Below are 72,089 nucleotides of genomic sequence, written 5' to 3'. Positions count from 1 at the left end.
AGAAAAAAAATGCAAAAGTGTAGTCAATCACACTGTACTCCAGTCTGTCTTTTTTTTTCGCCATCCTTTTCTCCAACACACATGAACTGCCACACACTCCTTTCAAGTCAAATTACGCTCTAATTACTCACGTTCCAATTAAGACTTAATTAACAGTAACCATCTGTAAATGTGTGCATGTATGAGGAGCCGGCTTCCTACTGGAGTGTGGTTTGATCCATCCTGCTGCATACTAAGAAGCTCTCGCTGAGAGACAGTTTCTGTATCTCTGCGGAGAGTGAATTCGTATGGGAGGCGACGAATGTGTGTGGGGGGGGGGAGAGATATGTGATATATGATTGTGTGCGAGCTTGGATGAGTACTCATACTCAGTGGAGGCACGTCCGCTCATACATGCATGATCAAACTCTGCATGCAAACACAGCTCCATTTGCATGCCGTGGTGACAACACAAACACACACAAACACACACACGCGCGCACCGGCACACACAGTGCACACAACAGTTTTTCACCCTTCCAATGCGTCCGCCCTTCTGTGCACACAGAAACAAACACATACTACACACATACAGTTAATCTTGCTCCCTGCAGTAATGCAGAGAGGATTGTGTCAGGATTAAGGGATATTAAATCCTTGGATTATCCAATCAAATCGTATTCGAACCCCCTCCCCCACCTATGCAAAATCAGTGGAATAAACCATTGCGCCATGTTTGGAGGGAAGGGGTTGTGTCCCTATGTAAATGTGTGTGTGTACGTGCACGCATTGGAACACGGATTAAAAATAGTGTCGATTTTGTTATTTCTTTCCGTCAAAACGCTGCACGGCAATCCTCCAGAAAATGGAGAGAATTCTTGGAAACTGATTACAAGGCACAGAAGGACAATATAGTGTGTGTGTGTGTGGGTGTGTGTGCGTGTGTGAGTGTGTGCACGTGTACTAGTGGTTGTAAGACTGATGTGAAGAAAGAGTTCAAGTGTTTATGTGTCTGTTAACACACACACACACACACACACACACACACACACACACACACACACACACACACACACACACACACACACACACACACACACACACACACACACACACACACACCCTTCCCCCTTCAATCTTCCTCTGGAGCACTCCATCCATGCAATTTCACATGTCCATTTTCCAGCGTGCACAAGAAAAGAAAACTATTTTTATCCCTTCTCCACGATCTAGCATTATTTCTGCCTCTTCCTCTCGCATATCCTCGATTCCCCTCCTTCCTCTCTCAGCTCCATAATCCCTCCATACCCAGCCTGATGACATGGCCATCACAGCTTTTTTCTCTCTTCTTTTTCTCTCTTTTCTTTTATCTTTTCTATCCCTTCCCTCTCTCCTTTACTGCCCAGAGCTCATTCCCTTCTCTCTCTCACATCGCTTGTCATTTTCTCGCCAGTACTACTGTAACATGCCTCGCATGATTATGAACTTCTCATTTCCGTTGTCACTCGACCAAAACATTATGCATTTTTAACAATAATAAAAAAAAAAAAAATTCTCGAGAAAAAAAAAAAGTCTCCTGCCATTACAGTTTGACATAGCTCTCACAACGGTAATATATCAGCTTAACTTTGTTATTAATTTCACTGAATAACACAACATACTCAATATGGGCCTCAAATGATATATATATATATATTTTATTTTTTTTATTTTTATTGTATTGTTGTTATTCAAATCCAAACTGGATATTGCGTCTGTGCCATCAGGAAACAAAGACAAAAGCGAAACACTTCTGCCTGAGCTGATCCAGTTGTTCAGACATTTTAGCAAAACATCAACCATTTCAGTATTCCTTAGAAGCACATCTCTGGAGGGAAGAAAGAAATCCTTTGTTTTAGTGGCTTTCTGATACTAGTGAAAGATCAAAGCACAAAGCAAATAACTGGACGATCTGAAGGTTTTACATCAGCGCCAGTCATCAGCGCTACCATCAGGCAAAATGCACATTTGGGGCTAAAATACGCTACGCAAGGAATTCTAGTCAATCCACATGTCGTGAAAAACACCCAAGAATACTAAGCCATAAATCATATCAACATTTATTATATCACGTATCTGTTTTATGTGTCATTTGTGTAAGAAAGCCTGTACAAAGTGTGCTTGCGTGCACAAGTGAGAATGTTAATATTTCAGTGAAAGTGGATGTACTGTAGTAGCGACGCCCCGATCCCCCGCTGAAGCCGGGCTTACGCCTCTCGCTTGCAGCGGGATGAAAACACTGAAATGTGAGAAATGGAGGGAGCGAGAGAGGAGGTGGAGCCGTCCTGCCGCCCGGCTCCACCCCGCCTCTCCATCGCACCACGTTAAAGCTTTTGCATCCTCCGGGTTACCTAGCAACCTGGCATCTTGCTCGGCGCCGTTGCCTGGCAACGGGGTGGGTCGACAACCACAATACAAGCTCGCGAAGCGGCCCATCCCCCTTGCGCTCGACCCTCCCTCTGCCGCGCTCGTCCCATTCTTCACACCTGAGAAGTCGGCCCTCAACTCAATACGTTATCACGCGCTTAACCCTTCGTCTGCCTCTTCGCCGAAGCACAGACGAGCCCCCGTCTCTTTTTTTCCATCCTTCACCGTCCACAGTCATGGATCCAAGCATGCATAACGCATAACTGACTGCCACGGTGATCCCGATCATATTTAGATGTTTTAGTCGAACCCCAATGAGAACGCTCTGCATGCAGCATTGAAGCACTCACTGAAATTTGATCCTTTGGATTTAGTCCAACATAATCCGGCAGCACTATAGCGGATAACTGTTAGACCTATGCACTTGGACCTTCTTTCTATTTTAGGGAGTGTAAGTCCTTTGGGAAACGAGCTGGTGAATTAAAAAAAAAAAAAAAAAGGCCGTTCAAAGCCAAACAAATTCATGACTGCAAAAAAAAAAAAAAAAATCTCATATTCACTGAGATTGCATTGAACACGGCGCCAGCGACACGTTTGTGAATGCTCAGATAGTTCCAGCGTTCTGCAGGCCCCGGAAAATGAAAGCGACACAAACATGGAAATAACTTGTTTTCTCTCATAAATGAAGAGCATTGTGTACATTTCATAATGTACACTGAGGCTATACTCACATTAACTCTTCATCTCACTAATGCCTTAACCTCACTGGTTAATGTGAATTTCTATTTCTTTTGCTAAACCCTTTAGCGGTTGTCAATTTCAAATTCTTTCAGATTATTGCATCTTAAGCATCTCCTTGTTTTTAAAATAAAGACATCTGTTTTTTTTGTGCTTTTTTTACATTAAAGCTGAAGCACGTTAATGACAGAATTACATACACTCATAACTAAGTGGGTACGTAAGCCTATGAGCTTATAAGCCCAAAGACTGCATTTCAAGCTTATCAGTTAGTATTTTTATCCCACGCTTAAATCTTCTGTTGAACGTGATAAACCTCACATATGTATACATCCTGAAGGCGAGGCATGGGGGGGATGAAGAGCGCTGACAATCTTACATCCAGCACCTCAATAGTTTCTCAAAAGAAAATGCAAGTTTCACGTCGAGAACAATGCTTTCTTCTCCTGCCACACGGAGACAACCCGACGGTGTTGTGCTCTCATGGTCCTCTGTTGTTGAAGGGAACAATGCGAGCTGTCCTCGTCTACACCAGTATCATTCGGCCAGTAGAAAGCTGCAGCTTTGCTCTGTGATCACAGAGAAAAGGCCATTATTGAGACAGCAGGTTGAAGTGCGGTTAGAGAGGGGACCTCGGAGCAGAGGTCACACCCCAGGTGCAACTAAAGTCCTGTCATCTACTTGCCCGCCTAATCACACACACACACAAATGCACACACACACACACAAATGCACACACACACACACACACACACACACACACACACACACACACACACACACACACACACACACACACACACACACACACACACACACACACACACACACACAGGCCCCCTCTGACAGATGTCTCTGTTTAAATTGACAGAAGTGCGCCCCATTTCCCCTCCCACTCCTCCACCACCCAGAAAAAGCCCTTTCTTCCACACACCACCCGCCTGCCCCTTCCTCCACGCTCATTATGGAAAACTTTTGTCTTGTTTCCTCCTTCTCTTTAACCCGACCTCCTCTACTCCTCCCATGTCTCACCCTGCCCCCTCCCTGTCTATGCACCCCTATTCATGCCAAAGCTCTCCGTGGCCCTCCTCCACTTCTCCTTGCCCCCCCCCCCCCCCTTTCATTCACATAAATTCACACATTCATTTTGCCCCACTCACACCGGCCTGGTCTATACGTCTGTTTCAGTGCAGACACATAAATATTACATGCTGAGACAAGGTGTCTGGATTGTGAGCTGTAGGTTCTAGAGCCTGGTGGGCTTTATGACATACGACGACATTTATTCTCCGTCGTAATACTTTAAACACTAATGAGGTGAACAACAGCCACTGTGGGGGGGGGGGGGGGGGGGGGGGGGGGTAAACACCAATGTTTAAAAGAAAAATGACTTTCAATTAAAGTATGTTGGATACAAAGTGCTATACTGAGAACTGTGCTTAACTATGGAAATGAGATAGTCAAGGTTACAGTAATTGATGTAAAAGGGGAATGAAGTTTGCTACATGGTTTGGCACTGGACGTCGGTGCCACTGCTTAAATGCTCAAAGTGCAAATACACTTGGATCTGGCATCTGTTAAGGTCACTGCATTTAAGTGATTTTTTGGCACTAAGCTTTCTGGCACTTGTTTTCTTGAAGAAGAAGAAAAAAAAAAAAAATTAACAACCAAATACAAAAGTGTAACCTATTGTTCTTGTCGGTCAAAGGTAATATACACTGCAAATCTCATATCTGACACATCGACCGTACTTTCTATGTGTTTTATTATATGAAGTCTTCAGTGGACATGACTTCATGTCAACATCCATCAAGCGTGCAGCTTGCAGATCCACTGTTTGGATCTGGAAGTTACTAATGCCGATTGTGCTGCTTGTGCAACTAAAGGTCTGAAAGAAACTCCACGAATCAACAACAAAGCGTCCAGCATCCGATGCATTAATGACGACTGATAATTGCAGCTAAACAGCTCTTTTCATTTGGTGAATGTGGAGAACCAGACCTCGCAGAAGCTGGCTGGATTTACAAAACAGATGGTGTGTGATATGGACTCAACTCAACTTTGGGCTACTTTAGAGCTTAGCATCTGAGAGACACTGATTTGGCAGTGAACAATCACACAACCTGGTAATCATGTGTCCACAGTCACAAACGTAATTTCCAAACTGGCCAAGAGATGAATGTTCCTCTGTGTGTGTGTGTGTGTGTGTGTGTGTGTGTGTGTGTGTGTGTGTGTGTGTGTGTGTGTGTTAGGCCTTAAAGAGGCAGGCTCTCTCTAGGGTCAGGCTTTTATGAGGCTATGATTAGATTTTACCTCAATTTTGTGGTGAAATATGAGGCAGGGACTCCTTCGCTCTACGTTACACACACACATGAACCCATATGGCTACGCACATGAACATAAGCATATGCTTATATGGCCGACATATAGTAAAAAAAAAACACAAACAAACAAACAAAAAAAACACACCTCTAAAAGTGACATTTTTCGTTTAAACAAACAACGAAAATCCCCATTGGATTTTGCTGCACGCAACCCAAACAAACACCCTTCTGCTGTGCAACCCCCCTTTGTATCACGCTCTCCAAATTATTTTTTCTGTCTACAGACACACACACACACACACACACACACACACACACACACACACACACACACACACACACACACACACACACACACGCACGCACGCACTTGATTCTACACCTGTCCCTCTACTCCCTTCCCATCCCACACACGGTGAGGATAAAAATAGAGAAACAGCACGAGGGAGGGGGAGCGATACACATCACAAACCCCATCAGGAGGGGAGAGATAGAGGCAGAGGGGGAAGAGACTGAGGGAAAGTAGAGAGAGAGAGCAAGAGAGAGAGAGAGAGAGAGGGAACTGGGGTCTGTTCTAAATTGAAAGTGCAGCAGTAAGCAGTGAAGGGGAATAGTAAACAGTGCTGCTGACCACATAAATATGCTAAATTAGCCTACAAAGTCGCCCTAGTGGATAATTGCTCATCATAGCTTTGCCCATAGGGAGGCTGCCTGCCAGGCATCTTAGATTCCACATGGAAACACACACACACACAACGTATACAACATGCGCACGTCGACGGTAGATCTGATGCAGATCAAGTTAAACATGACGAGCAGATGAAAAGTCAAGAGTGTCAGACCTCCTCAGCCTCGCTTAAAAGCTGTTACGTAAAACAAACTGTAACCCAAAAAAAAAAAAGAAAAAAGTATCTGTCACTGCTGAGCTGTTAGTGTTTCGACTTATCCAGCTGAGTCTACGCAACTGCTATTTGTACGTGCATATAAGGTTGAGCCTTTTTAGGCCAAGGCATAAATAAATGTACTACTCTCTCTGACCCTGGCTCGATAAAAAGCAGAACAGCTCCTGTCGTGTTTGCATGACCTCGCAGTAACTCTGGAAGTACGGCGTTTCAATTTATCAGTGGAGGAACACTGTCAGACCATCTGCATTTAATCAATATCACCGCCACAAACTTTTATCTTTTTTTTTTAATAAGCGCATCGATCGTCTGCTGTATCAGTTATTGTTAACCACTTGTCCTGTAGTGCTTCTTCTGCCTTTTTAATAATTCATTACGCAGCCAACGTGTCACGGAAGCACGCCGTCCGTGTGTGTGTGCGTGTGCATGCGCGTGTGTTTGGCACTAATCAAAGAACAGGGGAGTGGAGTGCTGCCTGGAGAGCAGTGAGGCATGACAACACACACCTGGTAAGCCGCTTATCACACTTTAATTTCACCTACGCCGAGATCTGCCGAGGCCAGCGTGACCAAACAGATGTGTATGCGCGTACAAGCGTGCACATGTACGTGTGTGTGCGCACCAACTGTTGTGTTTGAGGTAGCGCAAAGATGAAGGCGGTGATAAACACGGGGAGAAGAGAGTGCAGATTAAATGGAGGGAGAGATATCGACAGCAAAGAACAAAAGGAACAGATAAGGAAGAGAGATAGGGGAGGAAATACGGCGGCAGGAGGCCTGGGAGAGATGGAGCGTTGGATAGCGAGCGGAGGGAGATAGGAGGTTAAAATCCAACCGGGCTGGGAGGGAAGTGTGGCGTGATGAAAAGAGAGGGAGAGGCAGGAAGGACGGATGAGGGGATTAGGATGAAGCATGGCCTTTTTTTTTTTGGTAAAAAAAAAAATTAATATTGCTCCAAATTGTTTGCATGAATGTGAACATGCAAAAGCAAGTTTTCATATCTTTGATAACACGCATGCAAAGTTCTTCGGCGTCACCGGCGTGTGAGGCGTGAGGTAGCTGGATCAGGGGTTGAATATCAAGGAATATCATTGAATTAAAAAATATCATCAAATTTAAAAAAAATGAATAAAAAAAAATGAACTTCACTCACCCAAATGTATGAGTTTGGTTCAGATGGTTTTGCAGCATGGCTGAGACAGTGTGGGAGACGTCATTTCCTTCTAACGATTTTCCTGGAGGTAAAACTTTTACTGCTCTGAGGGCCCCGCCCCCAACACCTCCCTCATATTTGTTTGCGAGGGGCTGAGCCGTGACCTCTGACCTCAGACACACGCTGGCAACCACCTGCCATCAACCCCTTGATGTATAGATACACACGAGCCACTGGACTCTGTCAGTGGTGTCCCAAAGACATTGATGTACATCTCATATCAGTCAATGACCTTTAACAACTCCTCTGACAGAAATAAAGACAAAATAGTCAAATAATGAATGAATTATTTTTTTTAAATGGCAAAATGACGTGCTCATCCTCCCTATTCGTTCCCTGAACATTGAAAAAATGTGCCTTTAGAATTTCAACAAACAACAACAGTTATTTATGGGACAGAATTTTCCTGAACTTCAATCGGCACTCATTATTCCCAGTCTGATGGAACTCCTGTGTGAATATGTGTAGTAATAGAATTTTCTGGAGCAAATATGTCCTAATATGTGAGATCTTTCATGTGGGCGTGTCCCAAAGGCAAAATTCTGCACCACCATAACACAAACTAATGTGTCAGTTACAGCCGTTTCACGGCTAAACTTCTGCCACTTGGACTCATAACGTGCAACTGGCTTGCTCGCCATGTCGTGCTTCCTCTTTGCTTCGTCTCCTCTCACTATGTCCAAATTAAACACAAGGCCCCAGAACACTCTGATAAGGCCATCTGTTCATCTCTTGACTCTCAATCCCTCCGTGCTTTTTTTCTCATTTTCCAGAGTGACATCCCGCTTCCCCCCCCCACACAACCAGCCGGGGCATTTGAGGTATAGCTTCTTTGCATGCCTCCAATCGCCCGTTTGCTTCGCTACTCTACGGTGCGGTCGGAAATGTTAAATCCGTGTTAAATCCCATCAGTGAATGACAGACAGGAGCGGTAATGCTGTGTGACACTCGACTTGTCACCACGGGTGTAAGAAGAACCCTTCTGTGTGAGTGGCGATGCTACAGTTTGATTAAAGTTTCATGAGGTTCCTGACAGTCACAACGCTGCGTTACAAGACTCAGCCCCGCTCCACCAAGACGGGACTGCAGACGCACCGGCACACGTGTCTACCCCACCATCGCTCCCCTCAGCCCAGAGTCCACCCCTGGATCTGACTATGAAGATGAGTTTATGATCAACTCCTGCAGCTTAACGAGGAGAGCTGGAAGAAGAAGAGGAGAGGCGGGTGTGAAACGGTCAAAAAGGTCAACTAATCAAGAAGAGGGGAAATGAGACGAGGGGGAGGAGAGCTGCAGGGGGTGGGGGGGTGGAGGGAGAGAGAGAGAGAGAGAGAGAGAGAGAAGGGGACTTGCGTTGAGTGGACGACTTAAAGAAGGGTTACCATAAATGACTGTGAAATGAGAATCCGAGGAGGAAGCACCACTGTGCAGTGTGAGAGAGAGAGAGAGAGAGAGAGAGAGAGAGAGAGAGAGAGAGAGAGAGAGAGAGAAAAGGGAGTAAAAGACAGTGGTATGGGGAAAAAAGGAGGGATACCATGAAATGAGAAGAGGTGAGGGTGGTGAGGAGAACATTCTATCATATTGTACTGGAGCAGGGAAAGTGGAAGATGTGAGGGGAGGAGTTGAATACAGCGACAGCGGAGATTTTAGCGAAGAAAAGGGATCAAATGGAACGAAAGAAGGCATGTGGAGGTCTGGGGGAAAATAAAAGGAAGACTACAGGCGAGATGAAAAAGCATTTCTTAGGTAGACAAAAGAATGGGATAATAGAAGGGTGTGTGAAAAAGAGTGAAAAATCTTCTTTGGGCATTTTTAAATCCTGTCAAAGGAGGAACTGTGGGCAGTGAAGGAGACAAAGAAGAAGAGAGACACCCATAGCAGTAAAAAGAAAAAAAAATAGTTATGGGGATTGAAACTCCAAAAACAGATAGAGGCAGGGCGTTCCACAGTGTAGTGGTACCCACACTCATAAAACAATGCTTTGCTTTTTAAAAATGTCTTAACATATATGTGTGCTTAGCCCGGAAATTATAAAAAAAAAAACTAGAAGCTTCACTTCAGGGACTTGGAGCCCAACCAAACCTGAGATCTTCACCCTCCAGACTTTGAACAGAGAAATCCAGGTGCACACAAAGTGAAGTTTTTTTCATTAACAGTCAAGGTTTAAAAGAGAAAAAAAAAATAAAAGCCTGCACATAATCACCACACCTTTTTTTTTTTCTTAGCACTGGTCTTCCTCAGGGGAGTGTCGCTTGTGACTGTTTAGTTAAATCGCCTCTGCTAATGAGCGTCCTCCCTGCAAACGTTTCCTCTGTGCATCGACAATATCTATCACAATTTACCCAGACATTCGCGGCAGCCATCAACTTGTAAGGCGTGCATGTAGGTGATTTCCCTTCGCTGCGATGTGGCCGCCGCTCGTGGCGTCCTCGGCGGACGATAATGAAGACGACGAGGTTGTAGGGGATGAGTCAAAGGACAAAGGGCGGCACAGGAGAGAGGCGAGAAACACGGCGGAGTGTGATTCGTTCAGAAAAGGTCAGACTTCTCAGCGTTCCTAATTGGATTAATGCCATTATTAACGCACAATGTTTGTAAAGGTGAGCGTATATGCTTCCACTCTGAGACATTCTCCACGTACAGGAAATGAAGAAAAAAAAAAAAGAAAGAAAGAAAGAAAAAAGATTACACTATGTATGCATGCTGGTGGATGTGCATGAGTCAGAACGGTTCCCCCTCCCCCCACAACTCTTCTCCAGGCCCTACAATAATTTTCTCAGAGATCTTATCAACACTCCAGCTTGCAGGGGAAGGTGCACGAGCTGAAACTCTGATCAGTTGCAAGGCAACACCAGAGAGAGTGCGATAGAGAGCGAGGCTCGGAGATTCTTGCGGCATTTGACTAGAAACTGCTGCAAACTGGAAGTTGAATACGTCTAGGAGAAAAAAAGTCATTTCTCACGATAATCTCACAGCGCTCAGTCTTGCCTGGACAGCTGTGCAATGCTACTCCAAAAAAAAAAGAAAATCTCAACAACTTTTAAAATGCAAAAATGCTCCAAAACACACATTGCAAAAATCTGTCCTTTAACGATGTTGGAAACCAGGTCAGAGAGTAAAAAATAGAGAGGGAGTGAGAGGTACGGCCCCCAGCGCAGACGCTGCCTTCACACAGTGCCCCCCCCCCCCCCCACCCCCACCACCCCCCATCCATAATGAACAGTGTCCTATCCCAGCCCAGGCGTAGCGCGCGATCCCTCACCGGAGAGACGAGCGACACTGGAGGGAGAACTGGGATGAGACAAAGGGGAATGGCCACATTAATTACACACACTCTCCAGGCGGGAGCCATCACCGGAGGCCAATGGAGGGGCCGGTTCGAGAGACGGAGAGACGGAGAGAGAGAGAGATAGAGAAATGGAGATGATAATGCTGATGGAGTACCCCGTGTGTCTCCGGTGAGAGGGAGTGTTTGTCCTCAGCAGCGAGACGCCTGCTGGCTGCTGAGTTATGTCACAGTGTCACTAATGGGAGCTGAACCTCCGACTGCACGGACACGCTCTTGTGTAAGTGGTGCGTGAGGCTCGCTCGCGTGTGGAACAAGGTGGATGTTTGCGTACGTACTTAAGTTAGGAAGTCCAAAAATGAATGTACATGTAGCGTTGGTGTGTGTGTGTGTCGTTGCGTAGAAGTGTGAACCCCGTATTGTCCGGGGGAAATGTGTGTGTGTGTGTGTTTATGGATGTTTACGACGTGCACTTACCCCCGGTAGTGTTTTCTGCTCATGAAGAGCGCTCTGGGCTTTCAGTGCCGACTCCCTTGCACAGTACGTCAGAAACGCACATCCTGTCAGACAGAAAGAATCAGAGGAGGAGAGAGAAAGAGGAGTAAAAGTAGAAAAGGTCAGTGAATGGCTCCAGTATTTGTCATTCCTTATCTCCGTCTCTGCATCACTCCCGACACACACACACACGCACACGCACACAGCCAATATACAATTTAAATAATGAAAATGTTTCCTTCTCTGATGCCCTCCCTGATTATTTGTCCCCTGTTTTGAATTATCACAAGGATCATTTTGCAAGACGATAAAAAAAAAAAAAGAAAAAAGAAAAATCATGCATGGCACGGTCACTTACATTTGACAACACCATAATGATGGTACTCTAGAGCAGAGAGGGACACGCCACGGCACGGCACATTTCAGAACGGCACGGCACGAGTCAGCACACATGACAGCACCACAGACGTGTGCGCGGGGCTAACAAGGCCTTGCAGGCTCGCCACTGTCGGGCCCCTGCCCTGTGCTTAAACCACTATGCATGCCGTCACGATCACTCCAAATACACTCCCTCTAGCCTCCTACGAGCTGTACCTGTGTCTGTGTGTGTGAGGGAGGGGTAGGTAGCAGAGCTGGCCGGCCAGAGCTGTTTACTACACCTGTCACCACCACTAAGACAACAAGATTAGCAGCAGGTTAGCATTCCAGTGACATCTCACACAAGACCACGGCAGGTTCAGATCAAAGAAATGAATTGAGGGACAAATAAAGGGACGCGACACTCGCACACAATGTAACGTCTGAAGGATTGACGATGACTCAACATAATATCATCAAGATAGGAAAATAAAAAAAAAAAAAAAAAAAAATGTGGAGGATAATTAATCTCACACACACACACGCACACACACACACACACGCCAGCACATAGAAAGGTGGTACAACGCACACATTTTGACACACGTGTATCTTGCGGTCCATCTCATTGCTTTTAAGAGGGGCTTAAAGAGTGGCCGTAGGGATTCTCAAAACAACAGATTCTTTCCCCTGTGCCACCCAGGCTTACAGGCCCATTACACTGATTGGAGCATACAGCCTAATCTGGTCCATAACACACAGAACCTCAGGTCAGCATGTGTGAGCGTATGTGTGTATGAAAGAAAGAGAGAGTTTGTCTCTTTCGTTGTCAATCGCCAAGCCAGTAAGTTATTCAAAGTATCCCGATCATTAACGTGTTAAAAAAAAAAAAAGGGGAAAAAAAAGGATTTCAGTCTATATTTCAACCACGGACTTTGAGTCACAGCTTTATTCTTCCCGGTGAAGCATAAAGGTACATTTCTACAAATGTCAGAACATTTTTTTTTTTCCAATCGTGTCACAAGTCAAACTCATTCACTGTGTACATGCAGTAACTGAGTCCGCTTGCCTGTCTTCACGATCTCACGCTACAGTATTAACACAAGATGAAGACAAGCAGTGCTGTGACAGTTTCCATGGTTACGTGTGACACTCAGTGCAGAATGATCCACCCATCTATCTGTGTTCCTGTTTGTTACATGTCTATCCTGGAGCGTTCGCATTTCTAGTTCTCTGCCTTGTCTTTTGGGTCTGTCTTTCTATAAGCAGTGTAACATGGGAGATAGCTTACCTTTGTGCATGCCAGTGTATTTGTCTTTAATCACAGTTAGCTCATAGATCTTTCCAAATTGCTCAAAGATAGGTTTAAGGTCCTTCTCCTCCAGATTCCGGGGAATCTGCCCCACAAATAGCTTGATGGCGTCAGCCTCCTTCATCGGGACAAAGTGAAGAGGACAACTGGGTGCTGGAGAGACCGATGGGCAAACAGATCAGTAGCAGGTATGGAAATAGTGACGCTTGACGAGTATTTGGGATGCAGCTGAAAAAGCAAAGAGAAGAAGATACGCAAGTCTTCAGTCAAAAGAATTAGAAGTCACATAATTAAATATTCATGTAGAGTGAGGTTTAGTCATGATGGAATTCATGGCTTTCTATTATAATAAATGTGAAATCATCTCAGTGAGTGATCTGTTTTTGATAGGAAATCTATTAAGCATATCAGTATAGTCTCAGCTCTAATGTCATCAAAAACAATAAAAAAGGAAAACAATTCATATTATTATATCTTGATGTGAAAATGAATTGTGTTTCCTATGTATATAAATGAAAGTAAATACAATCAGCATAGTTATCGTGAGGTTTTTTTTTGTTTGTTTTTTGTAATTGTCTGATGACAAAGGCATCCAGTTGAGGCTTCTGGTAAAAAAAACAAAACAAAAACAGAACAATTATGCAAATGTTAATTAGCCAATCAAAAATAATAATGGCACTTAAAAAAAAAAAAACAGCCCCCAAAAAACCCACAATTAAATACATATAAAGAAAAAATATGAGTAAAGATGTATTTACCTTGAAGTGGCTAAACGTCGCTCGGATCCCTGCACATGGAAGAGAAATGAAACAACATGATTGGGGGGTAAATTATTGCAATAGAGCGGTTTCTTTGTTTAGCCAGCTGTAGGTTACAGCATACACACGGATGTCATGGGGCTCCCCTCGCTCTTTGTCCGATCCCCCCCCCCCCCCCCCCAAATGTACACACACATAAGCACACGCGCACGAGCACACGCGCGCACGAGCACAAAACAACACACGGATATTAAAACGGGCCACAAACATACATGACGTCCTTACCGTTATATTTGCAGGCGATTGTTAAGGCAAGAGAGGCTCCGATGAGAAAATTCGAGAGGGAAGCTCTCCGCTCGGTCCCCGTTTGTTGTCCTCGTCCCGTCCGCCTTCCTCCCCTCACTGGATGCTCTCCGCTCTTTGTGCCTGTCGTGCTCTTCCTCCTCCTCCTCCTCCTCCTCCTTCTCCTCCACCACCTCCTCCTCCTCCTCCTCCTCAGTGCACAGATACTACAAGCACGGATGTGTGTGTGTGTGGCTTGGCTTTTTTTTTTTTTTTTTTTATACAAAACCCAGTGTTCCCTGTCTCCGAGATGAGGAGAGTCCCGGCAGGTGAATTCTCAGCTTGTCACACCAGGTTCATTCAAAAACACCGAGCGTCCACACTTGGGTTGTGGCTGATTGTATCTCACTTTCACCAAAGCCCGCGCCTAATTCCCGTTTAATTACAAAGTGATAACGAGCGGCTTAATTTCCTCCCGACTTACAAAACTGTTTTCAACTTGCTCGTCCTTCTTTTCGCGGCCTCCTTTCAAGGGAAGCCTTGTGCGGGACCCGCTACCGGGACGACGCTCGCAGGATTTCCGAGAGTGATTTTTCTCTGTTTCTACACGTATCTGTCGTCTCTCTCGCTCTGTCTCGTGCGTCCAACGGCTGTGTGGCTTTTAACGTCCCGCGGCTGCCGGCGTCTCTCCGCTCTCGAGCTCCCCCTCCCCCTCCTCGCGCCAAGCGGTTGCGAGCGTGTGACGTAACACCGGGGAGGGGGGCGGGGGGGGGGACCGGCAACCAGCCGTCGCGCCTCACTCAAACGGAAAAAAACGGAAATAACTCGCTTTAAACTCGATTAATGTAATTAAAATCTTCTTGACTCGATGTATACGGAACATACATCTTTGCAGGTGAAAATCCTGCGCTGTTTATAGAAATGTGTTGCGTTTGTGAATACTCTTCGCGGCGATGACTTTCGCGACGGTCTCTGGGAGACACCGAGCGCGCGGAGCCGCCTATTGTTCTCGCCGCGAGCCCTGGCCTTGGTGCTGAAACGATGCTTCCTGACGTGAAGCCGAAGCGCGCCGCCGATGACGAGCACGCAGTCACGACTACTACAGCTGTTCACGCCCGAGCCCGAAATCACGCTCACACCCACACGGAGTGAAAAGTGTGACAGAGGGAAGGGAGATAGCTCGGGGTTGGAGTTGGCCTACTTTACAGCCTGTACTTTGGGAAAGCGACAGACATTAGTCCTACTGCGAGCTGCGACGTGCACAAAGCTGGCAGCTCCCAGTGTTCCCGTCCACGAACCGACACCCTCTCCCCGGTCATAACGCCCGTGTTTCTTTGGGGTGCCCGTGCACGCGTGCACGCAGTCCCGGGATGAGAGTGGAAATAAGAGGGAAGTCACGGGGTTCATGGTAATTCACTCCAAAAGGTCACCATCTGCCTGCCTTGCCTCGTGCCCTGTGTGAGTGTGCATCCTCCACCACATTCATCCACCATATAGAACCCCCCACCCCCCACCCCCCTCCGTGACACGCGCACGCACACACGCACGCCCAAACAGAGGCTTGCATCACCACACTGGGGGCCTTCCTCTCAAACTGAGCACCCGGCAGGACAGGCACGCAACGCCTGCTGCGCCCTGAGGATGTGCACAGTGAGCAGGCAGCGCGGCCGCACGCTACTGGAGCCGCTAAGCCTCCCTGCACGGAAAAGAAGCAACTTCTGCAACTCACGCAAGTGCAAGCAAGTGCAAGCGAGGCCATGCAGGGATGCTCAGGAGAGAATGATCCAAGGGCCACGGCTAAAAATGGGATCCTCGTTTGAAAGCAGCTCCAAACAAATGCAGCGAAGAGTTGCGGAAAGTTCTATCATTGTAGTGTTTGTTACTCGAGATTGCGTGGGATTGCAGGAGTCTGCAGTCACACGTGACCCTTCGGCCTCCTCGGCTTACTGTCTCTCCCACAGAGTTCCGTGTGAACATATTTTATTGTACTTAACCTTTGCTGAACACGAAATAATTAGGTAAATAAATAGGCTGAGTCTAAGGAGGGGAAGCCTGGTGCTGAGTTTGAGTGTTCCCTCCTGTGTATGCATGTTTTTTTGTTGTTTTTTTGTGGGTACTACATGTCCTCAAGACCATTTGATGTCCCTGTATGCGCATAAGTAAGTGTGACTTTTGGTCTCTCTTGTCCTGTGGTGGACATGCAACCTGCCGATGCCTTGGACTGGTCGCTGGGTTCAGTTCCAGAACCCCACAACCTTAAGTCTTGGGAGAATCATATGTAGAATTGACTCTTTAATTGTCCCATTTATTTATTTTTTTGAAGGTTATATATGCCTAACCAGACTAGGTAAGTTTGCTAAGTTGACTTTGTGTAAATTGGAGGCAAAGATGATTTGAAATCTTCTTCTTGTCACTCAAATATCCAGCTGCATTGCTCTTACTCCTGAGCTCCAGCAAATTTCCACCTCCATTGATTTTCTATATACTTTACTTTAAAACACTTCTTACGTGCTTTAAATTGTTGAAGCAACTCAACACACTCCTCTTACACTTACATTTCAGGCTTCTCATCTGACCTTCAAGTTAAAAAAGAAAAGAAAAGAAAAACCTGCGTGTGCACTAAAGGATGAAGGTTAAAGTTCTTCTAAAACATAAATATTGCTTTCTCATAAGTGTCACTGTTTAAAGGCCATGTTTATTTGTTGTTTTGTGTCCCATGGGACTGAGGTACTTTTGCATGAATACTCATTTATTGACTGATATTAAGGCTGCACTCTGGTGTAGTGGTTACAACTGGCCTCACCTTAAGAATATCCCCGATTCTCTACTGTATGGATGGATGACTAAATTTACCTCAAAGTTTAAATATCTATATATCTATATATATTTACAGATTAAAACCTTCAAACTAGTTTTAATATGTGTGAAATCGTTTCACCCTGGAGGAGACTCACGTTGTTGAAGGAAACCGAGCTTGGTCGTTCACGTAAGAGACTCAATAGCGCCACTCTTTGGACAGAAGTGGCTGCATCACCTTTACCCAGCAGACCAGAATAAAACATGATGCATACACCAATAACCTCTTATCTGGAATATCAGTTTTATTTCAAATGAAGCTTTGAGATAATTTTTCCACACTGTCTTCTTGCATGATAAAAAAAAAAGTCTGTGTATTGATAATAATGATTTCATAAACTCTGGTGGTAACAAAAAAAAAAAAATGCTACAGCTCCTTAAAACAGAAAATAAATTACACGTTCTTTAAGATAATAGATAAATTACTACCTTTTTTTGTTTATATATAAAATGTTATATGGACTACATTAGATTAGAGACAAGAATGACACGCACACGCACACAAACGCACACACACACACACACACACACACACACACGCACACACACGACAGTTAGATGTGAATAAATGCAGTCTACAACAAGAGCTCTGATAACTTCACTACTCTGTTCTACAATATAGGCACCAACTATATTCAAAGACATTATAGACATTAAAACATATCTGACAAATATACAGATTTCTCACCTCTGACTGAGTATTTGTCTTAGTGGGAGGTGGGGGGGAGGAGAGAAATAATACGACAGCAAAAAAAAAAAAAAAATCAAACATTAAGGCAAGAGAAATAGCATCAACAATTACTTACACACATATACAGAGGTCACAACTTTGATATGCAAAATAAGGACTTTTGCGGTCAAAGCAGAATGGCTGCATTGGATCCAGATCATAAATAACTCAAAGACTCTCAGAAGAAAGAAATTATCATTCTCGTCCAGGTTTCCTAATTCGGACTTCAGCACGTAGGACAGATACGACGACTCCTCCCTGGATGCTGGTAACATAAACATGCTTCTGAAGATACTGGCAGGACTGTAGTTATTGTAAAATCATACTGAATTAGAACATGTTTTTTTTCAACATAGTCTCTTGTTTTTCTCACAGTCGATAAATCTATTGTCGAGAACAAAACAGGCAATGAGCTTGTGAACTGGCAGGGATTTCTGTGTAATAAAATCCAGATTTAGTTTAGTCCTCTGAGTCAAACCTCAAAATATTCTTTTTTTTTTTTTTTTTTGGTACATTGACATTTGCCATTACAGCAAACCGAAAGGCACCGAGTTCTTCATCTATATATTTAGGTTGACTAAAACTATCACAAACCTCGGGAGTGGGGGACCCGGGTTGAAAATTAGATTGTGACATGAAGATCATACAGTGTAAAAACTAGCCAAGGCTTTAAAGTAAGTTACAATGACTTGGTCTGTAAAAGGGAGCAGCTGAATAGAAACCTTGCTTTTCACTTTGCAGCAGTGAGTATTTATCTTGTACGAAGCATTCAAAGAACGTAAAACATGAATGCTGAGATTGTTAATGCTTTTTGCATTATATAATGTTGTTAATGGCTGTTGGGCTCATAAGGCAATAAAAAAAAAAGCATGAATCTCCAGTTGGATGCTTCTAATTTTGAATATTTGGCAAATCTTTACCGAATCTTTTAGCCGTTACACATATAGTTTGATACCGAGGAATATTTTTCGATTTATTTAATTTCTATCACGCGCTGAAGAAATGCAGTTTAAAAAAAAATGTGTTCAAGAAAATTATAGTTTTACCCTTAAAACATAAATTTTTGTAAGATTCTCTTAACAATAATTAAAAGATATAAAAAGAAACCATACTAGGAAACAGGCAAAGCCCTGACCCCCAGATTTTTATCCCACAGAAGTTCTCTGCTGCCCCCACAGGAAAGGAGATCCAAATGTTTAAAGACGCTTTGTATCAACGGTGAAAACACAGTGAAATAGTATTTTACCTTTTCCGTTGCCAATGTCTGACAACACCGGGTTCTTCATTGAAAAATAAGTGAATAAATGAATTCTTTCAGTGAAAATAGAGTTAGAAGTAAAAAAGAAAAAAAAAAGCCTAAATAATGACTGTACAAAGTATGTGCTGTTTAACATCCATGTTAGTCATCCTTTTTGGGGTGAAAAGTCTAGTCTCTCTCCTAGTATCTACTTGTATTTGGTCACTTACTGCCACGGTTACACCCCTACCCCCCCCACCCCCCCAACCCAACTCCTTTGGTTTTTCTGTCCAAATACTGAACAGTTAAATGACACTAAAGAAACTATATTTGGCAAACAAATAAAAGACAAACAATATGTAAATAAAATCCTTCTATCTTGGCCAGGGGGACGCCACTACGTCTCAGTAGGGGACTTATGTACAGATCTATTCCCGCAGACACGGTATAGTACACACAGCTTATCTGGCACACGCGGGAATCATTTGTCGAGCATAATTAGTGGTATGCATGCCTGACTGCAACTGCTTTAAGATCCTCGAAATGAGGAGGAATCTTCGCAAAAGGCTAAAATTGCTGCAGAAACGCAGCTGTGTTCTCAGCGAGCACCTTCCATTGTAACCCATCAGTCACTGAAATGAGCCTCCGAGAGAGGAAATGACAGCAAAATGTACTATCAAGCCCTGTGTGACGCGTTATGAACGACGAAAGCGAATGCACGTTGTAAACTGAAGCAAGCTCAGTGGAAGCTTTGTATCTGAGGAACAATAACTGTATACAGAGTGCTTAGTGGGAAAAAGAAAAAAAAGGTAACTGGCTGCTCTCACAGTGTTTAACCTGAAGAATCAGGGGGGGGGGGGGGGGGGGGGCATAGCTAAATGTTGTTTGAATGCCATCACGTGACTACTCCGGCTCTTCATCTCTACCGACGCGTCATTCCAGGGGTTGCAGGCACCGTTCAACCTGGCCAGCGGCCGCTTGTTGAGCACGGCTGTCTGTGATTGGCCGGTCAGTGCCTCTTGGCCCGCTGGGCACTCTGGGTGCAGGAGGCACAGCAGGCAGTCTTGTAATAGGAGTAGACACACAGCCTGGCCTGCACCACCATCATGCAGTTGTGACGCCTGTCCCGGCAGTTTTCATCTGCGGGGAGAAGAAGGGAGCGACATGAGCTGGGAGACGGATTTTCGCCGACACATGTGGGCACACCCGCAATGTAAAACAAACGCCTCACCCGGAACCCGTGGGCTGCAGGGTATGACGTTGCACATTTGCTCCTGTTCGGGTTTGTTGCTGGCGTCACATTCAAAGCTGTGCCTCTTGTCTTGCGTGAGACAGCGAACCTCGCGCATCTGTAGGCCCTTCCCACAGGACTGAGAACACTGAGAGCAAAAAGCACACACAAGAAAAAAAAAAACCATGAGTTCATATGAAAACGTAATTTTCGCCCGCCCACCCCTATTTCTTTTTTCCTCTCCTCGCCGTCCTCTTATCGCTCACCGCGCTCCACTCCGTGGTGAACCACTGTGGCTCACACTCCCCCATCTCACACTCCTGTACAGCTGCCGGCTTGTCCAGATGAGCACACTCGGAGGCCGACACGACGGCGAAGTCGGCCGCCATCTTTTGGACACAGATGATGTCTCGTCGCTGCGTGCCATTTCCACACGGGACGTTGCACTGGAAAAAAACAACACGGCTCAGTCACATTCCATGACAGAAAATGAGAAGACGGTGATAATACGGGCCGCAATCCTTGCATTATGGGCCACAATTTTTTATTTTTTTTTTTTAATGGAGCAATCTTATTTTGTAACAAAAAAATAAAAAACCAGAACTTTCACAGCAAACTGCAGCTACACACACCGTTTTAATCTCAATATGCATCGACTAATCCAAGCAAATCCACATATAGAGAACTGTGAACAGTGAATTCTCAATACGGTCCGAGAAGATGAATGTGAAGCGCAACACTCCTCGCACTTGTCGGTGACCGTCCGCAGAGGAGAGAGCAGCTGCCGCTGAGCACCTCAAAATGAAAATAGAGGACGCACTGCGAGTGCCAATGCTGCTGTAATTTTAGAAACGCACCATGCATAGAGATATGTTAAATAAAATTGAGCCAAAAAAAAAAAAGAAAAAAAAGTGGTTATTTTAGATTGTTGCGATATCAAAGATGCATTTTAGGATATTGCAATGACACTAATACTTCCATTTGGCGAGCAGATGCCTGTGTGCAGCACTACACGTTAGTGCACTAACTTGAGTACAGCTTTCAGGACACGGTAATGGACTTCTGCACCTTCGCTCGTCGTCGTGACCGTCACTCGCTACTTAGCTACTTTACACGATGTACTGCTCACTCAGCTGTGTGAACTGCAGCTTTTTTGACTGCATCCAAATATAGCAAAAATGCTGCGTTATGGAAGCAGCAGGAAAACTGTCGCACAATTACAATTAACCCGTTCGTGATGAGAACTCGTTCGAATTCCACAGCTGTAGAGTTGTCAGAAAGTGTGCAAAGTGTGAGCGCTTCTGCACTTTTTCCAAGATAGATTTAACATTCTACATCTGGCAATTATTCAGTGTTGCTGTTATTTTGGCAGCAGTGAGATGATCATCGTATAAATGTGTGGCACGCCGGTGGATCTCGTCTCATTCAGTTCAGTTTATTTGTGTCCCTTGTAGGACAATTTGTGTTGCAGCAAAGTATAAATCAGTAATACTGCACAAGTTATTCTTTGAAATTTCTAATGATCATAAATCGTCAAGTAGGCATGGTTATCAAAAGTATGCATGTGAAATCCTACCAGTGGGGAAAAAATAAGAATATTAAAGGTAATCTTTATAATTCTGTATTTCACATGCATCTCAAACTTTAGGTTTGATTGATACTGTATGTCCAAAGAACCAGTGTCTGCTTCAGTAAAGCCCCCAAAAAACCTCCATAAGTGAACGTTTTTCTAAGACGATTGAGACAATAAACAAAATATTAAATTATTACTAATGTCAGCAACAAAATTACAATATGAAGCATAAATCTATGATGGGGCCACGGTGGGGAAAAAAAAAATACACATTAAGGACTATTTCTATACTTTTCTTCCACAGGACCATTTGCTATAAATAGGATATGAACATTTCCGGTGAGCAGTATACTACCTGTTCTTTCATCCTTCCCATTTTGTTGTATCTCGTCTCTTTTCACTCTCCTTTATTGCAAGTAAATAATTAACTGCAGGTCTTCTCCTGCATCATTTGGTCTGTTTTATCTACTACATGTAATATTTTTCATGCTCAGAATCAGATAGGGATGTAAAACTGAGGGATGAACTTTTTTTTACAAAAGCATCTTTTTTATTTAATCCTCCCCGGGTCCTACCTGTGTCCAGGGGCTGCTGTACCACATGGTCGTTGCTACACACGGTCCTCCATTGCACGCCTTCATCTCTGCTGGTTTTTCCCCAACGCAGTCTCCTCCTCCTCCTCCCTCCCGGACGCCTCCTCTGGTGAGACACACCACTTCTCTCCTCTGCACCCCGGGGCCACACTGTGCCAAACACTGGCGACATAAAGTGGGAGATCATGTTGAGAATTACCGCTGCAGAGCATGTTTGGGTCTTCACTTCTGTGTGTGTGTGTGTGTGTGTGTGTGTGTGTGTGTGTGTGTGTGTGTGTGTGTGTGTGTATGTGTTTTACTCACGGTGTTGGACCAGCCGGTGAAGTACCAGTTGGTCACACAGGGGCCCATGTTGCACTCCTCAGTCCCCTGAGGCTGGAGCCTGGAGTTGCACTCCATGTCGTTGACAATGCTGCCCTGATCACTGACACAGCGAACACCTCGTGTCCTCCTCCCGACGCCGCAGTCCACCGAGCACTGCGACCAACGTATGTGAGAGAGTGAAAAACACGTGAGATGGAAATTTGTAGCATGACTGATATTAAGCAGTACTTGTAACTACTTGTACTTATAGAAGCACTTCTTTCAAGTCTCGAATGTTTTATCCTATTATGTAGAATTTACACCATGCAATCCTTTTTTTTCTCAACTAAAATGACAAATTGCTACTTCATACACCCATAATTGGAATTATTCAAGCATTTTGATCTACTTTTCATTAGCCATTGAGTTTATTGTTTCAATATAATAAATTACGACTTTATGTCTTCCTCTGTTCACCATCATGTGATTTCTATAGACTTTATTCTTTGCATGAGAACATTTTATGTAGGTGAAAATAAATTGTGAAGTATCCCAAAGCAATTCAATGGAAATGAAAAAAAAGATTGATTTTGAGAACTGCTGTACTTTTCTGTAGAGCAGTTTTAATTCTAAATGCATAAAATTAATTTATGTAACACACCATGAAAGTCATGACAGAGAGACTGTTGTTGCTGGACTAAAAGGCGACTCCTCGTGTCATGCAAGTGCTCTGTTGTGATAGTACTGGTGGACACACTCCATCTCGTGCTGGTGCTGTAGACGTACCGTGCTCCAGTCAGAGCTGACCTCCCAGTGGGAGCAGAGGCGGAGCTGACAGCTCTGCACCGACTCCGGTGGCGTGAGGCCGGCACAGCGTTGGGGATGGACCATGGTGGAGCGGTCGCCGAAGCTCTGCCTGCACTGAAGCTGCCTCTGCTGCACACCGGAGCCACAGGAGACGCTGCACTCCGACCAGGCACTGGCCTCCCAGCTGACGTAAAGCATCAAACGGGGACTTTTACAACCATGTCACACGAGGTGACGCGTCTTCCTACATAGTGTCAGGCTGCCTTCTTCAAATGAGATATTTTTTTACTTTGTTTAATTACAGGGAGCACTCGGTGGCGTGGCGGTGAGCACACTTGCATCCTATTGAAAATGTCATGGGTTCAAATCTGGGTCAAACCTTCCTGTGAGGAACATACAGGCTTCCCCCCCTGTGTATTTGGTTTTTTTCTTCAATTACACCAGTTTCCTCCCACAGTTGAAAAACGTGTATGACAGGTTAAGTGGTGACTCTAAAGTGCCTGGAGTGAGTGTGTGTGCTTGTGTACATCTCGGTTTGTGGCTCCAGCAACCCTGTACTGGATGAAGGAAGGATGGATTTAATATTCTGAATGCACAGTCTGACACTGATGGACAGACTTTGAAAAGACACTGACCCCTAAGTTGATTCCAGTGGAGGCCATGCACCTCGCACGGTGTTTGAGTCAGTGAATGTGACGAACAGTGTAAAGCACTTTGAGACTTCTGAAGTGGTGAAAATATGCTGCGCGATATCGACTTAATATCACAGGCAACATAATTCCTTGCAGAGCTTCCACCGATTTACAGAAGTTGCATTTAATCTCCCCATTGCTCGTACTTCTTAGAGGAAATCTTCACTTCATTACTGCAACTCGATGAATATAAATTCAAGGTGACTTGACATGAAGTGTTCATTTAGGAAGGTTTGTTTTCAGAAAGAAGCAGAACTGTTATAAGGTGTCAGATTTATATTTCTAATTAAGAAAAAACATTTAAGGATACAAATTAAGGTAAAATAGATGTTGGTTTTTTGTGCATTTTTAGATGGATTAAATACATAGTATCATAAAATACCTTTTTACCTCCGAGAGCAAGCCTTTCAAAAAAGAAAAATGGAAGAATAATCATTATGTACTTATGTATGCCTTTATGATTAATTGTCTTTACTCACAATGGTGGGCATGGGTGTGTGTTACAAGGCTCCTCTTCAGGAACAGGCTTGGCTGCAGAGTCACACTTCCTGTCTGGGACTTCTTCGTCTGTGTGTCGGCTTATACACAAAATTACTCTGTGCTGGGTCCCTGCAGACGGAGGAAGAGATGGACGCAGTGACGTACATTTCATTTCCATGTTCTTGTACTTGCAGCCAGCAGCCAGAGGAGGGTGACACCACATCATTGAAAAATAATTAGGCAGATGAGACCCTGGTCTCTGACAGATAGACGCATCTCTAAAAGTCTGACCTTTGCCACAGGAAGCAGAGCACTCGGTGAGCCCGCCTTTCCTCCACACGAACGGTGGATCGGTGTCCAGCGGCAGGTCCGTGCGAGGGGGTATCCGAGCGTTCCTGTTCGGGGCAGACCCTCGAGGGCGCAACCTCTCTGGTGTCCACCTCTCCGCTGAGGAGTGGGGCGCAAACACAGAGGTGGAGGGAAAAGATGGGATGGAAACAGGTGGAGGTGCAGGAGGAGGGTTTTCTATGGACACGGTGAGAGGACCTGCAAGAGGGGGAAAAACATGGGAGACAAATTAGAACGGACAGGAAAGGTGGAAGAACGATTAGGAGAGAGACAAGAGAGGGGAGGAGGAAAGGGTGATAAAGAGTGAAGAAAAAAAAAACATGTTGAAATATTGAGGAAGGCAGTGAGTCAGAGACTAATGATGTCATGATGAGGTCAGGGTCTCATGGCAGCGAACGTGTACCAGATAGCCTCCCATCTAGGTCATAGTCAGACAAACAAGCGCAAACATTTGACCCACAACCACACCCACTGAGACCCAGCAAGCGCGTCAATCATCCTCCAAGGACGCGGACCGCAGGGGTGTTCCCTTCAGTAGTTTTGAAAGAAGGATGCTTTAAAATGTCGACATACTGATTCGACCAGTCAGAAATCCACAAACGTGTTGCACGTGCAGAGAACACATCCGTTACAGGGTCGGTCAGAAAGTGGAGATAAGAAAGCCGAGGCGGGGTGGGACTCACTGCGGAGGGGCGCCCTGGCTGGCTCTCGCTCCCTCGGCCTCTCTCTGGGTGCCTCCCTCTCCATCTCGGGCACCCTCTCCTTCTCCGCCTCCTTCTCCACGGGGACGTAGAACTCGTAGTCGATGCCCGGGTTTTCCTTGTGGAAAATGATCTGGAGAGCGAAATGGGGGCGGGAGCACAGGTGAGAAACACGAGAAACAAGAAGTTAGGATGAGCTGCAGAATTTTGCACTCTGGCTCTGGCAGGCATTTAGTGTCACACTCGAGCGCTGCCTGCGCTCCCCGCTCTCCCACTCCAAAACCCTGCAGGCTGCCTGCAAGATTTAAGTCAAGGTCATCTGAGCTTAAACAGCAGGAGTCCCAGGGCAACAGCATTTTTGATATGCTCTATTGTACAACCAATGTCCTTCAGTCAGTGGTTGAACCTGGGAGCAAAGAATACTAGACAACTGGAAATGGTCATGGGACTGGGACTGGGAAAATGGATCCAAATGACTCTCATCATGCAAATCCTGCAAATTTGAGGAGAATTATCGGAAATGTGAGAGTGAGACAGATCTTATCATGATAAACAGATTTAACCTATAACTATCAGTTTCCTTCTTTTCTTCAGGGTTGAGTCTTAATATTCTATGAAAATAGCTACATGCTTGTGCCTTTTAAAAAAAATTTATAAGTAAAGTCAGATTTCAGATTAGACTTTCGTGTACTGGCTGAGCAATGTATGCTATTTATCGACCGAAAGACAGGCGGACACACAGCTGAAGTCTTAATTGGTCGTAATCTGGATGTTGTACAGCCAAATAATGCAAGATTCTTTTTCCTTTTCTATAATACCAAAGCTAAGCTTCTCCAATCAACCTCAAACCAAATTAACAGTATAGAAACAGATTAAACTAGATTAAGAATCCCCAGCTTGGCTCATTGAGGTCCATGGATGCTGTAAACTTTAGGATTTGCCTGCAGTGGTAAGGATGAAGCACAAGCAGATGTGTTTTTTTCAATTTTCAATCTATGAAGAATTCTTTGAGCATTCAGTGAGCTTTACAGCATCTCAGTGCTGCTGCCATGCTTTACACATTTAATGTCTTATTTTACTATCCGATAAGGCCTTGGAATCGCAGGTGATTCCTGAGATCAGTCTTGATATTTCTTTACCCCCTCCTGCCCTGAAGTTACAAGTTGTAAAGCTGCACATGACTCCTGTTCTTTAATAAGATCTTAGCCTGAGGTAAGTGTTGTTATTGTTAAGCCCTGGATGGTCTGACGCGGCTCAGGCAAAAGCTTTAGAGTAGCTGACTTTATTCCGACCTAATTCATAAATACTGGAGCCTATCTGGAGGATCTTGACACAGAGCAGGGGCGCGCGGCCTCGGGCTCACGACGATGCTATAGGCACGGTAAATATTCTGCGTCCACACATGTCTTTGTGTCCGTCAGTGATTGTTATCATTAACTTAATTTTGCCATGGCCTGGTTCATGTTTGCTTAAAGGGGTAAAAAATAAATGCCTTCCCTGTTTCTCCAGTACTTACATACAGCTGGAGCTGTGCTGTGGTGGGTCCTGGAGCCTTGAGGGACTCGCCCCTCTCCTCCTCGCCCTCCGCCTGCGCCCTCGGCCGAGAGTAGGTGAAGGTAGTCCCCCCCGCCGTGTAGTCCCCTGGAGGGTCCACCGCCCAGCGCCCATTTACCACTGAAGCCCCCGTGCCACTTCTCATAGCTGGAGAAACAAAGGTGGAGGTTGGAATGTCAGAGGTTTTTTTTATTTTTTTTATTTCTGTTTTCATGTTCAGACCTTGTTTGGCCTGGCGAATGCTCAGGAAACCCCCGTATGGTCAAACACATCCCAGACAGACAAACACAGACTTTGGAGGGCTTTTCTCATAAACAAACAGGAGGCTGGCAAGACAAACACTAACACTTACATGTACAACCCTGAGCTGATTCCCTTCGGGCTCCAACAATACTTGCTTCATCTGGACTGACTCACATCTGAGTCAAAGTCGGCACTCAATCCCACGTTCATGCGCCAAATCTCAACTTACCTTCCTCTGGCCAACGTTTCACTTGTACTGGAACTAACATGAGTTTTACTCAAGAAATCTGTAATGCGAACGTGTGTGTCTGTCTGTCTGTGTGTGTGTGTGGGATTTACCCAGGTAGTTGGGGCTTGCTCTTCTCTCCGTGATGTTAATGAACGTGGCTCCGGGTGGGATATCCAGGATCTTGTGGTAACCAAGAGGAACCGTGACATTGTGGAAACTTCCCGTCACCTTTCGACAGGAGGTTTCACGCCCACCACACACTCCACACTTGTCAATCACGGAGCCGGAGCCCAGCACCCCGTCGCAGCCCTCAGTCTGACAGAAAGAGGAAGAAAAAGGCGAAAAAGACCTGAATTGAAGGGTTAGACAATGAGGGGAAAGTGGGGGTAAGGGGGAATGAGCAAGTGCTGCGTGGGAGGACTGGTGAGGAGGGTATAGGACACAAACAACTGGTCCATCAACTGGCCATGTTTGTTTCGCTGCCGTTTGTGTAATTTGATAACTGTTGAATGAGAAGGGTAGAATCAGGGCAAAATGAGAGAGCGAGAGGGCAAATGACACAAAGAAGAAAAGATTCAGAGAAATGAGGCCCAGAGGAGGGCAGCTAAAAAAAAAAAAAAAAAAAAAAAAAGGAAAAGACTTGCAGGCACTTTGAGTCTGAATACCCGCTTTAAATCAGCCTCCAGACAGAGGACCAGCAGAGCCCGGTTCTGGACTCAAGTCAGCCGAAGCTCCTCGTACAGACCTTGACGCCCGAGGCAAATATCTCACAGAAACTCTATCTGGACTCAACTTACCACACACCGTCCCTCCACGCACACGTCGTTGGCACTGACGTTGAAGCAAGAGGTGCCGTCTCTGACGCGCTCTGCCTGGCGGACGTAGAAGCGATAGCCAGCGGGTCTGCAGGTGAGCTCACACTGCTTGTCTGGACCAACTGCAACACACACAACAAAACAAGGGGTGGTTCATTTACTGCACCATACAAGTGTTTGTCTTTAATAGCATGAGCTTGTGTAGTTTTTTGTCAAAGTGGTGTGGAGAAGACCCAGCTGGCCGATGAACATCTTACCATGTGTGCAGGAAGTTGGAGGCCACGCAAAATAACCCCCGACAGTCAAACAGTGAGCGAGAGCGAGACCATTTCCCCTGCCGCACACTTGTTGCGAGTGCACCGACTGCTGCACCGTCCCGGGAGACGTACATGCAGAAGAGCGGTGTAAACATGAGCTCGGGGAAAGGTAAGATTTATGAGCGCAGCCCAATGGGGGCACACGGCAGGGGGGGAGAGTACATGGAAAGAGAGAGCAGACGGGGGGGAATCACAGAGGGCGCTGCCTCAAGGTTAAAAAGGAAATGAAAGTCCTTCAGTGGTAAAAGAAGAGGCAGAAAATTAGATGAGGGGGGGATACAAAGAGCCTCACAGCAACAAGGAGGAGTGGGATACAAGCAAATACTGTGTCTATGTGGTGAATGCAATAAGCAGATAAACTGGAATTAATCCAATTCCAAGGAAAAGAGCCTTTATAAGGCACTTAATGAGCGCTTAATATGATAAAATCTTTTGGAAAATGCAAAACTGACCTGAAAGCTTTTCACAATCTACTCTCAGTTTTTTATTTTTTTAAACTACAAAGTACTGGAGTCTCACAAAATACTGTTATTTTGAGTAATGTCAGTTGTTTTCTTGCTACATTGAACCTTTAAAGAAATGGAAAGATTTGAAACTTTGGTAAACTGTTATGTAACCATATACATTTACATACCAGATAAAGGGTTGCTTGATTTCTTTCAGTGAAACAAACTTGGCACAGAGCACGAGATGTGCACTTGTGCATATTTAGACTTATCAGGCATAAAATCCCACTGCATGCCACAAATGCATGCTGTGAAGTTTTGCACAATTGGCCAACTGTGTCACCTCTTGTTTACAAGCACATTTTCTGTCCAGGAAACCAATACGACCACATAGCTGCAGTGTTCTTCAAAAACTAAATATATTTCCATTTCAATCAATTCATTTATTTTGTCACTCTCAGACTCATTCCTAAATACCGACATGACGAGGCTGCTCTGGTGCTCAGTGACCTTGTGGTTCCACTTAGAGCTTCAGGCTCAGTAACACGTGGAGCATCCAGAGGGAATCGAAATGTTTCCCTATTTAACTCCTCTCTGGTACGAACAGTCTTTTCAGTTCACGGAGTGAACGGAGACATTTTCAAACTCGACGCTGAGTTTGGAATATTTCAAACCTAAATTGAAACAGATTTTTAAGTAGAATGCAATCATGATGGATGTGGTGCTTTCTGTTCTACAGCTTTGTGGAGTGTATTTTGTGTTGTTCCGTGTTTTCATTGTGCACTGCTTACTTGTGCCTCAAGTCCTTCGTAGATCCAGCCAGGGGGCATACATTGCAAATCAGCATAGGCCATACATGTTTTTGCATGTGGCAGTTATTTATACTACAAACCTGCCCCTGTACAAACAAACATTTACATTTAAATAACTAAGATATAAAGGAAGGTCGATTTCAAATTCTCCAGAACCTCAAAACACAAATGCTGCGTTCAAGCTAGTCCATTGACCCCTGAATAAAGTCCTTCATTCATGCATGAATTTATCAGCCTTGCCGTTTTATGCTTCCTACACGCTTTGGACTTCACACAAACACATGCAACATGTCTCCCAACTGGTTAGTTGTTTTTTTTTCCTTTTTGGAAAAAACCCACCCTCACACCAAGCTTTTTCTTGAACATATTACGAGTTGGACCAAGATGCAATGCAATCAATCTTCTTTCTCAGTGTAAATGAGATTTAAATGCATTTTGAGATTATAGTGTCATTTTAAAGAGCCAAATCACACTAAATATGATTTACACATAAACATTAGGGAGACGGTTGAAGTTCGGAGCCTAGATTTACAGTAAAAGGGAGAAACGTGTGACTCATAGCTTCACAAGAGCAAATGCTGGCGCAGGTCTTAACGGGTTAAAGAGGAGAGAAAGACGAGGAAAACAGCAGGAAGTGGTCCTCAGTGGCTCCACTGTTTATCCATTTCTTTCAGGAAAGAGATGGGGGGTCTAAAAGGGGTCAAAGACAGAGCATGTATGTGTGGGTGTATGGCTACAATTGTGTGCGCATGAAATCAAGTTAAAGACATGAGCTCACTGCTTGACTAAGGGGTCAGAGATTAACGTTGAAATGGAAGAGAGCAGATCGTGTCACGGGGAATGTTCTGGGTCAAAATGACTAAATCTGTGCTTCTGGAATTATGACTTCTCACTGCTGTGACACACACACACACACACAGCCACTCTGAAACGTTAAACAGCAGGACCCTTTGCCCACAGTTGTGTTTTTATAGTCCTTGAAGCAATTAGACAAAAAAAATATGAAGGTTTCCTCTTGTGAGACGTTATTTTCTTAAAGCCGAAGTGCATAAACACTGAATTTCAACAGGCAATTATTATATATCCTCTTTCAAATTTACAAAACATCAGCAGCAGGTAATGTTGTGGTCAGTTTCCATCACTTTCAAGGTCAAGAGGTTCAGGTTGAGCTCACTGAGAACAAAGAGTAAAGGTCAACCCCCAGAGCCTGGCATCCATCCACCTCATGTGCAGTGAACCCACAAGACATGGTTTGCAAACGGCATTACTTCAGGTGTCGCGCTACAGAGGTCATCATGAATGTAGAAGTCTAGACAGTTGAGAAACATACTAAAAACTGCATTTTTAAGCTGGCATTTAATTGTTTTTGTTGGTTTTAAATCAAGCACAAGACAAAACATAATGTACAAAGAACACTCAAAGTATTTGTGGGCTGTGTGAAGTATCATTTTTTTTTTTGCATCAGGAATCAGGTAATGAAAACATGTTATGTTAAACTTTCTACATTTGCCTTCAGTTTAGCTGCTGCATCTCGACAAACACGCTAAAGACATTAAAGGTCCTTCATTGTTCACTCTCCCGGGTTTTATTTTCACTTTTATTATCCATTAATAGATCTTTTTGTGATTTTCTTAGGTACAAAAACAGCCTCAATATGGTTTTACATCACCCCTCCTCACTTTCTCTCAGGAGATCCAGCCTGAACAGACGGTTTTGTATTTGTGTCTGTGAAGATACTAATGATTCATTCTTCTGTTTCACCAGCTCTCTTCCAACTGACACAAGCCCAGGCCAACCACAGGAACTCTTTAATCTCTGAGCTGTTCGACTCTGCAGAAGTGTTTTGTTGAACGTTAAAAAGTCTGAGTGGAGAGTGAAAGCATGACATGAGTGAAACTTTGGGACTCGTAAACAGGGTGCGATTTGTAAAGAAATCAAAAAAGTGTTTCTTTTCATTCTTTTCTTTTTTTTTTCTAACATAAGAAATCAAGAGGACTATGAGAACTTTGATAATGCATTGCTTTCCTATGAATCTTAGCAGCCATCAACAAAATTTGCTATTTAACAATGTGTGACTTTCACCCTCAATTCCTGAAAATTGGAAAACTTTCTGTTCTTGAAATTAAAAAAAAACAATAACATTAAATGTATGAGCTTTGTGAACATTGTTACACCGATTACAAAGATTAAAAAAAACATGATGAACTTTGGCTAATTATAGGCAGCTTATTCATTTTTAATACTTTTGCTGTGTACACCTTCAGCATCTATTTATATTAAAAAGACAACGCGCTTCCTCTCATTAAGTGGGTGGAAGTGGGGATAAGTTTGCGCACGAGAATCAAGACACTTGGACAGGAAGTTGATTGTTGCACAAGTTTGCAGCAATGTGAAGGTAGTGGAAACAAGGTAGAACGTTTTGTTTATAAATCCACTCTAGAATGTAGATGCGGCCCTTCAGCTCAGCTAAACATCAGTGTGGAATTATTTACACAGCCTTAAGAGCCGTGATGAATTGAACAGCCGAAGCTGGCTCGTCAAAGTTTACTTTGCGGTTGGACAAACGCGTATAATGTTTTGAATGTCACCGAAATACACAAGGAGTAATAAAAAAACAGAATTCATTATGATGTGGAAACATGTCAGCAAAGCAAACGTTTTAAAAGGTAATAAGATGAAAGAAAAAGCGGTGCTTCTTTCGTCTTATAATGCAAAGATGAATTGATTGAAAAAGCAGGTGATGAATTCTATTTACACTCAGAAACAGTATTCATGAACTCACATTGTTTACATCTTCTCATGGTATTAAAGTATTAAATCATAGTGGCGATTAGTTGTTTTGAAACGTAGCAACTGTAATCCACAGCGCTCTCCATTTATCTGGCGCTATTATTTTTACTGCAGCCCAACAGGCGCAGGATGACTGCGGGGCTCTACAGTACATATTTAGAGAGACCGGGAAGGGGAGGCGGTGTTCCCACCCTCTCTCTCTCTCGTTCTCTCTATCCGTCTGTCATAGTTATCTTTGAGAGATTAGACTGGAGACAGTGACAGAAAAGAGAGGGGGAGCTAAAAGTGGGAGATGTGTTGCCACTCATGTACTCTCCCTCCCCATCTTCCTTCGTTCTCCAATTCCTCGAGTCATGCTCGAGCACCTCCCGGCTCCCTCCAATCTATTTTTTTTCCTCCCTTTATTTTTGGTCTTCATCTTTCATTAATCTCGCTACTTCGCCCTGCCTCTGTGTTTCTCCCTTCGCCACAGTCTCTGATTCGCTTCCACGGTCTCCCTCTCCCTCCCTGAGCTTAGTGTTCAGACAGTGGAATATATGTTGTCTAAATATACTTCCCCATTATCTCTCCATCTAAACAAACTCCAACAGGGAGAGAGAAAGAGAGAGGCAGTGGGACAGGAAGAGGGGAGGATGGGTGTGCAGAGAGGGGATGAGGCTTGAAAAAAAGAGAATATTGAAGTAAAACAACACCTGCACGTGCAGCGCTTAGAAAACTCCATGGACGCTGCTATTCAGAGCCAAGCTGGAAGGGGGCGGGAAGATTAATCAGCACTATCATTTCTGTGGTTTATAACCGCTGTTGGCAGCTTTACTGTTTAAACTTCCACTTCCAAACCAAAAGTCACGTCGGTCTGAGGCACATACATAACAGGTCTGTCACCTCGGAGGCAGAAGGGCAAACGAGCCGACTGCGGCGTTCGCCGCGAAAATCATTTGGGAATTTATGCAGTCCTAAACGACTGAGCACAGTTGGAGAGAGGGGGAAGAAAAAAAAAAGAAAGGACTAATGCATGAGTAGATGTTGTACGTACGCACACACACACACACATGCATACATCACCGCAGCCTCCTGTGTGTTGATGAGAAGCTCAATATGAAGGTCTGGACCGTGGCCAACAGGACCAGACTGAAGTAAACAGTGTGACACGGTTTACTTAACGGAGTGGAAAAGTATCATCTCCCGAACAGCTCAAGTGTGTCCGACCCAGATGATGTCACTAACCTGAAGCCCATCACCCCCATACTGGCCTCTTCATCACTGCAGCCAATACATGTGACACCTTGTGACCCCATTCGTTCAGAGACCCTGACGGGTAATAACCCCGTTTTCTATACAACCACGTACACAAAGTATATCACCATCAAGAAATGATCCGAATTTTAATAAAGATAATATAATTCAATGATATAAATAATTGGGTTTTTTATCAACTTAAGTGTAACACTTCTATGACTCATTCCCAATACAACAAATAATTTAACTATCCAGGAATACAAATAGTCACCGTGACATTTAATCTTTAATTCTGACAGAACTGCCTGCAGTATTCCCAGAGCTGGTGGATGCCAGTGTTTCTCTGCACGCCTCATTCCTGTAAATTACACGCTTTTCATGTTCTAAGGCACACTAGAAATCACTGTCGAAAAGGAATAACCAATGTTTATCCTAATAGAGTGTTATAGCAAAAGAGAAATTTACAACTGAATGCAATGTAAATTTAATAAAGGCACATTCCAATTATAAAATGAGCTTTAGAGAACTTTAAGTGTCTAAACTGATTTTCTTTTCTTTTTAATTCAACACCATTACACTTCTACTCTCTACGGGAGACTTTTTGTCCTTTATTATACCACCTCCAAGGACACGATTGTTTAAAACAAGCTGGATTGCAGCAAAGTGTAAGGACACGCAGCTGATAGAGGAAATTTAGGAGCTTCTCACTTCAGAGCAAATACACTAAATGTTCTCTTTCTCATCACAAACAACATGTCGTGGCTGAAAGGCGAGTCCCGGTGTGTTTATGTAGACAGTTTGACTCCAGCTGTTACCCCCGGAGCAAACATACAGAATTAATCATATAGATCCACCTCGAGCCTTTAAACTGACCTAAGCATGACCGAAATATTAAATGAAGACTTTAAGGTCGACTTGTTGTTTTCCCCTGGGCAGGAAAGGGCATCCAGCAGCAGTAAATCTGCCTCCGACGTCTTGCCCAGCAGATGTAAATAATATTTTACGTCGACATGCTTTATTTTCTGCATCGTCATCAATTAACCTGCGTCTTTGGACTTAAACCAGAAGCACCGCCTCCAACCTGCACATTAACACAGAACATGCAAATGCAGCACAGAAAGCCCCCGCAAGGCTGGACTAGACCCCAGGTTATCTTACTATGAGGCGTGAGCGTTCCCCACACAACCATACAACATTGTGCTATCCATCTTTTTTTTTTTTTTATGATTTTAAACTATCTTCTCATTTTAGAACAGTGAGGAGAGCGATTCTTGGATATTTCCTCAAATGTACTAGTTGATTTTAAATGTTCACGGTTACTATATTAGTACCCATGGGTAGACTTGTTTTACAGATTCTTGGGATGTCAAAACAAATAAAGACACACAACGAACCAGACAAGCAGATAATTGGTCGAGTGAAACAAGGCAGACAGGACAAGTGCTCAATGTTCCACTATTCACCAATAAATAATCAAGATAAGATCAAGAACTGATAAAGAGAAACCACAATAAATCACAATAAAACCTTACGGAGATAAAAAGCTGTCACTAACATAAACCAGCATAAGAACATTCAATGAAGAGTCACGACAGTAAATAGAGCTAAAAATGGATAATTATTCAGTTCAGCGATGGCAACAGGAACAAAGCTGTTCTTAAAACGTTTCATCCTGCACTGGAGAACCGGGAACCTTCGTCCAGAATGGAGGAGCTGGAATCCTTTCTGCCACGACAATGTTGTTGTCTTGTCGCATCAATAAATTTCCTAAACTCAGTTTTTAGAAAAAAATGTGCCATCTGCTTTTGATGCTGCCTTTTGTTTAACCCCCAAAGTATAACAGCCTACAGACAGTGGGACTTATTTTTAAATATCAATACCACATATTTGCTTCAGTTCTTTCAGTTTAAATTTTAAAAAAAAAGAAAAAAAAAGAAAAGGATTTCCAATTCAGTTGAATAGGGTGACGATATATTACAAACTCCGTGGGAGAGTATTTGTTCCTCATTCTTCTCGCATGCTAGGAACAAACCACAACAAGTGTTTCCTCATTACATCGTTTTATGGACCTTACACAATTTTGCATGTCTTGTAAAAAAAAAAAAAGTCTTAAAGTTATTGCAGCCAAAGTTTCCAAATGTGTCAAACTACGCAAATAACCCACTTTAAAGCAGTAATGATGGGGTCTTTGTGTCGACCCAGGAGGAGCAGCTTAAGCTGTAAACTCAACACAGGGTAATTATCATGATATTAAGTTAATAATGATTTTGCAAGCGGAGCCTTGTTTTAATTATACACACAGTCGTGGTGGAAAAAAAAAAAGAAGTGCGCATTCATTTGCGTTCACACTGTTTTTTGGACTCTAGTGAGTCCTGAGGGGAAACGTGGCTTTAACAAAGTGTGCAGTGAGATCGCAGAGCTTTTTTTTTTGTTTTCCACAAAAACAACCAGGTGGAGCTCAGAGACGTCAGCATGAAAATGTAAGATGGAAAATACAGACTGGTTGGCTGGATGCCTTGAAAAAGGAACCTATTTCATTCTTGACTTTGTTTCAGCACTAAAAACATCCTTTTGATTTCCTCCATTGATAAAATATGTTTTACTGCTTTGACAATGTTGCGAAGCTGCGTTTCTACATTTCAGACAGTGTCCCACTAAACCTCTGTTGTCAATTTTATGTTGTGTGTATATTTGGATCAGTGTGATAAGTGTGTATTGCTTTAAGACAGATTCAAACCTGATGCTGATGCTGATCTACACTTTCTGGATCTACAATCTCACTTGTGTGTCTGGGGGAGTAACTTCATCCTGCTGATGCGGCAATCAAACAGAATGATACATAAACATACACGTGTGCACATTTTTCACATATTATCTGGGATCTGTGAATGTATTCATTCAGGGAGGCTCTGCCAAGACGCTCATGCTGTGAATTCTCAGAGGCTCGTGCACATATTTCTCAGTCTAATGACACATTCTGTTGATATTATCTTATCCCCCAGCTGTGTTTCACTTTTCTCTCTCTCCCATGTCAGTAGTATTCCCTCCGTTCGGCTTTGTCTGCCTGTAAAAAAAAAAGAAAATCCTCAAATATGCACGAGGGCTTTCTCTGTCTCCTCCCGCTCAGCAGCACAAAATGAATAAAACAACAAGGGTGCAAGCTCCACTGTGCTGAACTATTGCAACACTTAACAAGACCAAACAAACACAAACCCTGGTCCCGTCTTCTCCCTTTGCTCACGTGACTAAAAACACTTCCATAGCATCACCTCTCACCTCCCTCTCTCCGTCTGCATCCCTCTGTTTTTATCTCACTCAGTAGGAATCTGTACGCTTAGTCAGAGCTGGGAGGAGACGCCTGGCAGGCAGGAAAGGAGAGAAAATGAGACGCTGGACAAATGAGAGGAAAAAGAGAAGAGTGGGAGAATGTTTTGTGCAATAAATAAAAGCAAACGGCGTTCCAGTCACTCTCTTTTTCTCCGGAGTCCCACGACCCCGGTGTGCTGCGTGTCGATGACGGCCTGCTGCAGCGGGACATCGTCGGGCATGCAGCCGGCGCCAGCCACTCAACTCAGTCCAGAGAAATACACATTGTACACATACAATGCCTTTTGGCCCCCGTCTCCCCCGTCATAGCATTTAATTCCACTACCAGTAAGCCTATTATCACTGTGAAGCATTTATATGCTGAACTACTGTGTGTGTGTGTGTGTGTGTGTGTGTGTGTGTGTGTGTGTGTGTGTGTGTGTGTGTGTGTGTGTGTGTGTGTGTGTGTGTGTGTGTGTGTGTGTGTGTGTGTGTGTGTGTGTGTGTGTGTGTGTGTGTGTGTGTGTGTGTGTGTGTGTGTGTGTGTGAACTCAGTCCTCACCCTCAGTGAAGGGTTCCCAGTTGTAGAGCCGACCCATGAACTCGTGGGTGTTGAAAGCTGCACACTGCTCGGCTCTGGAGTCCAGGGCACCTCCTCCACACACCTGGGCGACAGCAACAACAGGCCACACAGAGAAAAAGTACAAAAATTCAGTGCCACACATTGAACCGGTACGACATCACACAGCCATTACACAGAGGGTCGTTTCTCTACCGGAGGGTGGATCAGGCTTCAAGTGTGTGAGAGGGCGAGGGGGGAAAAAAAGCCAATAAAGAGAGAAGAGAATCAACTTGAGATCATGGAGGGAAGCATAAAGACGCAATGTTAGCACACACGCGCACACACACGCACACATCCACACTCACACACACAGGGTCTGCATGCTGCTTTGTGCAGTCAGCGAGCGTACGAGTAACATATGGAAATAATAGAAATTTTGGAAAGCAGTCACATAAATCCACCATGGCTTTCACTGCATGAGCACAAAATGTGTGTGTGCGTGCGTGCGTGCGTGCGTGCGTGTGTGTGTGTGTGTCTGTGTGCGCACGTGTCCACGCGCTGCATTCCCGCAGACGTACACGTCCAGCTTCAGCTCGGTGAAGCGAGGTCCCGGTGGAGTCGTTCACTCAGAAAGAGTCTCAGCATTACTTCACTTTAAATGACAGCTGAAACATCAGATGGACGCCGCTCCGCTGGTTTGTACCGTGTCGACGATAACTCACCGAGCTTTGCGCTGTTGCATAACTCCTGTTTTTATCAGTAATAAAGATTTTTTACGAAACCTTAACTGTATGAACCCCTGAAAAAGAAAAACAAACAGCAGCGGGCTACGGTTTTCCCCTCATTATTACCAGTTTATTCACCTTTTCTAATGTGTGGCCTGACCACTTACTGCTGCACCAAGAGACCAAGCAGTACATACAGAAGATCTCAGTCGAAACCATATATCTTTCATGTTGGCTTCATGCCAATTGGCCTAAACATTATGATATAGCGCCCGCGGGTCCCCCGGGTTCTCCTCAAAGCACTAAATAATGTCCTGTGTGTTCTCACACTTTTCTGTCAGAACCAACGTCAACATCAGTAGCAGTTGGAGCTCCAGTAGCCTCCATTCACACACCACATGCATGTCAGCCCTGGCTGCTCACGCATTACGTTTGTTGACAGATGCCGACCACTGCAGAGCCACGTCCTTGTGGAAGTTGCTTAAATCATTTTTAAAATCACTTTTGACACATCGATTATGGGAATACATTTGTTTGTTGACTGCCTGATACAACGTAAATCACATACCTACAGGTGCCGTAACAAAGAGATAATCCGTGCGATTCAGTTTCACTGTCAAAAAGTCTTGACATTAATAATGATTTTCAGGTTGGGGGTTTTTTCGCCCCTAAATGCAGAGAACAAGATGTTTCTAAAAAATTAAATGCTTTTAATTAAAGATCCATGTTTTGTATCATTATGTATTACATGTCTGATTTGTTTCTTGGGTCACAATTTGAAAGCCACAATAAAAATAATATATACAAAAAAAACACCAAAAAAAGCCAGTCACTCAATTCTTTTATAATTGTTCTGCCACTGATTACTACTACTACTACTACTACTACTACTACTACTACTACTACTACTAATACTAATAACCCCCCCTATGAATAGACTGAGTGGATTAATTTTATTTTCATGACTGTAGAATTAACAAGAAATGTCCAATGAGTATGTGCTTGTGCTCCTTTATCCAAGAGAACTCCAATGTCCAAAATGTGGTTGTTATTTGATATTCTTGCACGTTTTCGACAGATATCGAACCTGATTGTTTGTATTTGGACACAGCATGTGATCCCTCTGCTTTCTAATTGGTTAGAACTCTATGGATATCATAACCAGCTGAGCATTTTGGGTTAAAAGGAAAGAATGTGTATTGTCAGTGTTGACAGGCTGAAAATATTCAGTTTGCAGAAGGACCTCACGGAACAAAAAACCCTTTTAAAGTTGTTTTAAAATACACAGTTCTGTACTAAGACACTAACCGCTGAACAAACAACGTCTGTGGACGTATTGTACGGGTTATTATAGGATACGTTGTTCCAGGCCAATAATGACAAAGACTGAGGGAAGAGGTGCTGATAGGCACCACAAAATTACCAAAATCACCTCATGAAACAGTTCAAAAAGCCAGACAAACTCACATTTACTGGCACCCAGAATCAATACATATTTCAATACATATCCTGGCTGTGTTGAAGATGTCCTCCAGATGTTCAGAGTTCATCTGGTCTGGACATGATCTTGAGCAGCGATTGCTAACTGGGTGACAGTCGAAGTATAGCAAGAAGACAAAAACTACATCCAACCATTGCCCGAGAGACAAGTCCAGATGTTCCTGGTAAACATGTGCAGTTTTGGATGAAGTTCTTCAGAGGATTTACTCCAGGTGTCTCTTGTCTCTTCTTTTAATCCCGGTCTGATGATGTGGTGTTCACATCAGGTCTCTGTCGGTGCCAGGCCATCTGCTGCATGACGCTTTGTGACTGGAGATGGTTGTTTATGACTCTGGTTGGATTTATTTTATTTTTTTGCAGTCATTGTCCCTGGAAAATAAACCCGATTGTGATCAGGCGATCATTTTTTTTTTCTTTCTTCTTTACCCTCACCGCTGCGTACACATTCGCCTCGGCGGGTAACCACTTCTGTGAGAAGCCACCGTCACTCCACCCAGACGAGGTCACAGGCCCCTTATATACGGCGCATTTCACCACATGCGTGCACCGACGAACACGCGGGGCTCTTAGATTTCCTCTCCGCTCTAATCTCTGTCAGCTTAACAATCTTCTTGTCTTTCACTCCTCTCCTTTTTTTCTCTCGATTCGTTCGTCTTCTCGCTCGCACAGCTGTCACAAACAGCTGGAAAGTTTCTCGTCACTCATCTGGATCGACAAGAGCAATGAAGCAGTCACACACACACACACACACACACACACACACACACACACGCACACACTTATACACACATCAGCAGTTCCCATGTGAACCAGCGTCAGCGACAAAGTGTGACTAAAAGACTCTCATGGATGAGGCATCAAAGAATGCACTCGCTGACACCGGCCTCGCCAGATCCATCACTTTCATGGTGCTGTGTGCGTGTGTGTGTGTGTGTGTGTGTGTGTGTGTGTGTGTGTGTGTGTGTGTGTGTGTGTGTGTGTGTGTGTGTGTGTGTGTGTGTGTGTGTGTGTGTGAAGGAATGTATGTGGCCATTATGTTGCAAGCAAGGAGCTTCTAAGTATCATCTGTTGTTTCTGCTCCGCCACAGTGAGAAACCAGCTCGTGAAACGTTACGCGGCGCCGTTGGCCAAACCTCCATGCTGCTGAAACGGTCTCAGTTTTGTGTAATTTATGGGCGCACATGTTGCAGTCCGGTTCATGCCTTGTGTATAAAAAGTGTGTGCGAGCGACATCCGCCGCACACGGGAGTGCACGTCGGTCGCTCTGAAGGTCGGCGTGCGCATGCGACCCGGTGTTTTCAGGAAAACCGTGTAAATCTGCCCGGGTGAGTGTGTGAAATACGGCCGGTAATGGTTGTAAATATTCCCACTTTACATAAACATGTTAAACACTTTAAACCCGGATAGATTCTGTGTATCGGGGCATGTGCGCGCTTGTAAAACCATAAACAATACGTGGACCTCGTCTCCCAAACACATACTGTACATTCAGCTGTGCAACACTGGGAAACTGAGAAGAAGAAGAAAAAAAGAGAGAGAGAAAAACAGAAAATAGGCTAAAAGAAGAGAAGGAAGGAAAGAATGCAAGAAAAGAAAAGCATGCACATTCATGCGTTGGATCGTAGAAACACTTTAGGGCGAGTGGATTCGCCTCTCAAGAGAGTTTAGGGTGTGTAAAAACATGGGGAGGCTAATGGACTGAATGGAGTGAGGAGGAGGAGGAGGGGGGGAGTGAGTAAAGCCAGAAGAGAGAAGGCATGTTCACTGGCGTTTCATGAGTCTGCAGGAGAATTTGTATGTTATTGTAAGGACTGGTATACTGTGACTGCAGGGTTGGGGGGGGGGGTCTCCTTATGACTGGCGAGAGGAGCATGAACAGAAGGAGGGAGGAGGGGTGGAGTGAGTGACAAGGAGAGACGAGGGCAGTTAACGAACGGGCCGGGAGTGAAGAGAGAGGAGAGAAAGGGCTTTTTACAGGAGCATGGAGAGACGGGAGGGGAGCCGGGTTACCGTCAGCAGAGGTGGCAAAAATTACAACCGTTCTCTAGTAGAAGCACTTGTAGAGGAGAAACAGTAAAAGTAGAAATACCACTTCATCTTCTTTACTCGACTCAGAAATAAATAAGGTACACAAACTCATCGCTTCCAAGTGTAGACATAAAAAGAAGTGAACCTCAAGAACATTTCTAACGACTTAAAGCCAAAGGCGGGGAAAAGCGTTGGTGCTCCTTCGTCGGAGGTGACGGGGTTCAATCTCCGTCTGTTGGTACAATCTTAACTTTAAACGTTTGCATCTGAAAACAATCCGCTTTGAGCTCAGCCTGCACATTCATCTCTCGTGAAAACTTTCCAGAAAAAAACCTGAAAAATATGTAAAAACAACAAAGAAATATTGGTTGTTATGCTGCATTAATGCGGCTTCAATCTTTGATAATTTCTAGTTTGGCTATTAACTGCAAATCTCTGATAAATGTTTCTTCATTGAAATAATCACCAATCAGTAACCACAATAATCATATTATGGAGATCCTGAAGGGCCTGACCGTCAACTGGCATGAAAAGCTCCTCTCAGCAATCAGTCAGTGAAGTAATAACAGGAGTGAACTGAAGGAAAGTGAGGGTGAAAGACCGACGGCAGCAGAGAGCAGGTGAAAGAAAAGTGAACGCAGGTGGCGAAAGAGGGACGCTCAATGTTATTGTACGGGAGCTGTGAAAGTTATAGATGAGTTTTAGTGCCAGGGCGGGAGGGAGGAGGAGGAGGAGGAGGAGGAGGGGTGGGGCGGTAGAGGGAGTAGCAGGGTGCCTGGGGGTTTTCTTCTGCACACACCCACACACACACACACACCCACAAGGCCACACCAAAGCCAGGGGCCTGATCACACATAACACTCTCATGTGAAACACAAACAGCCGGACAAAACTAATGAGTTCTGAGGAGGAACAGATTACAAGGAAAAAGCAACAAACCTCCCCCCCAAAAAAAAGAAAAGGCAAAAAAAACCCAACTTGTGTTTCTGCAGGGAAAAGCCCCATTCTACTTGTTGGTTTCATCCCTCTGGTTGTTTTGCTGTTTCCCCTGCAAGTCTCAGCCTGCGCAGCCGGCCGAGTCACCTGGCGCAGGTTAAAGCCGGCCCGGTCCTTCCCGAAGCGTTTTACAGCAGGACTGCGCGGACAAAAAAACGACTGACCGCCGGACCCCGCGAGCCATAAATCAACACGGAGCCACACTAATCACTGGACGCATGCACGCAAATCCCAGGCATATGTTGCCGATACGCGTGTCCGTGCACGTTCATATCCGCCGTGATTAACGGTTTCAGGGGGTAATCGTGTGATTGAGGCTGAGCGTCTGCGCTTTGCAGGGCAACACCCAGCTTTCAGCCTTGACCTCCGGGGGAGGGGAGGAGGGGAGGCGGGGGTGGGAGTCCTCTGGAGGAAACGCAGCTCATCGATCAACACGAGCGGGCGCCTCAAAGAAATGTCACCAATAGTGTGTTGCCATGCGGTGTGTTATTTCAAATATGTAAACGTGCATACCGCTCCGTGTTTTATATACGAATGCCCGTCCTCTTTGAACGTGAAATAATCAAGGAGGGCTGAAAATCTCAACATGTAGACTCAAGTCTTTTGGTTTGGACAAATAACACAGTCACCATACGAAGCTCATAATTACAGAGCGAAGGAGAAACTATATCCCGGCTGAAATGACACAAACTCGGATCATAAAAACATGGACTGCGAATAGACTAAAATAACACCACTTGCAACCCACGCATGCCATTTAATGCAAGGGACCACAATAACTCTGCTGCCGTGGAAGATTTTTCATGTTTTAATTAATTTTTAAATCTTTTTTTTTTTGCCCCCCATTATGTAAAACTGAATGGTTCTACACAATATCTTTGTTTTCAGAAGGGTCAGGATCAGTGGTATAAGTACAATAAATACACAAATAAATAATACTTTGCCCCTTCGGCCACTATGTTGGAAACCCACGTTAATAATCCCACTAACCAGTGTTTTTTTTTTTTTTTTTTTAATCCACAGTCACTTTTAATTTCCTTAATAACACAGTGGAAGCATCACACAGAGAGGGAGGGCGTGTGAACAGCTACACTCTTCTTCTGGACTCTTCAGTTAACAATTCTGGAAAAGAAACTGTGAAAAAGTGTTTCTACTCTACATTAACACTATTTCCTGTGCTGCTGGATCTGAAACACTGTCTGAAAGGAGTTACGCCGTGCTGTACCAGTTTGCTACAGATGTTTGTTACTATTTGTTTATAGGTTGAGACACGTTTGCGGTCACAACAATGTGGGCCGTGTCGGTATGAGAACGTATGAACAAGCACTCAGTTATTCCTTGTCGTGCAGAACATCTCATGTTATCTGATCTGAGTTGGTCTTGTAACTCAGCATTGCTGATTATTGTAATTACTGATTATAAAAGTACCTCACATAAGAAGAGTGTAATCAACAAAACTACGATATTGCAGGTTAAGCTTGCCAAAAAGATTAAATAACCCTTTATTTCAACTATACAAGGGTCCAAAGATGAATGCATGAGGAAACAAAAAATTGTTTGGCATCAATTGATGCTTCAATCTGCTCAATCAGCAGATCTGCTATCAAATCGATTTAATATTCATTCACTAAATTTTACTTGCTGCTCAGCAGTTTCTTTTCCAAAAAATTGATTCTTGTTTGGTTCTGATGTTGTTTTGTTTACTGAATGAAAGTCCAGCATCATACTGGGAACCTCTTGCTGTGAGCCAACAGTGCAAACCACTACGCGATTATGCTGCATTAGCATAGATCTAGGGATTTTTTAACTTTTATTTATTGCAAGCTTTTTTATTGTTCCACATATTTGTTTTTTCAAGCAGATCTGTCACTGGTAGAATTATGGTTTTCTTTTCTTTCTTTTTTTTTTTAACTCAAATGATTTCAGCAGGTGAAGCGGTGATGAGCTAAAAATGTATTATTTTGTAAAGTATATTGCAGACAACGTCTGATTCCCACTGAGCTCAACCGGAGATTTAAAGTGTTTACTTGGTGATGTTTTGCGGTGGTGGAGGACGTTTCCTTGGTTTCCCCGAGAGTGACTTCACCGTACAGCTGTGAGAGCGCCATCAATCTCCTTCACCGCGAATGTGCGTCTGGCTTCAAATAGTGGCCGATTTCATTTCGTGGGGTGGGCTGCAAAGAAAACGAGCAGACTGGCGCGGATAAAAGGGAACGTGAAAGAAAAGTCGAAGCGCACAGGAGCTGATAACAAGCAGCACCTGGTTTTAAACAGGTATGTCAGCTTGTTAAAGCACTAAAGGCAAATGACAAAGAGATCAGGCCTGAATTGGCTTGTGTGGTTTGGTGTGTGTGTGTGTGTGTGTGTGTGTGTGTGTGTGTGTGTGTGTGTGTGTGTGTGTGTGTGTGTGTGTGTGTGTGTGTGTGTGTGTGACAGCCCGACACATCTGGGCCTGTTTGTCGCCTAATGAGGAGAGCAGCGGCGGTGAGCAGCGGCGCGGCCTGAACACAGTCATTAGGCGTGTTGGGAGCGTGGCTCCATGCTGACAATAACAGCACAATAACTGGGCTCGTAATAACAGATTTCCTGTGTGATGACAGACTGGGATTAGATCACCGCACTCTCGCCGCAGCAGCCTGAAGACACGCTGGTGTCTCTGGGTAGTAGGTTACAACACGTCCTGCTCAAGGTTTGGACTACAGAAGCAACATCAGGGGCATTTTTCTTTTGAATTATTTCACAAACCCCCCCCCTGAAAGGTTTACGCGTCATAATCACAAGCCTGTATTTCGTTTGTGGTTTGGTTCTGATCTCAAGAATCAGCTTGGTTTTAGAAATGGATGAAACAAATCAAGAGTTTTCTTTGATGTGCTGAATGTCTTTAAATACCCAACTTTGGTTTGAAGGTATTTTTGGCCAGTTGGGTTTTATTATGTGCGACGCAGGCACAACGCATGACCAGAGAGCCACGCATCACTGCAACTTAACCCTGTTATTCCTGTCACTGCTGACAGGATTAGCTATGCATGGTTCTCATACCCAGAACTCCTCGACCATTTATGACATTGAAGGGAGAAAAAAAAAAAAAATAGAAGGAAAGTAATAGAGCTCCGGACTTCAACAGTACAACCAAATTCAAAGAACTGCGGAAAAAAAGGGGGAAGTCATTAATGTTTCTTTTACAATTCATCAGCCACAAAACCAAAATGAATCAGTCCATTAATTCATTAGAGGGTTAAAAGAAGCATTCAGACAACCAAGTATCAAAATAACGAATTAAAAATACTCACATTACTGAAATTAAGTAGTATTTGAGGTGCGTCTCTGTAAATTCAATGACACCTCTAATGGGTGTACCCCACAATTCGAAGTGATATTGAACCCCTTTAACCTACATTTGTTTACTATAGTATAACTTTTATTGATGTCATTGTTTGTCAAAAAAGTACATTTTATTATCAATGGCCAATTTCGTCAATTTGCAATATCATGTGGTTACAAAGTGACCGCGCACTGTTGGAGAAGAGGACTTTATGTTTTTATTTGTAATTAACTACAACTCAACCAATGTGACAGTAACTATACTTTGAGGTTTCTGTATTGTTCTTCCCTCTGCAGGTAATCTCTGTGTGGTCATGAAATGTGACAGTAAGAAGATACTGATCCGAGGGATTGGAAACTCCATGTCCTTCATGTAAAACATATTTTATCTTAAATAAACTTGAGATGTCTTCAGAGTGGTGAATAACAGAAATGTTCTCATGAAACTGATTAAAATACAGTTTTAATTTCCTGCGTCCTTTTGTGTGTATTGTGAGGCGTCTGAGGCTCAATTGGTAGAGCAGGTAATATTCTAATCATAAGGTTGGTGGTTTGATCCCAAACCTCACCCTGCCCAAGGGTCAACACCATTAGTGTGTGTGTGTGTGTGTGTGCTGACTGTGTAAAGCGCATTAAGGAGGCTGAACCCCCAAAGTTCATTACCCTGAAATGTTTCTGAAGCTTTTCTGACATGTTGTTAATCTCCAGGACAAAGTCTCACACAGCCGAGGCCTTTAGCCACTTAATTGATTGGCTGGTCGTCAGAAAAATAATCACCCAGCTCCTTCTTATTGATTAAGCTGCAGAAACACTAATCATGTTCTGGTATTAGCCGCGTTCCTCTGGCATAATTCAATATTAACTTGATATTTTAAGATTTAACAACTACACACCAGCGGTTCCAGACAAATCAATTGCAGGGATGTAGGAGGGTACACAACCTTTTAACAGCACGTCCTGCCTTTAAATCCTGGCTGGAGGAGACTCCTATTGCATATCATTTCTCTATCTTATTTTCCCCTCGGGGTCACTGAAGCTCCAGTCTACCTTAAATGTTAGAATCCCCGTCTGCCGAGATAATACACGCCCGGCCTCTGGTTCCTTTTAAATCACAGCTCATAATGTTTCTCTTTCAACTAATTTCACAGGAGGTTTTAATTCAGCGAAACTGAAACGATAAAACAAGCTTTAGTGGGAAGCTGAGAGTGGATGGAGTTATAGATAGATTTACCAGATATTTATGATTCAAAGTGTCACAGACAGGTAAAGAGGTGATTTTCTTCCAAGAGCATCTAATAATATCCCAAAGGCTATGGAGAGTCCAGAATTTCACCAAAAAACACTTCTTGCGGCAGCGTTTACTGCTGTGAACACAGTGCAACAACTGAATATAAATAATATGTTAACTTTTCTGCATGTATTTGGCCATTTACTACCTATCTTCGCAGCAACGGTGAAAACCGAGAGGAAATGAGGGGGGGAGAGTCCGGTAATGACGTGCAATAAAAGTCTGGGTGGTCAGGAATCAAACCAGCTGCTGAGCGTACACATACCTCTGACCACAGGTTGTCCTGGATGTATTAACAGTTTTTTTTTTATGTATTAGCAGTAAAAGGAGAGTAATCAGAGATTTTTCAAGAGTGATTTGGAGCCGTTTCTCCTGCCTGCTGTACAAATGACCTCATTATACGTCTGATGGTATAAATCTGAGTGGGCTGTCTTAGATCCACACAGCTGTGGAGGCATTCTCTGTTAGTGATTCTGGATAAATATTTATGAGACGCGAAACAAGAAAGAGGGTTTCGACCATCACTGAAATTTAGTGTGAAAGACTTCAGAGAGAAACAGGCAGGATCTGTTTTTGTGAACTGTCTGCCTCCGACTTTCTTTTTTTTTATATATATATTTCAGGCGGCTTCATCTCAAATTCCACCTTTTCCTCCCCTCTCCCCCTGACAAAATAACTTCTCCTCTTGTTACTCCACACACACAACCTCCCTCTCACTCACACAATAAAACACACACTTTTCCATGAATCCCACTCATCCGCCGACAAACTTCCCCTTGTTTTTGTCTGCCCATTTCTGCGCTATCTCACTTTACTCCGCTGCCCATTTTACTCTTCAACTCCTTTTATACACTCTCGCCCTCCTTCGTCATCTCCATTTTCTTCCGATGGTGCTCCCCCCTTCACCTTTCCTCCCCTTACGCCCCGTAGCTTGCCTTCCTACTACTGTGTGCAGATGGTCTAAAAACAGTGCTCTCTTTCAGCACAACTTAACCGCGTCACTTCCTTGACCATCCGACTCATATGCCCGTGCTTTAACTCTTGCGTGCGCGCACACACACACATATACACACATTCACCTCCTGCCCTTCTCGCTTCCTCTGTTCTTCTCTCGGTTCCCCAACTTGCTCCAACGCAACAGTAAAAACACACATGTACACACAGCCAATCACACTTGTGATGGGCCTCAGGCACGCCATGTTATGACAAACACACCTAATAGATAATAGGATGTGTCACACTCAGTCTGGCTCACTCCCTCCATCACACAAACACATGGACACACTCACACATACATACATACATACAAGCTTGGGCAATGTTTTTCATTCATCAGTGTATGAAAGCTATTTTTAAGAGGCATGAGACCAATAATCTACGGCAGGAGAAAACGAGGCAAAAGAGGGGGCTAAAGTTGAGTAAATATGCAACCCAATGAGTCAGGCTGAGCCGTCACAGGACTATTAGCCCTGCTGGCACACACACACACACACACACACACACACACACACACACACACACACACACACACACACACACACACACACACACACACACACACACACACACACACACACACACACACACACACACACACACACACACACACACACACACACACACACAGGGCATGCACCCTGCCAGACACTAAATCTGCTTTAACAAGGGGACTACCAAACACTCTGCAGAGAGAAAAACAAGAAAGAACAAAAGATGACCATAGTATCTGCAGAGGGAGAAGTGAAGCGCTCCCGAGTGTCGCTCTGGTTTCAGGTCTGAGTGTCCACTTGAGGAGAGACGGTTGTAGATGTGTAAGTGTAAAGGTGTCCCGGCACGTGTGTTGTTTGTTAAAGCCAAACTTATCATCCAGCCCTCCGCTCTCACTTAAGATAGAGCTGCTACAAGTGGGCTGCTGGAATAAATGACCCAGTCACATGTCACTCCGGGTATTTTAGTCTCCCGAGGGATTTGAGCCCCATGTGTCCTCCTGATGTGATCGACTCGTCTGTCCACTCACTTCAACTTCCAATACCAAAAACATAATTTTTCCACGAGCACGTGAAGATGCAGCTGTATGGGACATTTCACCTCAGCATGATACACATGAAAACGTAGACGTCTGCAGCTTAGTATCTGGGCTCCACCAACTTCTAGGAGATCAAATCCGTTTCGAGAGCTGCTGAATGCGTCACAAGCTTCAATAGCTCGTCTTGGCCAATCAAAAAGGTCAGACACAACTTCCCACTTTGACAATTAAATCTTCCGTACTGTGGGCAACAAGTCATTCTGCTTTTCCCTAATTAAATCAGAAAGGCATCTCATAATACGTCAAATCTATTCCACAACAAAGGACACCGATTGCGAACATATTGCCAACGTCATGACCAATATCTTTGGTGTAAGAAGAACAGTAGGTCCTGAAAGTGACAGCATATCCCCCCTACAGATCCATCTCAACAGAGTAGAGTCTGTCTGGACTTTACAGGCACAGACAGAGATATTTCATCCACAATTTAGTCACAGAAGGTCTGTGGTCCATTATCAAAGAAGCCTGGAACAACCTCCAGGCAGAGTACAACTGACTTTCTTAGCATGTGGTTAGGACTGTAATTCATGCTTTCAATTTGATCTGTTTGCACTCATTTGTGCCTCAAAAGTGAAGTTGCAGCTGTTGTATCAACATGATATTAACATTTTCACCTTGACTCTTGTTTCCATTTGTGTTTCTGTAGGTTCTTACATAGTATGTAATACATCCACACAAACAAACACACTATGATTGACTCTCCAGCACATTGTATGAAACAACATCTATAAATCTGTCACGTGTATGAATAAACTGAGCACATTTAACGCTGCTTTGCCAAAGAGCCAGAAGAGAAATGTATTTGAGCTCAAATCTGTGACTTTCCACAGGCTGTCACCGTCTGTAGGACCACCTTCAACTGATTGATGGTTTAAAAAAAAAAAGGCCAAAGAGTGCTTGAGGGTTGTGTGAAGGCCTGCTGTTAATTTAAAGCAGCGCCAGAAGAAAAAGGTGGAAAATGTGTAACGTGACACCACCAGCCCGATTTTAGCAGCTGATTTTAACGCTTCCAAAATACTAACATATGTTTAATGTGATCTTCGTGCTTTACAGTTTTCCACCATGACACTGAAACTCGGCAACATATCGTTTGAAAAGGCGTCATCCATATGATCTCTCAGTAGAGAGGATTAGAACTCACTGTGTTGGGGGGGAAACTTTATCCATATCACTCACCTCACATTTAATAGAGTGAAATCATGCGTAGCGTTCCCATCCCGCAGCAAACTGATTTACTGTGACGGGGTCGACCACATGCTCTCACCTGTGTGCCGGGTATGGGTCGGCCCGGCCGCCATCCTGCATGTGTCTCTGGCTGCACCGGCAGACACTCTGCTCCTGATAAAGCTTTCGCTGTGCGACATGCAGTAGGACAAGAGGCAGGTCATAACCCCAATCATCACCACCGGCCAATAGCCACAACAGGAAACACACACACACACACACACACACACACACACACACACACACACACACACACACACACACACACACATTTACATACTTGTGCAGTTGCTCATATTGGCGCAGACAGTTATCAGTTGTGTCTCTGGCTTCACAGCTGAGGTGTGACGCAGCGGACACGCACGCCTCAGGCGAGCAAAGGCACTTTCCATTTGAATGCTCTCAGACAACCCGCTTGTGTTGAAGCTGGGAAATGATCTACCTCTCCAACACACTCAACTGACCTTCACCTCCTCAGTTTACGGCTGCCTAACCACCCCCCCTCCACCGAAAGCATGCATATAAATGAAGCGGGAGTCTGTAAAGCAGGAGGGAATGTGACGAAGGAGCTTAAACTGTTTTAAGCGTAAGAGATATAGATTTTTTTTTTAAGCAATCTCATGATCCTACCTGTGAGAAACACCTGCGATACTCCTTCTCAGGCCCGTCGCATCGGTACACCGGAGTCGCCCCTCTCAGTCCGTCCCTTCCCGACTCCACGTCCAGGTGCGGGAGGTGCGGGTGCTGCAACGGGTAGACGTTGCCGGCGATTGGGTCATGGGGTCCGAAGCCCAGGTGGTGCTCCCTGTCTCTGTGCACGGGGCCGGGGCGGTGGAGGGGAGGGGAGAACGGCGAGCCGATAGCAGGAGAGTGTGGGCGCGAGAGAGGGGGCACGGGTGGCGGCGGAGCCGTGACGGAGTGCCAGTCGAACCTGTGGCGGTTGCTCTGGGCAGACGGTAGGGTGGAGCGCGAGGAGTAAAAGGGTGGGGTTCGCTCCCTGCTCCTTCCCAGGGGGTGTGAGGGTCTGACCACGTGTCTGTGCGGGTTACCCGCCGTGGCGGCGGCAGCGGTGGTGGTGGTGATGGTAACCTCCTCCGCAGCCGGCCGAACGGTGCTCTGCTGCTCGAGCACAACCGATTCCTCCTGCCTCCTCCCCGAATCCACATCTCCTCCATCACCCGCTTTCTCTTCATCATCTCTGCCGCCATCGGCAGCCGTGTCGTCAGTCCCGTTGACTACGTGGCGAGCCTGCCGGTTCTGACGATGCAGAGGCACAGAGAAGGGGACCCTGCCGTACCCGAACTGACCCGGACGAATGTTGGCGGACCTGTGCAAAGGAAAAAGAAGAGCGACCACCAAGGGATATCAGATTCACAGAAGGAGGGTGAAAAGGGAGAGAGAGAAAACAGAGAGGCAGGAGAAGTTTATTATAAACACCATGGAGCCGGGTGCCTGTTTGAATGACAAAAAGCAGAAGAATAACAAGAGCTGATACCACAGGAAGCATGCTTAACTTCAACAGGCTCTTATTGTTTTTACAATGTAAAGAGTTTAACGTAAAATACCATGATGATTTTGTTAACCGAGTTCTGTTATTTATCCACAACAAGCCATTGTCGCTACTGCCAGCCGTTCAAATTGTGGGAGGCTGAGCTGCTCCCCTCACACATTCGATCTCAATATTGCACCACCTCAACAATCACAGTCCGCATACTTCGCCTGACCCCAAATAGCACTTTTTGGCTTAATGCAGGAGTTCATAATGTTTTTGTTTTTTTTCAAATTATGAGTCATTATTGCCAATAAAAATCACTCCACACTAGTCAAAGGCTTTAATTTCCACCACAGATTAATCTTGAAAAAAACAAACAAAACATTTTTATAGTCCACATGTTTTTTAATCACATTTTCTGCTTAATAATTTAAAAGAAATATATCATGGTTGGAAAAAGCCAGAGCCCCAGCATTCTCATTTGACCCGCAGGTGTTTGATGATACTGTGACGCGCCTGTTGAAAGGGGTTGGAGCCGATACTGTAAGCGGTTGCACCCGACGTATGACGGTAGGTTCAATCCGAAGGTTTGAAACACATGAAACCTTCCAAGAGATTGCAGAGAAACCTTTTGATCTCCGACTTACCTTCTGGCAGGCACAGCGTCCCGCCCAGTGGAGACCGACCTCCTGCTCCCGCCACCTCCGGGTCTCACTGCTCCGGGTACGGTCGGCCTCCTGACGACCCGGGCTGGCTGGTTGTAGCCCTGCGGAGGCGCGTGGTAGGGGGATCGGTACACAGAAGCGTGATCCTGATTGGATGGCGAGCGGTCTGGTTGGTAAAAACTGGGCAACAGATTGACCTGCCCTGGTACGTGAGGCCCGCCTCCTCTTCCTCCTCCTCCTCCTCCTCCTTCGTCACCTCCTCCAGCAGATACACCCCGAAACACAGACAATCCTGGGTTGTGGTTCCCCGAGATTGAAGGAGAGTGATAAGGGGAACGTGGCCCAGGGTAGCGTTGAGGGTAATAAGGGCTAATGGGTGAGATGACAGGACCTCCAATGCCCCCGGGCCGGTAACCCGCCCAGTTCGGTGGAGAGAGGGAGTACGGAGGGGCCTGGGGAGGAGGAGGGGGTAAACACGTCCGGCTCCTCTGTGAGACACCGACGCCACACGTCTGAGAGCATTCGGACCAGTCGCCCCAATCGGACCACACACCCTCCACAGGCTCTGCCTCAAACACCTGCCGGGACCTCCGACCCGCCGCCTGGGACACACAGAGAGAAGAGAGAGACACTCAGGGATGTATAGCAAAATATAATCCTATTTCAAAAGCTGTAACAGTATTTTCTGTGCCAAAAAAAAACCCAAAATGCCTAAATTGGTAATTATTCATTGAGAGAGTTGATGCTTCATTAATTGTATTAAATATTGCTGAGGACGATCACGCATATGAGTTTTTATCTGAGTAATTTCTCTGAATATAAACCCAACAACATTGTTAGAGTTTTTTGTGACGGCTTGTGTACTTGGTCATCCACACAAAATGTAGACACAAGTAGTGCTTGTTTACATTTGATTTCATTTTTCCTTAAAAAAATAAAAAATAAAACAGGATCAGAAACTAAACGTATTGGTTCTAAAAAAATAAATAAAAAATACTTACTGGAAGCTGGGGAATTTATTTAATTTGTTATTCATCTCACTTGTGTTTCTTGTCCACCCAGGAGAAACCCACGAAATGAAACACATCGGTGTAATAACAATAGTAATATCAGCAAGTTACCCTCAAATTAGATTTCTGTATCTCCCTGAACGCCACACTTTTATTCTGGCATCAGTTTCCCAAAATTCACAGGCAAACCGCAGTTGAGGTCTGAACAATTCTTTAAAACCACTGATATAGTAGCATCATATACTGCAAGTGTTGCTGGAGTGAAAATCTCTTCAAGCTTTTTAGATGAACGTGTGTCCAGTATTGTCATTTTTTCTTTCCTAAGTGGAAGCGCAGCTGGGATTTATCAGAGAAAAGGTGGAGCTGGACTTGCATTTTGTGAAAGAAGTTACTGGAGGTTCACCGTTAAGTCGAAGTGGGACCACCAAAACATTAGTCAGTGAGACTGACTGAGCAGTACTTTAATGTAATGTACTACCCCTGCTGACTGTGGCCCAAACTCCTGTAAAAAAAAAAAAAAAAAGTACAAACTGCAAGCCTTGGCAGTATTTTAAAGAAGTACTCAACTCTGTGAAACTGTTGCCATTGCAAAATCAGAAATCTCTGGATGGACTTATTTCTTCAGAGTAACTTAGTCCACTGATGAGCTGCAGTCTCATGAGTTTCCTTCCTCTGAGGCCAAAATATAAATCCTAAGCTCTTCATGCTTCAGTCTGACTCAGGAGAGGCCCGGTCACCTGCCAGCAGCTCATGAGCAGATGGAGACGCTCACTGAAGCTGCTGTGATACGACGGCACCGCAGACATGACAAGACCCGGGGGCCGATGCCACCACGTTTTGTGTGTTTGTATACGCTAGCGACCAGGAGTGTGAGCATGCGGGTGCCAGGTTCAGGCTTTGATTTCTTCCTCTGTGGTCTTAGATAAATGTTTCTCCTCTCATTTCATAACTGATGCGTTGGCCTGGTTGGCAGGGAGGCAAACATGCGAGCTGAACAAAAGTTTCCATTGAGAAAGAACCAAAACATAAAGCTGTGCTCTACTTCTCCCCGCTCCCTTTCAAAGCGTGTAAGTGTGTGTGCGTGTGTGTGTGTGTGTGTGTGGGTAGGAGTGCGAATGCAAACGCACTAGATAAACTGTCCCTGGGGGGGAAGGCGCAGGTGTAAGGTGCAGACTGGAGTTTGTGTCTGGTGCAGTTGAATCCAGTTCACCAGAAAAGTAAAAGTGCTCCTGTCTGCAGTAAAATAACAGAAGGGTGGAGGGGGGCGGGGGGTTGAGAGGGGACCTGCACTCGGTCGTAATGACTAACATCAAACCCACAGCTGCCACATAACTGGGACCAATAATGAGGTCCGTGCGATGACCCCACAGCAGCCGCCCACGACCTCTGGAGCTACTGGTTTAACTCCAACGGCACACCACCACCAGGCCGGGACCAGTCGGGGCTCCACCTGTGAATTCTGGTGTTATAGAACGTTTCATGAAGCGGCCACCCTAGTACAAGTGCAGTCCCACTGAAGTCTGTTTCAAAACAATATTACATTCCACACATTATAAAACCTCATTAATGGATGATTTAAGTAAGACTGGCATTACCGGTTCCCACTGAATTAAAACTTTTCTCAAGGAATACAACTGGGGCCAATCTACAATGAGAGGAAATCATTTTTGTACAGAAAAAAAGCAGGATATCAACTTTTTAACTTGTACAAATGGCTATATTTTGTAACTCCTCATCATCTTTTAGCTTTAAAACTCACAATGATGGGCTAAAGAAAGTGTTGCTGGCCACTGAGATAGGTAGTATTTCGGTAATAACAAACACCATTGTGTTTTAATCTTTTGACGTCATATCTGATGATCTGCACTGGTTATTGTTCATTTTCATACATGTGTGTAAAAACTCACATAGAAGGAAACTTTTTCTCCAAATAAGACCTGATCCTGAAGGGGATGAGCATTCTGTATGTGATCAAGTGTGGAAAATGGAAAGTGGAACCATTTAAATGTTGTTTTCTCTCTTACACTGGCATTTTAAAGATATAACACATGAAATGTGCTACTTTAAGTATTTTTCAAAGTGAAATGGCATTAGATTCTGGGTTGTTTTTCATGTAGTCTTCTACAATAACATGGTGAAATCTTGCAATTTCCTAGTATTTGCCCCATGAAGGGTTAAGTTAAAATGCAAGAAAGGTTCTTGCGGGACTCTTAAGACTTTGTTTACTTATAGAAAAACCACACTAAATTCTCTGCATGTACATCAGCTGAGAACCGACAGGCACAAAGGTCAAACAAGAAACAGCGACTGACTCACAGCCTTGAGAAAAAACACACAGACTGGAAACCAGTAAATCTTGTATACGTTTCCAGTGAAAGTGTTGTTGTATGAGCAGAGAGGCTTCTTTTTCTTCTACTTCTTCTTGCTGCACGATAAAATGCACACCCCCCCCCACACACCCCACCCTTACATGAATTTGAAGGGAGTCAAATGGCGCGGTGGGGCTGCCAAATGCAGCGACGTCCAACAAAACAGTTCAACAAAAGCTTCTACGTTTTCTACAAAACATGAAATCATCTGGCAACGCGCAGGCCAGTCAAACACACTGAAACAGTGTTATTGAACAGTGTGAGTTTAACAGTCCGATGAGCCTCGAGTGCAACGAAATAAGAAATGTTATGATCACATTAATATACACAGACTAAGAACTGTCTTCTTATTGGGATTTTAACATAGTCTTACGAGAAGCATCCAACCAAAATGTACTACTTGGTGTGAAGCAGTGTTGGATGGGAGTGAATTCAGAGTTGATGACACGAGATTCACTCTGCTTCACTCGGACCTTAAAGTCAGTGTATCTGATGTGTTTTGTGCAGTCTGCTGGTGAAGTGGCTTTATTCGCTGCAGGGGTATTCAAATGTCATTCCTCCAGGTGAAGAAAAAAGAATCCAGCATTTCAAAACAGTGAGTAGATCCTTCCCACTCCTGACAGCAAATCGCAGGTTGGAAAAGTCTTTAAACACTCAATTTATTACTATAACTTATACAACAAGCTCTCCAGCATGGCCCGGCATGTTGATGTGTCATTTCTGTTCAGTTCCCTGCTTAAACCATTTCAAAATCTATTTATCTCCAACGTGTGCAGTCGAAAAGCTGCATAAAGGGTTGCTTCTCTCAGACGATTACAAGATAATGGTATCTGTTGTAAGTTGTAAAGTTCAGCTCCAGGCGGTCTCCCTTTATACACGTCATATGAAGCCGTCTCATTATCTGGAGCCGTGAACTCTGAAGACAGTTTTGCTCCTCATCTCTTGATCTCCTCTGCCTCCTCGCTGCCAGCACGGCCAGATTATTAAAACTAAAGTGAACCTGTCCTTTCGCTGCTGCCTGTCACCTTTCACCGCTCTATGGCACAGGCGTTGTCGGCTTAACATGATGATCTAATGACTCACCTTCCTCTTGGCCGGCTTGGTCACGGAGGTCGCGGCCACCACGAGGGCCCCCAGCACATAGAGCCTGTAAAAAAAAAAAATGATGCAGAGGGTGAAACGTGAGCAGGTACGGCGGATTTCAACCATCGCCAGGCTGAATGGAGGTATTTTATACTTTATTCCATGACCTAATCCTGAAGCTGCAGCTATACGATGCCCCGACTCACACAGGCTTTCTTTATCCCTCGTCCACTGTCTACCAGGTTCCTTTAACTTTTCCAGTCGACGTATATTCATTTTGAATCAGCGCTGGACGTGTTGAGTGAACACCCTATCAAATGTTCCAGTGACCTAAGTATACTTTAAGAACCAATTATGTCCACTTTCTTTCCCAGTACAGGTGACCTCGGAGGGGGAACAAAAGTTTCTTTTCTCCCCTCTTCGAGTTCCATATGCAAACATCTCAATCAATCTGGGAAAGCCTGAGAGGTGCCAACAAACTAATGGGTTTAAACAGCAGGCATGTTTTCCCTCTGCATGCCTCTCTCTGGGACTGTACACACCCTGAAGATGTGGTTTTAACACACAACCACACACACACACACACACACACGGACACACACTTAATCAGTCACAACATCTTAAATCTTGTACTTTTTTAAAGGTACTTTTTATGTGAGGTTTGATCTTTAAAGGAGGTGGTTTATGGTTGGAATGGTTTTGGAGTGCTTAGATTAGAGATCATGTGAAATCCCTGCAGGATTAGTTTGGGGGGGGGGGGGGGGGGGGGCGTTTCTCTTCATATAAAAGAGAAATAAAAAGTTGTTTGATGGGGGGGGGGGGGGCAAATATTTGAAGTACATCTAATAAACGCACTTGTTGAGTAGGGAAACTTCACAACAACTCGGGACAAGTGCACTGGAAGCAAGTGGAATCCCAAACGTCTCCATCTGCCAGGAAAGAAAATGGGCTGAGCGTGATCCTAAACGACTTGCTCAGATGGGACGTTTCTGCGCTCACCGGGAGAACCAGACCATCACCGCAAATCACCAGTCCGCAAGCCACATGTAGTCGGGAGTAATTGGTCCCGTCTTCCCAGTGTGGTGCACCGCCGCGGTCTCTGGAAGCTTCCAGCACACCAGACTACACAATTACCCCGAAAAACACAGACAAAGGTCCCGCACAGTCCCGACACAACAGAGCCGCTCGGGCCGAAGTAACGACCCCCTACCCGCGTCCACGTTTCCCCCGGCCGCTACAGTGGCACATTGTAGAATAAACTCAGAGCCGCAGGGACGGAGAGAGAGGGAGAGAGAGAGAGAGAGAGAGATTTAGATCAAGGGGGGGAAACTCACAAAAATCCACCCCGAGGAGAAAGAAGGGGGGGGGGACTCGAACCTCAACCCAGATGCCTTCGGGTAAATTCCTATCATATATCCTGCGACGCGCTCAGTGCGCAACCAGATGACACCGTGCGTAAAAACACCACCCCCCAAAAAAAGTTGACTTTTACGAATGAAATCACACTTTGAATAAACACCAGTCTCAAAGGGAGGATGCAAACCTCCCCATGTGGGGTTGTGTACATGCAGGCTGAGAGAGAAGCAAACGGGGCGCACGAGAACCAAAAGTTTTTTGGGTTTTTTTTTACCTGAAAAGTGAGTCGAGGCGCCGCATGCTTCTGGAGTCTGAGCCGCACATCCGACCGCCGCGCGCACAGATAGTGATGATCAGTATTACTGATCAGCGATCAATTCCGGTCCAAACAGGTCTGATTGAAGCGTGATCAGGTCCTGGGAGGACTTCAGCTTCCTCTCACACTTTCTCTCTCTCTCTCTCTCTTTTTTTTTCTTTTCCTTTTTGTCCCCTTCCTGCTGTCACAGTCACTCCCCGTGATTTCTGGAGAGTGGGAAGGGTTCAGCGCTCTGGCTCTCTCTCTCTCTCTCTCTCTCTCTCTCTCTCTCTCTCTCTCTCTCTCTCTCTCTCTCTCTCTCTCTCTCTCTCTCCAACTTTTTTTGGGTCCTTATAAACGAGTGTGACGCCTGGCAGCCAGGGGGCTACAAGAGAGAGTGAGAGAGGCAGATAGGAGGGGGGGAGACAGATATGAGACACGAAAATATATGTATTAAACGACTCTCTCTCTCTCTCTCTGTCTCTCTCTCTCTCTCTCTCTCTCATTTAACACACATACACTGGGCCCCGACTAAGCTATAACAACTCTTCAGAGCCGCTCTCTTAGTTTCACAATCCTCCATAAGAATGGCCCATTGTACTTGGTCACAGTGATCAGTAGTAGTGATCTCGCCATATAGTCGGAAACAACCCTGAGCTGGCAGCATCTGCAGCAAGCAATGCTTCACTGGGGGTTGGAGTACAAAGCGTCAGGGGCTTGTCATTGTGCCAACAAAAACACTGAATGCTCTCAAGGAAAGTTGCTGAGGCAAGTTCAAAGTGGGAAATCTTTCTGTGTACGGGAATGAAATATAGTTGTCAACTTACTGGCAATAAATGATACAAGCATGTCTGTAATCTCATTGGCTGTTTTGTCACATCTAAACACTGGAGACCAGACGTGCTTGGAGCTCACATAAGTGCATCCAAGGGATCGCTCGGCATCTGAGACATGACTCTAAGTGTAATTTCTTGTGTGTGGGTTGTAAACACTGAAGCAGATGTGAAAAGTGCTCGTGCCAACGCGTTTACACATTGTTTACTTCAATCTGCCACCGTGCTTCCAGGCGGAGGACAGCAGGGTTATAGAGAGCAGCACAAAGAGACACTTCTCAACAGGATTCAGGAGCTTTACTCAAACCTCCAGGGAGCTTATTTACAGGAAGGCCTTGTCTTATAAAGCTTTAAACCAACAGACCTTGGTTTTCTACAGGTAGCTGCTCGAGCTTCCTCCCACAGCGCAAAAAACACAGATTTGAGGTTCATTTCAGACTCAAAATAGCAAATAAGTGTGACTGTGAGTGTGAGTGGTTGTCAGTTTTCTCTGTTTGCCCTGTTAATAACTTGACCTGTGCAGATTGTACCCTTAGTCAGCTTGGTTGGGCTGCACTGTCCCTCCACCCTGAGGTGGTCAGAGGTAGAAAATGCATGAATGGAATTATGATCAAAAAAACAACATGCAACGGATGGAAAATTACAAAATAAAAAAAACACACTTGTATGGTTTATTAAAACAATCTCTTGTTGCACAATTGAGCAAAAAAGAGGCAGGTTTGGTATTTGTGTTCTACAATGACGAATCAGGAGTGCAATTTGATCAAGAGAATGGGAACATGTGAATGTGTGATGTTAATCAAAAAATTATGGTTGTTGAATGTACGAGTACAAAAAAATAGAGCCGATTCATTCTTTCTTTTAACTGGGATTAGCCACTAAACAAGTCAGAACATCTGGAAAATAAAAGCTTCAGTAAACTCATTTTCTTTATCTATTGTCTTTGGGGCATTTTGTTTTGTGGATCTGGTTTACATTTATTTACTCGTGACTTGAAGTCCCTCGAGGGTTCGGCATGGCTTCATGAGGCACTAATAGAAAACATCATCATCTTCTCCATGACAAGCATAGTGCAGAGAAGAAAAAGAAGCCGGCCGACACAACGAGTCAAGACGACAGAAGAGAAGATAAGTGCATGGAAAGTGGAAAGAGGGGAAAAGGAAGGACAGAAATGTTGTTCTATTGTTTGCATGATCTGTAAAACGGCATTACTGCGACAATGTTGGAACAACATGCAAAGTACCAGTTCAGTTTAAGATTAACTGGTCATCAAGATCAGCCAAGTGAGATAGAAAGAAACCATCTTACTCAAGCGATCCTGCACTCGAACCACCTTGTTAACATTTCCCACCGTGCAACCGCAGAGAGAAGAAGTGGAAATGTGAGAGAAACATGTGAGGGCAGAGGAGGGCGGGTATGAAGTCAGTTATGGTCGAACACATTTGAACACACACACCCACCCACGGGTTGAGGCGTCCCAGAGCCGGGCTGCTTTTCTTGGCCAGGCATCCTACAGCGCGGACACAGCGATGGTGACGGAGATTAGCGACTTCAAAGCCAACAGAAAGCCAACGAAGGAAGCCTTTAACCACTTTACGGCGAGGGCTTACGGTCGGATCTGCAAACATTTTTTAAAAAAGGTTAATGTAAAAGGCGGACTGGGAATGGTGAGGGCAGATTCCAGAGGAATCTGACATGAAGCGACACTTATGCAGCCGTCTCGGGTGTGTGTATGCTCGGTGTGTGATTAGTGAAACTGATATCGCTGTACTTCTAAGCACCGTGTCTATCAGTAACTACAATTAGCCAGAGGTCATCGCCGTGGTCACCAGCCGTCCATGACCATGGGCTCTTTCACGTTTGCTTTTTTCCCCTCCATCTCCTCCTTCTCCGGATCCCTGAGAAGAGCAATAAGTTATGTGCCGGCGCGCCGACACACTCTGCCGACCACAGCCCACTGATTAGCAAAGTGTCTGACTCAACTAGGCACCGCGGCTCACAGATATCGTGAGTTTGTGTGCGCATGTGTCCAGGGAGGTCTATATACAGCAACGGACCTGTTATTTGTCTCGGCTGACTGATCTGAGTAATAGCACTACAGATCAGAGTGGCAGGGCCCACTGGGAGGGATAAATCACTTAAAAAAAAAAAAAAAAAAACTTCTTGCATGTACACATACCCGGCATCCAGAAAACACCTCCACACCCCGGCCTCAGGCCCCAGGAAGAGCAGGGCCAACGACCCTTTTACTGTTTTGAGTTAATGAGAACCTCCAGGCATCTTCAGACCAGCGGAGGGGCCGAGGCCCCGGGGCTGGACCTCTGCGGGACCTGTACAGGCAGCTGCTGGGCAAGGGTGACTTAAATTGGTCCAACTGGGGAAACCTGGGGGCACATAAAGTCCTGCTCATGGACGTGCTAAAAGTCCCTGACAGGAAAAGTTGGGCCCCATACATGCTTCAACAAACATGTAGTTTTCTGAAACATGGACCAAAAATGCGTTGCCATCTCACCACTTGTAATGCGAACTGACAGATTGACCCCTGAAACTATGACGCTGAGAAGATGAAGCCAAACTCTTTGAGTGACTTTTTGACTGTCACTCTGGCACCACCAGCAGGGCAAAGTTTTGTCTCATCAAGTAAAATATCTGTCTCAGGATGTAGGGAGATGGAGAACAATCTGTTTCTTCATCACAAAAAAAAACAAAAAACCTTGCATGAACTTCCTGTGTGACGACCTCCAGGTCTCCCAAAAAGCCTGAAGACATGTTGTACGGCTGTCTGTCACTCTGCATTTGTGTTTTGAAAGACACCCGACCTGTCCAAGGTGTGTCCTTCGCGAGGTTTAGTCTCAGCCTCCCCGCAACACTAACATTTACAAAGCAGTATGTTAGAGATGGGTGGGTGGAGGATTGATGCAATGATCTCAAGAGAATAACTCTCCACATCAAAGAGCACAATCCACAGACCTGAGATCTCCACTTATTTACTCTAAAATTATTTGTTCTATTTGTACTTTATTATTACCTCCTGTGCCACTTTTATTTTGTTGGACGCAACTTCCAGAATGTGTTGAGGTTGAGCGTGTGGTCACTCATAACACCTTCCACTGCAAAGACTCACCAAGATGGTTTGAGTGTATCTTTGTAGAAGAACAACTCCAGCTTCAGGCTTGTTCTGGAAACTCACACCAGAGACAGGCCACATTAAAGAGAAAACATAGAACCACACACTGAAAGAAGAACGTTTATTTTAGAATTTGGGTTGAAAAGGTTTTTTTTTTTCCTGCCCATTCCTGAATCACTCAGTCTGTTCTCTGTAATGGACAGAATACAGCTGCAACACACATGAATATCACATGAAAGCACGCTGGCACATACCATCCGTAAGACCTTCACACTTTGTTTGTAGACGCACAGGAAGAGAAGACGTGTGTGCCGAGCTTTAAGGCGGAAGGCACAGCAGCACACAAGACATGCGAGTGACACAAGTGTGAAACCCAAACTTCAAACGGTCCGACGACTGGACTGTGTGAAGGCAGCTGGGACGAGGAGGAGGAGGAGGAGGAGGAGGAGGAGGAGGAGGTGGAGAAGCCTGACCTAACAGTAGTGACAGCCTGAGAAGATTTGAGCAAAGAGAGAAAGAAAAACAGAGAAAGTGAGTGAGAGAGAGAGAGAGAGAGAGAGAGAGAGAGAGAGAGAGAGAGAGGGGGGATGACAGACAAGGACACAAAGGGAGTGAAAATAAAGGCACAGAAAGCCGAAAATGGATGAAAGGGAATGTGAGAGAAAGAGGTAATGGCAGATTAAACGGGGACGGGGCAAGTGTAAAGGAGGGTGAAAGAGAAGGAAGGCAGGGAGGGGGGGAGTGATTTGTCTGGCTCAGATGGAGTCAATATTTGCTCCATTCCACCAATCCTGTGCCAGGGTCCAGATCAAAGCCGGACGTGTGTGCTCGGAGGAGGAATCGGCTGACGTCTTTACAGTCTGCCCCCGAGAGGATTTCAAATTTCGCTTAAAGTATTTTTTACGTAAAGTTAACTCGCATGAATCTGCAAACAGCGGCCCTCAGTATACCTTGAATGGGAAGAGAGAACTATCCAGAGGTTCACTGTTAGACGTTGCCACAGCCGACCATCTCCGGTATCTCCTTAATCCTCCTTCTTACCAATTGCATGCATGTCCTCCCTCACTGCATCCACGACCCTCGCTGGCCTTCCTCTTCTCCTCCTCTTCCTTAGCATCTATTTCCCTACATGGCTGTAACGCACTCATTCTTAACCTTGTCCAGCGCTGCACTTCCTATTTCAGTGTCACAATTTCTATACATACAACAGTCACACTGTTTTTGGCCAAGGCCCTCATGACTCCTGATGTCAAGCGTTCAAATGGCTGAAATGTAAAAGTGTGTGCTTCAGCCTGAAGCGGAGGCGGCCCCGTTTGGCAGCTCATTGTCTCTACTGACACTTGCCTCAGTCTATAGGACTCCTTTATGTATATATGATACTAGCAAAAGGCAATAATGTGCAGGTTTTGTCGGGTCTGTGCTCATTTTCAAGGCCCGACCAACAAACATGGAGAAGATTTCATGTGTTGAAAAGAACAAACTCATGGCCGCCACTTTTAAGTGATTTTGCTCAGGCTAACGGAGACTCAAAGCTTTGATTCAACGAGCATTATACCACAAACCTCAGGTTTACTCGAGAGCACTGGTGATTTTCTTCATGGTACTGAACTATAACCCGACTTTACCTCAGTGTTTTTGTTGCCTCGCTTTAGCCCCCAATTTCTCTTCAGTGTCTTTAGCCTAAACATAAAAAAAAAACCTCAGCGGTTGAGTCGGGTAAAAGACAGAGATGAGCGTTGAGCTGTAATGTGGCGTTACAGTTCACTGGCAAGATGAGGACATGAGGAGGTTGGGGTAGGGGAGTAGGGGGTGGGGGCGGGGGTTAGTTAGTTGGGCCTTAATTGGCTGAGGAAGCTGCTGAAATAACCTTGTTCCAATTATTCCGACAAAGACCAATTGTTGCCTGTTGAGAGAAGCCACCGGGTCACATATATACACATAGCAACAACCAAACAAAGGGATTTATGTCTGTGTGAACGGTCACGTATGGTATGAACACTACTCGCTTCAGCCATGTTTAGAACAGGACACACCGAGTGATGGAACAGAAGAGCGTAGCTGGGTAATAAGCGCTCCGGTATGTTTCTGGTCGACTGGCTAGAGACTGCTGAGTGTTGTGGCACAGCTCGCGTTTCAATTAACTGCTGCTGCTTCCAAATTCCTGTCCTGCCCGTTCATGGCTGAGATGGTGGGCACTGATGACAGATCTTGGTCCTTTCACTTCTGATTAAGCTTGACAAAACCTTCACTTTCGGCAAAGAAAAGTGAACCCCGTGTCCTGGTCTCCAGGTGCAAAGTAACTACTTAGGTTAAAAAAAAACGATTTACACATATCTGAGTATTTACTTTATTATTTGTATCCAAAAAGTACCTCGACTTCAAATAACATGCAGTATCTCTGTACCATCCTGTGAAGGAACCGTCACAATTATGAAGATTTATCCCGAGGGGAGCATGAATATGTGAACCAAATTACAAAGCAATCCGTCAAAAAAAGTCAAGACATTTAGGGTTCGGGAGGTCAAAGAAGAAAAATCGGGGTCACCAAAGTCAACAAGATTCATCCCACAGGAAACCAGAAAGATCTGGACGACATTTCATGGCGAATTCATCTCACAGCGAAGACGATTCAGTCTGCGCCAACAAGATGTTGGACTGAGCAGTTTTTAAAGTCTGTCTGAGCTTGAAGACAAAAAATGCTCCCAAACTGCTTTTTTCTTCCCCCTGCATTTATAATCAAATGGAAAAAAAAAAAAAAAACCTTTACGGAAAGTCAAAATGATTAGGCTGGGTATATCTACACAGTTGGCTGGCAGTTTAACCTGCTTCCGAGCAGAAACAAACCTTGACACTCGATCAGTTTGTGCTGGGGGGCCCGCACCTCCTCACAAGAGAAGCAGAGGACGGCTCCATAAAGCTGGACTGTGGGAGAGGCCCTGACCTGCCTCAGCTATGCATATTCCCACACAAATTTGCATTTAATCGAATTACAACATAACAAATAATACAAGGTGAGTTGAGGAATTTGGACCACCTCGCTTGAATGGTAATCCAACCTTGACCGAAGCTGCCTAAATATTATCCAGGGTCTGAATCCAATGCGGAACTTTACTGTTTGTCAAATATTACAGAGGATTAATGCAGATTTCTCCAAGTATTTCAATCATGTGAGGAAATGTGCATGATCAGAAAGCACTTATTGTGCAGGCTTGTGCACTTTGCACAAACAAAATAAATACTGCTTATGTCCCAAAATGTTAAATAAACCCTGTGTTGTTACACTTTTAACACCTATTTTCAGCCTGTATACAACAATTTAAAAAAATATATTTTTACTGTATATTTATATCAGAAGCTGGAGCAGGAAATGCGTCAATATGAAACAGAAACACATTCACACACAAACAGAAGCAAAGAACAAGTGACCACACACATTTACCATGCACACAAACACCAATACAACTGCTGCCTTTGCAGATAAACCCTTGTAATCTACAAAACGTGCCACGGAACACATGCCCCCCCCGCCTTCCTCCAGCTCCATAGGAGCCGGTTTAAGTTACTCCTGAAAAGCAGGAATCCTGAAAACAACCGGAGGTCACGGTCTGAGGTCAGCCTCCTTCTCTTCCTCCTCCTCAGCTTCGCTGAGACGTGAAGTTTAATTCAACGGGCTCGGCCAATCGCGGATTTTTTTGGCTGAAGCTACACCACTGGAGTAAACTTCTGAATGACTATTGGTGACGTCATTTAAGCACAGAAAACACATGTATTAGTGAAGTTAGTGCCAAAAATCACCAAGAAAATTTAAATTTCAGGTCCGTGATCGTTTGGGGTTATGTGGTGTTGAGCTCATCTCCAGTGTTTTTTGTCGTTTCTGTTCGCAGTCCTGCTGCAATCGGCTGTCAGATGTGAATAGTTGATTTGACATCCTGGAAGTCTTTAAGTGCAGATTTAAAACCCGCCCTCCAGAATATTTCTTTTTACACCTCCAGATTTCTTTCCAGTCTTGTTGGTCCACATGGTTTTTGGCACAAACTCGGGCAGGAAAATTCAAAACCGGTGCTCTTTTCTCTGTAATATTCTAACAAGAGAAGTGGAAAACAGTAAATAGTTCTAAGTTCACTGAGGGGCTGATTTATTCTCCTCGGTTACTAAAACTGGCTTCAGAGTCAACACGACCTCTGACCTTCCCTTGAACCCGTAGACTCCTCCCTCCGGAGGGCGATTCAACAGGTTGGCAAGAACAATAAACCCAAGGCCTCTTTCACACGGAGGCTCTTGATTGGAGGGAGCGCTTCTCTCCGTGGCCCCCGTCTGCTCCCTGTAGGTATCCCGCTCCGATGAGAGCAAGGATAGGAAATCAGGTCAGCGGCGTGGAGCATAGCAGACATACTTTGGAGCGGACCGAGGCCAGCCGGAGACTGTACGCCACTGTGCCGAGCCCCGACTTATCTGTGTGTCTTTTGTCAGTGCGACTCGGGCCCGATCGCCGGCCTCAGCGCCAGAGCGAACATGCGGGGGAGCGTCCATTACTTCAACCTTAATCTGAAGCCAAGCGCAAGTTAAGAAATCAAAGGCGTAAACTGCATGCGGGTGGATTAGAGTGGAGCCCGGCTGACGGGCGGAGAGAGAGCGGCCCGGATCAAATACGGAGCGACGCGCTCGGAAAGCGCTTGAGGAGGAGTTGGTTCTGAGCTGAGCGACTGGACCCGGAGGAGTCGCTGGAGGAGGGCCGAGGCAGCGCGGGTGGCCTTGGGGTTTTTTTTGACGGCATCCAAATCGAGGCGGAGATCTTTCTGACAGAATAATTCATGTGGGAATCTGTATTACGTCAAAAACAAGTTTTAGAATATCTGCTAATTCCTCAGCCGTGTTCACTGGAAAAAAAAACTAAATCCCAAACTGCAGATGTGTCTCTATGTGCACCAGAGCGGTTTTATTTTCCGTGTGTGGTTGAGGGGATAATGCAACTCCTCTTGTTATTGAAAGTGGAAATGGTGCAGTAGGTCTTTACATATAGGCCTGCCACTGCCGTACTGCTCACACTGATGGGGAAATAAATGCTTAAATTAAACGGCTTTAACATCGAAGAGTCGAGGCCAAATGACAACTGATACATTCTAGTTAGTTTTGCACATCTACTTTCATCACTCTGGTCCAAAAGCTGTTCCAACTAACAGAGCTTCGTGATCTCATGACTTCTGAGTATGAAATGGGGAAAACGGGGTTATTTCCTCTTGCAACTATTTTCTGCACCATTGTTCACACACATTTTGATAAAGTCCACAAACATTTGAGGATTTATCTGGAAATTTTCCTTAGAGATGGTGAAGCCCTTTTAATGGTGGATTTACAAAGCAGAGCACATGCATCATTTTTACTATGGGCCCTCGCTAGTTTATGAAGTTATTGGACCAAATATGAATATTTCTGCCTTTAGACTATGAGATCATTTTGAAGCATTTATTAATTTATTAGACACTGAACTCAAATTGCTCCCTGTGGATTGACAGCGCCTTGCATGGCCGCAGCCTCCACTGGTGTGTGAATGTGTGAATGTGGTCAACAATGTAAACTGCTCACGCAGTTGGAAAACAACGTAAGCGAAGTCCGTTTACCAGTTTTTTCCCATTGGAAGTGACATTTTTGACATTTCTCTCCCTGGCCTACCTCCTCTGATTACAGACTTGTTTTACGCTCATCCCTGTGAGAAAGCGAGGTATCAGGTCCGCACTCCGGAGTGGTTACTCACTACACTTGCACAATAACACAACCTGACTTTAGCCGCAACTGTCGCGCTCTGAGTTCCACCTTAAAACGTAGTGTCAACAGAAACCTTTCACTTATTTCTTCTATTTTTTTCAAACATTAAATAAAAGGGAAGGTATTTCTTGTGTGTCTGACTAATATCTCATCCTGTGGTTTCTTCACAAATCACAGCCTGAACATGAAAAACAAAAAAACCAAAAAAAGAACGCCCGGCCGACACACCTGCTGAAGAAAGTCAACAGTCCGAATGAGCCGGTGATATTCCCTCAGGTGGTAATTTATAAAGCCTTATACAAACACCACTGACGTGAAGGCATGGAGACACACACACACACACACACACAATACGAGGCCTGCAGATTGGGGGAGTGTCCTCTCACTGCAGGCATGTTGGGGACTCTGAGTGTGTGTGAGGATGAGGAGGAGGTCAGTGTCGGGTCCTGACCGCTGGGTCGGAGTCTCTCAAACCTCCTGCGATTGTTTTCAGTGGCTTCACTTTGTAAGGCGCCTTGGCACTGCTCATATTTCTCCCCCTCTGCGCGCACACTCCCTTTTCTTTCTTAGCCTTACTCTAAAACACACAGACATACACACACACACACACACACACACACACACACACACACACACACACACACACACACACACACACACACACACACACACACACACACACACACACACACACACACACACACACACACACACACACACACACTCGGGTTATTTATAACGGGGTGGAAGGGAAAGGCTGCCCGGCCTCCCAGGGCCTATTTTGGGAGGTTCAGCCTTCAATCACACAGGCTGACAGCTTCTCTGTGATACCAGGAGAACAATAAGAGCCTGTTTATCTTCCTCCAGGCCGCCTGTGAGGCTCGGCCTTCCCGCCTGGGTCAACATCAGCCCAGCCCCCCCCCCCCCCCCCCCCCCCCCCCCCCCCCCACCGAACCATTTTTAAGCTGGACTTACAGGAGAGCAGCAATCTCAAAATCTGTCATTTCACCACATTGAAAACTTTCTCTGGCCACTATCGCTGTAAACAAAGCGAGGAGTTTAAGCAGATGGACGATTGCGTTTAATTCCATGATTAATTGCAAGTAATCGGAAACCAAAATACAATTTAACCATCCAAAATACTTTTCAAAGCAACGACAAGCCAAACAGTTACCGATTCCACTTTCTTCATCGTCCATATATATCAAGACAAAAGAGGGCATTCAGACATCCTCCTGAACTATTTTCAGACACTTTCCTGGCAAAACTGGTGATTGATTGAAAACCCCTGCACCAGCTGTCATCTGGTTTTTACATAAATGTCACGAAATCCTGATTTCCAGGTGAGCTCCTTCAATTCAGCAAAAAAAACAAAAAACAAAACAAGTATATGCTAAGGACTCTGGTGGTCATCAGACCGCCGCCTGGACAGATTAATCTGCTTTAAATAGAAAGACTTTTCTTTATAGTTTTCCCATCAGGACTATTCTTACAGCCCACTGTTGTATTTATTCTCTTCACCATCATGAATGGCTCCTCTTTATTGTCTCCCTTAATGGTGAATTTAAAAGCTCTCTCCTCGATGGCAAGTCCCTTTCACTAAATATAATTTCTCATGAACTCTGAGCGACTCCAGCAGTTGAATGAAGGATTGCATTGAGCGTGCGTGTGTGTGTGTGTGTGTGTGTGTGTGTGTGTGTGTGTGTGTGTGTGTGTGTGTGTGTGTGTGTGTGTGTGTGTGTGTGTGTGTGTGGGTGTGTGTAATGGGAAGAGATAGTCGGGGTGGAGGGTGGCCACAGTGGGGAAACGATCAGGGTGAAGGAAGGCTGATGCTGTTATCTGGTCCAGATTGGAGTCGAGTTAATGGTCTATGTCATCACTACGCAACTACTGTGCAATGTTGGCCGGTGGCAGGACTGTCTGGGTCAGACTTCAACTCTCTCTCTCTCTTTTGGTTTCAGAGGCTTCCAGTATAGGGGGAACACAACCTTGATTGCAAAAACGATGACCTTTCAATGTCTAAAAACAACAACGAAACTAACTTTCTTAATTTCCCTCATATGCTCGTTAAGTCTCTCCATTCTGACTGACCGCATTAGTATTAAAAGAACATTTCAGAAATATATGATGGCCAAATTTCTTTAAAAAAAAAGTGCAAGAAAGTCTCGGGGGGGGGGGGGGGGGACACTTTGTCATTATGTTTTCATTTGACAGATCCACCAACGTCGGGATCAACCTGAAGTGTATGTGGCCTCTAATGTAAAAGCGTTAAACTCCTGCTCTATATGTTGAATCTTTTCAGTCTTTTAAATGGAAGAGAATCTGTCAATATTCCAAGATCAAGACAAATTATTGATATTGTTAAAAATAAAAGTGAGCGACCATTGAGGGATAAATTATTTGTGATGATTTTTGTGACAAAATATATTTTAGTTAAACAGTTTAAATCAATGAGGATTTTCACGAGTTCTGATAAACGCAAACGTGGTTGAAAAGGGACCAAATCGAAGTTTACTTGATTGTCCTTATTATAAAGAACAACTGTTTCACTGTGTTTTGTCAGTAAAATCAGATCCAATCCATGTGGAGCATTTGAGAAAAGCAATGAAAGTCCTTACAAGCAGCCTCCGATCGCTAACGAACACTATTTTTTCCGACCGAATCAAGTCATTCTAAAGAAAAGTGCCGCAGCTGCCAGCGTTGAAACAAAAATCAAAGGAAGGTCAACATTTGGTAGCTTGAATGGCGCCGAGCTTTTAGTTAAAAACAGATAAAGCAAACAACCAGGAGCAGATTCGTCGTGACGAAACGATCCTTAGAAATGTACAGTTTTAAAACAATGGTGGCATTTGAGACGTGTGGTTTCCATCTTCACGCTGACATCAACTTTCCTCAGCTCACTGAAAGATCTCTCTAGAACCGAAGTAGATGATTCACTTTCTCAAAGTAATCCGAGTACTGCGAAAGGCCAAGTTAATTCACTTCTACTGCCCATGTATGGTAAAATAGAATGCAG

At 44.6% G+C, this 72,089-nt stretch overlaps 1 protein-coding gene across 1 annotated transcript; it reads right to left on the bottom strand.

The window, feature by feature from the left end:
* Window positions 1-19,160: 19,160 nt before the first annotated feature.
* On the bottom strand, window positions 19,161-59,606 carry adamtsl4 (ADAMTS-like 4). Its single transcript, XM_080501389.1, has 17 exons — window positions 59,330-59,606; window positions 57,700-57,763; window positions 53,220-53,839; window positions 51,711-52,407; window positions 37,913-38,015; window positions 28,426-28,565; window positions 27,739-27,943; window positions 27,119-27,303; window positions 25,585-25,735; window positions 24,845-25,099; window positions 24,553-24,682; window positions 23,361-23,565; window positions 22,575-22,748; window positions 22,254-22,433; window positions 20,372-20,551; window positions 20,106-20,253; window positions 19,161-20,014 (listed from the first exon to the last, which is right to left on the bottom strand). Exons 1-17 carry the CDS (start codon window positions 59,377-59,379, stop codon window positions 19,884-19,886), a joined length of 3,618 nt encoding a protein of 1,205 aa, XP_080357515.1. The 5' UTR covers window positions 59,380-59,606; the 3' UTR covers window positions 19,161-19,883.
* Between the last annotated feature and the right edge of the window lie 12,483 nt (window positions 59,607-72,089).

This window comes from Blennius ocellaris (assembly GCF_963422515.1).
Source record: "Blennius ocellaris genome assembly, chromosome: 8".
Lineage (NCBI taxonomy): Eukaryota > Metazoa > Chordata > Actinopteri > Blenniiformes > Blenniidae > Blennius > Blennius ocellaris.
The sequence above is the reverse complement of the archived record's forward strand: the minus strand, read 5'-3'. Positions and strand labels throughout refer to the sequence as shown.

Bases quoted from the DNA above. Each gene is read 5' to 3' on its own strand.
- adamtsl4 (XM_080501389.1), bottom strand. From the start codon at position 59,379: ATGTGCGGCTCAGACTCCAGAAGCATGCGGCGCCTCGACTCACTTTTC. The intron at 28,566-37,912 runs GTGAGGACTGAG...TGTGTGTTGCAG, and splicing joins CTGGGAACCCTTCACTGAGG to TTGGTCCAGACAAGCAGTGT. The intron at 27,944-28,425 runs GTAAGTTGAGTC...TCTTTCTGTCAG, and splicing joins GCGTGGAGGGACGGTGTGTG to ACTGAGGGCTGCGACGGGGT.